Raw genomic sequence first — 71,766 nt, 5'->3', positions numbered from 1 at the left:
GTCCAATGATGAAAGTTGCTAAGTGTGCAGGAAACAGCAACAACATAATCCTAAAATACAGGCAGGAAATCCTCAGAAAAAGATGTTTTTGAGTCTTAATAGTTAAATCTGACATGTCATGGCTGGAAAAAATTGTTGTGAACTACATTATTCTAGATGTAAAACTTCTACATGGAGACAGGAATGAATCCAGAGGAACAGCAAAGGCTAAAATTGAAGAAAAAAGTTTTATAAATAACCTAATACAGCAATGGTGTAGGGGCCTAAGAATAAAATATTGAGACAGATAAGTGCAACACAGAAAAAGGGACCCAGTGCTATTAATGCAGAGGAGTTGGAACTGGAGGATCTTTAATGTCCCTTCCAACCCAAACCATTCTAGGATTCTAAGAACATCACCAGGAGGATAAAACAACATGAAAGAAAAAAAAATGCAATTTAAGCTTAATGCAATAAACAGCTTTATAATCGTGAGATCTGTCAGATCTTGGACCAGTTTTCCAAGGATAGTAAATAACTCTCCACAATGAAGAGATCTAAATTCAAGTTGGAGAGAGAAATATAAATACTCTTATAAAAAGAAGTATAAAGATAAGCACATGTACAACTGATAAATAAATGTTACAACTAAAAGACAATCGATACATAAACTCTTCAATTAAAAGACACTAATAATAGTTTGAACTTAATGTATTTCCGTTTTCAGTGTTTGTATCCACGTATTATTTTGGAGAAGTTTCTTGGAACAAGAAATAAACTGGCCTGTCCATACGACTCTTTCAGTTTTGTAAATAATTGGAATTGTCCACAGCATTTGGCTGTTGAACAAACCCTAATATATACTGATTGCACTTTCCTTGGAACGTCTCCAAACCTTCTGCTTAAAAAAACCCTGACCAAAAACTCTCAAAATATTTGGTATTTTTCTTCTACATGTGTTTTTTTCCCAGATGTTACTTGAAACTCTGACTTGTCAAGAAATATAATGGCTTGGAGACAGCAAAATTGTAAGCAGGTTGAAATATGTGGTGGGTTTCATCTTAAAGATTAAGACATTTATATATTTAGATGTTTACATGGAATTGTGTCCCATTTCCCACTGCAGTCTGTGGACATCCAGCCATGTAATCAATGGAGTCTAGAGAATAATTAAACTGATCAAATGTGTGCATTTTCCTCAAGGCAGTCTTCAAAACTCCCTAAGCTCCAGCAGTTTTATCCCTTGATTGAGTCGTCTGAAGATGAGGTCTAATGCCATTTGAGATAAATCTATATGGAAATATAGGTTACATTAAAAAAAAATATATAAAAAAACCTGGATGTGGCACTTGGTGCCATGGTTTAGTTGAGGTGTTAGGGTTGGGTTGGACTTCATGATCTTGGAGATCCCACCTAGTTATTCTGTGATTCTGTGAAAAGGTGGGCATTGTACAGGATCTACAAATTTATGGACTAGCAACTGATTGTCAGATGGGAAATGGAATCCCAAATAAAATAAATTCCCCTTGACAGAAAAATATGGTGCCTTGGTACTTATATTAAGGTAACTGAATTAAATCCCACATCTCAACATAAAAGGATCATAGGAACTTAGTTTACATGTAAATATGAACACTGAGACTTCTGCTTTTTTGAGCTGAATGCCACCAGAAATCCTTATTAATAAAAAAAGAAAGCTATAAATCATGGTGTTCCTAACAAGTTCAAACACTTTCACATAGGTAATGAGTTTTTCAGTATGTAGGTGTGTTTCTTTTGGCAGAATTAATGGATTGTTTAGTTTAAGATGTGAACATTTTATCATTTCCTAGCTGGTCTTGGAAGAGACATTCTAGAACTTCCAATAACAGGAAAATATAATACTTCAGAAAAAAAAAATACCATGGAGACATATTTCAATCACAATATTGCACTGTTAGGTTTTACCCCCAAGTATTATCTCGTGTGGAATCTAAGGGTACATCACATGAAGTGAGGCTGTGAGAAACCAAATTACCTGGGCTTCTGGAACTTACTGACCCTTTGAAACCTCTAGCCAAAGAAAACACTGAGATTTGTATTGTTCTTATTGTCACAGATTTGAACCATCATCCTTTGTGGAGCAGGGATGGAAAAGATCCCCTCCAGAGGTCCCTTCCAGCATCAACCACTCTGGCATTCTGTGAATGAGCAGAGTGTGTACAACAATAAAATTGTTCAGATTATATAAAACAATAATATTTTTTTTGTGGATAAAACATAACCTGAGAAAAAGTCTAAGATGGGATCATGAGAAAATGAAACAAATACATGCAGATGTTTGTCCTCACTGCCCGCTAAGAGTTTTCTATCAGCTTGTAAATACTGATTGAAAAGAAGATAATGAAAGTTCCTCAGATTGAAAACAAGCAGGGTTTTTTCATGTGATAGGAAAGGAATGAGATGAGGGATCAGAGGAGGAAGACAACAGATCAATAACTCCCAGTTAAGGAAACATGGAGAATTTGGGATTTGGATGTTCCCAAAGCAAGGTAGCCAAGATAACAAGGAAAGGTTGTTCAGCATAAGATCTGAGATAAAAGAGACAATAAGAGCCCAAATGAGATCTGCCCTTCTGTGGATGGACAGGAAAAGTAATATTAAATAATATGTTATATAGAATAAGGTGGGATGACTCATGACATGGAAGTCTTTCCCAGTAACACAGAAGCCTTGAGACTGTGGAATTTTGCAGCTCATCTCTAATTCCTCAAAGGCAGGAGAAGAGAAGAAGCCACACTGAGCAGGGTGACAACCCCGAGTGGACAGGTCTGTGTGCCACCTGCACAGGGACAGGAGCTGGAAAATGAGGCAGAGTTGAGAGGTAGGAGGGGAAACATGAGGTAAGGGATGCTGTGAGTCATTCTGACACACCATTAATTATGTTTCCAAGCTTGGAGTGCAATTGTGCCAGTTCTGCATGTTTGTCAAGGTGGAAAGTGCTGGCATGAGTCTGTGTGTGCCAAAGAGGCTTCCCAAGGGATTTAGGAGAGGCTGAAGTGATTCCTTATGGATGAGTTACATTCCATCCTCTCCCAGGAAGAGAAACAGTGCTGGAAAAATGTGCACTGAGCTTGATGTAAAGCTCAGGATGCATACCACCTTTAGCCATCTGAAAATGAAGGAGCAGCTCTTTTCGGAGAAGTTGGTACTTCCAGGGAATGGTTTGCATCCCCTGTCTTGGATGCTGTGCTGGGACAGGGTGCATTTCCATCTTTCAGTACCTTCAGGCCACAAAAATATCATCCTTCCACTTCTCCAGGCTAAACAACCCCAATTCTCTCAGCCTCCAGAGGGATTCTTTATTTTATTTTATTTTATTTTGTAACACTGTTACAATGATAATTGTGTTTAATATTCTGCTTCACCCCATCCTGCAGAATTATCATAGAGATCACCACTATTTGAAGTGGTGCTACAGCATCTAAAGTCTTGCCCAGGCTTCATGTCCTTTAACACATGCACAGATGTAAAGAAACATGGGGCAGATAGAAAGTTTTGAACCCAGACTCTAAGATCGTGTTAGAAACCTCCCAGTTTTGTCCCTTTCACCTCTGTAAATTGCATATACAAGTGCTCTTGGGTAAGATTTCCCTGTCTGCAACTAATAGGAAGCATATGTGCAGAGAATACACTGGAGAAACAGTTCAAGAACATGTTATTCTAGGAGAAATGTTATTTATGTGATCCTGCCAAAGATATCAAGACTTTTGGTTACTGGCAATGTATGTCCTCACTGGACAATTCAGTACCCACCACTATGCAAGAAAAAGTTCCTACAAAATATCTTTATCATTTAGGACTCTGCTTTAGGGCTCAGTGTCCCCTTCTTTCACAGATTTTACGGTTATAGTAATTCACTCAGAGTGTTTATTCTGGAAAAGTCAATGCAAATGAGCCTTTAGAATACCAAAATCTGAGCCTCAGCTACACTGTGAGACCCCGAGCCCCAGCCTCTCAAGAGCTCTGACTGCTGTCCTTAGCAGGAGTGAAAATGAAACTGGAGAGTTTTGGAGTTTTGCTGAGCACATGGAAGGACAGAAGTGTGAGCCTTGAGCCCCAGGCAATCCTCACCCACTCTCCAAACCACCCAGACACAGTGCAGGGGGGTCACAAAAGTAATTTCACCATTGCTTGTTGTTTACCTTTTGTTTGGAACTATAGCTTTTGGCACAAAGATTCAGAAAGAAAACTTTGGAAGGTTTTGTGTGAGTTAAAAGAGTTTCTCTTTGTGCTGATTAATCTTCAGGAACCAAAGAATCCAGTTGCCCATTAACTTCTGGCCACTTGCAAAGGGTATGAAGGGCTGAGGTTGAATTTTTTTTATTTTTCCAGTGTGGCTACAGATTTCACCTGAATGCAAAAGGGTCAAGAAATAAGGGCAGACAGGGAGCATACAAACATTGGGAACCCCAGAGGTGGAAAAACAAAGCACATATTCAAAACCCAAAGCAATAAATAAAATAGCAGTCTGCAGGAACCTTCCACAGAAGAAGTTAGTCAGGGACACAGGGAGCTGAGAAATTGTTTAGTTTAAACTCTGTAGATATTGGACAGAACTGAAAAGGCCTCCAGAACTGTATGAAGTGGATAAACCAAAAAGTCAGGTTAGTCTTGTACTGAAATAATAAAGATTATATTTTAAAAATTGGAAAGACTGGGCAGAATGTTTTTCAGTGAGCCAACAGCAGTGCAGTTGTCTGTTCTTCTGATGGGAAAATGAAGGACCCTTCATCAAGAATAGGTCACATTGTGTGGTCAGCAGAAGAGACCCTTTTGGAAGTGTTTTGTCCTGTCAGCCAATGATTTTATGCTATCAAATGTTCCAGAGATCTTTCAAGTTCTCTGGGCTTCAGGGAAGCACTGACGAGAGAAAAACTAAAGTTAATGTTGGTTCAGTGCTGTCTAATGATTAAGAACCATCCCATGAGAATAGAATACCTCTGTGAGTTCAGTTTTCTGGTATCACAGGAAAGGCAAGTTAGTAAATAATCAATAGGAAAGGAATTATTAATTATTCACAGTCCAATCAAAGTTGTTTTAGCAGAGTCAAACTGAGGCTAAAATGTCTGGGAGACAAGACTGCAAGTTCTGTGTGTGGGAGGGGATACATTTATCTGGCAAGTGGCAAATGAGGCACTGATAACTTTCTCAATGGGAACTATTGCAAAAATAAAAACCAGTGGAACTTTTGGATGTACATGGAGAACATTCAGTAGAAGATGGGAAGTGACCTTGCCTCTATAAACTGCTCCATTTAAAACTTGTTAAATGATGTGTCCAGCTCTGGAGCACATTTCAGAAAAGTCATCTAAACAATGGAGAGAGTTCAAAGGAGAACTGCAAACACAATCCAGGGCAGGAAAGCAAATCTTTCATTACAAAGCCTAAGAGGTTTAATTTTTTCATCAAGTAAGCCTAAGGAACAATGTCACCCCATGAAAAAAACCTGCTGGTTCACCACCTTAATGGCTCTACCTGGAATTGTCATCCCCATCTCTTTGAGGAGGCTGGAAAATGTTGTAGCATGCTTTATATGTGGCTTTCCAACAGGTTAAAATAGAAAGTAAAAACAAACACTGTCACATTAACACCTTTAAGAATTTGGATTCAGCTGTATTTTGAGGTAGGATGAGGCACCAGAAGTTTCCATTCAAATCTTGTGTGGTATTGGATATCCACATGGCAGGAGATATTCTAGAGATACTCTAACCCACCTTACTTCTTTCTGTGAACACAATATATCCCTGACATTTCTGCTTTTTAGGAGTAGGAAATATCAAATGTAAACAAAATATTTCAAACTGCTAATCCACTGGAAAATCTGAAATAAACCTGCATTTAATTGGTGTCATTTTATTGAATTTGCATATTTACTCCCCATCTCAGTCCCATTTCAGATTCCTCACGCTGCACAGAGAGTGTGTTAAAAGGACTGGAGGTTACATTTGGTAAAACTATTATTTGAAATAACTTAAATCATAGTCCCAGTTCTGTCAGCTGAGTGAGGGGAATGTTCTTTTTAGCCATTGCAATTCCTTGGCCATGAAAGTCAAAATTATTGTAACTATTTGGTGACCTCTACATGATTTCAGAGTGATGGAGACCCAAGTCATGGTTGGTCTTTCACCTCTGTGGCACTGCAAGGCCTGCAGTCTGGAAGGTGGTTTGGTATTTTGAAAGCAGCTATTTACCCCAGCTGAGCTCAGTTAATGTCCAAATCTCAATTTGTGCAACAGTGTCAGCCAAAACTCCTGCATTTGCAAAGAACAATGTCCAGCTGTTCCTTTTTTATTTCCCTTGAGCTTCCCTCTCTCAGATAAACTGACATTTTTCCTTCCACCATAATCCAAGCATAATTCTCAACTGAAACATACACAGTTGAGCCAAACCTTGCAATAATAATTTGTTTGATTATTAGCCTTCCACTCCTAACTGTTTGTTAGTCTGGATCAATGGTGGTGGATAATTAAAGGAAAGGGGATTACACCCTAATCCAGATCTGCAGCTACTTTGCTAATAGAAATGTCACTCCTCTGTGGCAGTGGCAACTGTCCCTGAATTTAAGGAGTCCAGCTGTGCCTCAAGAAGTTTGGGAGGCTCTGAATTCCAGGACAGCTGAAGCCCCCATAGGTGCTCTTCACATTCACGCTGTAAATGTTGTCCAAGATAAGTCCTTGCTCAAACCTGCCAAATCCTGGTATTTGTCTTGTCTTCCAGACCAGGGAAAATCATCCAGACTCACTCTTCTTTTTCTCCCACCTCCAGTGATCCAATCATTATGGAAAAGTGAATTAATTGCTGGGACAGACTTAATTTATGGAGCCCTTGTTGCTGTCCAGCTGAGCAGAGACACCTCCTTCCAGGACACACATCTTTCCCAGTGCAAATTCCAAAATCCCTGCTCACCATACATCTTTCCATCACAGATGTCTTGTTCATCCACAAGTTGGAGCAGTTTAGGGGGCAAAAGTCTAAAGGTTTGCCTTGGAAATCCTTTGGAAGCTGAAGTCCACCCTGAGGAGTTCTGCTGGATGCCATCAGACTAAGGGGCTTCTCCCCTCAATTTCAGACCAGCTGAAGGGTCTGGGGAGGAGATTCCCATCTCCTCTCCTGCCCTCCAATGGCAAAAAAGAGATGCAGGGCAACTGTAATTGGAGAAAGTCACCCACCATCTAATTCCATGGTTCTGTGATCCAGCTGTCATGTGAGTGAGCTGTTCCTCTCTTACATGGATGGGAAATGAATCCTGGCACCATTTTTGATGTTTTCTCCTTGCCCTGGAGCTGGTGGATACACTGTCCCACATTATGGGAGAAATATTTTTTGGAGTGAGAGCTGTGGGAGGGAAATGACTGCTGTGTGAGTCAAACCTGGTAACTGACTGCTTTTCCCTATTTCTTCCTTGTTTAGGAGGTCTTTGCCATTGAGTGCCATCCTGCCTTTCATTTTTCCACCCTTCCTGAAGACACACAAGTCCTCCTACCATGTAATCCTTGGGATAAAGTGGGAATGCAGAGCAGGGATGAGTTTCTAAAGCCCACAGACTCTTGTGAGTCTCTCAAAAGCAGCCAATCCAAGCCATTCTTCCTCTTCACTGGTATTCAGAGTTCAAATTCCTATGCCTAGGTTGACTTGATTGTCTTTAGGCTTTGCCTTGTGACCCTTGTTTCTCAGAACCTCTTCTTTCTATTAAACCAATCTTATGGCAAATGGCAACGTTTTATTTTTATTTTTAATTCTTTTTTTTTCTGGGAGTTGGGCAGATCAATGCAATCCTTAGGTGGCTCTGTGCTGTTAACAGCAATGAGCACAGTCAAAGCATTTGAACAACTCATGGATATCCTGACAGTCCCACTGGAAGAAAAAGCTTGGAAAACTGTTTCATAGAAAAACACACACACATTTCTACAGCAGAATATAAATACTGAGTCTGGAATTACTGAGAGCTCTGCAAACCCTGATGGGGGGTGTAATTATCCCAGCCTTCAGTGGCTGAAGGGAATGAATGCACAAAGTGAGGGTGTGACCCAGCTCTCTCCATGCCACATTAGCCATCGTGGGCTCCTCTCCGACTGTCTTTTCCCATTTGTTAAAGGAAAGTTTTTTCCCAGCTGGCTGAGACACACCACCACACCATGTGCACATCCAAAACCTATTTCTGTCCCAGCCAAAGGGTTTATTTTAAGTTGCTGCCATGTGGGCACTTTTGAGTTTCCCCTGGACACGGACTCTGACCCCAATTTACCCATGGGATGGGGACTGCAGTGCAGGGGTGGCACAAACAGGTCTGAAAACATTTAATGGCAGCATCACTGTTTTATATCCTGCTGCAGCATCAGTGTGGACACACTCAGGGAGGTGCTACCTCACCCTTACAGAGCACAAATCCATAAGCATTAATACTGGAGTCTTATTTCCTTATGACATCAGGAAAAGATGGAAAAATAGGAAGGAATTTAATAGGGACCCTTTGCTACTGCTCAGATGAGAACTGAGTCACACAACCACAAAACTGAGAGATGACTTTGAAAAGGCCAAAAGTTGACTGGATCTCAGCTTTGCTTCTCTTAGGGAAAGCTGGGACCCAATATAATTTAGAGATTTTTATGTATTTATTAATTTATTTTTCTTTTTTTTTTAGTTCTGCATCCCTGGCTTTTGGTGAACTTTCTATACTCCATGGTGCTGCACATTGATGCTTTTCTGCAAGGAAGGAAAATGGTGGTTCCTATAAATATACATATCATTTGTGTGAATTTATAATCTGTTTAGAATTACTTCTGCAAGGAATAATTAATCAATTCCCCGTTGTAACTGAAGGAATTAATTAATCCCTTCCCCACTTGTTCCTGAAGAAATGGGGTAGGTCTTGCTGATAATTTGTGTCACAAACAAACATTGTAGTTTTGTGCATCAGAGTTTACTTTGAGGGAAAGATCTGGTCAATGTGGTCGATGGTGTCTCTGATGTTGAGCATCCAAAGTGGATTTATAAACAGAGTCACCAAAAATGCCTGTTTCCTTCCACTGACTGCAAGGGAAACAAGTAAAATTACCAGAATAGGAAGTGTCTTAAGTTAGATGGTGTGAATGTTACTATTTCTAAGGATTTTAATTTTTTTTAAGTGATTTTCAATAGTTATCTCTTTGTCTTAGTCATGCTTTGAGTTTTCTGCTCCTGTAAGCAAAGGAGAACAAAACCAGCCAGGATTATGAATTTGCAGTAAGCTGGAAAAATACAGCTAAGAGATAATTATCAATGTTTCATGATCAAAACTGAGGATGTGATGGAGGTAGAGGCTTTGCTGGGATCTTGTTCTGGTGTGGTGTTTCCTGTGGGTTTATGCCTGGAATGATGGAGCAGGGAGCAGGAGTAAAAGTCACGAGCATTATTGAGTTAAAAGGGGCAGCCATACTCTGGAGGCACAAGGTTAGAATTAAGATGAACCTTGAGGATTGTAAAACTGGTCTGAAGTGCAAAGGAGATTCTCTATGGAGAAAATTCACTGTATTATAATCATAAAACATCAGATAAAGAACTACATTAACAGAAGTCAAGAGAACCAAAATAGGAAAGTTTGCAGGGAAATGAGTTGATCAGTCTATAAAAAATAAGACGGATAACCTTTAAAAATCTTCCAAATTTTTCAGAGGAAGGGAATAAATCTTTCCCAATATCCATGTTGTTTAGCTTTTACTACCAGGGAGATTTGGAAAATTTAGGTGTAAGCACTGGAATCCAACATCTGAAGGAGTACAGGAATCCCCATCCTGGAGGAAGATCTTTGAGACTGCCCAGAGGAGCTGCTCTCAGGGGGATGAAGTGTAACTGGAAATGCAGGGAACACTCAGGAACTTCCCAGGATGATCCATTTACTACGAGTTTCTGGCACAGCTTTCTGTAAGTGCTCTGCCTATGGTGGCTTTGTTTGATTGCCTCATTTCTGCAGCCTGTATCAATTGCTGAATTCCTTTGCTGCTGCAATGTGAAATCACAGATTTAATAATTCCAGCTGACACTTCCCAGGCTGTGGCTGTGTGGTAAACCTGACAAAGTTCACCTCAAAGCTTTTTTTCTGCTTGGGAAATAGGTCAGAGGTTTCACCTCGAGGTCTCCCTTTTATTTTCCCTATCATTTCAACATCCAGTGCCCTATAACACTTGGCAGTTAAAATAAATTCATTATTCTGAAGAAGTCTCTGATGTTGAATCAGCACCTTGGACTGTGCCAAAGACAAGCTGTGAGCCTGAGCAGCAGAGCCAGGGGGAAACAGAGCACAGAGCACACACAGTCATCAAATCTGGTGACAAAACTCATGGAAATCACATAAAAAACCTCCCTGGAAACAACCAAATCACCAGCACTGCTCTCATGGAGCTTTGCAGCTTAGGGCAGCAGCAGCTTGGACTGTGCTTTAAAAATCCAGGCAAATTCTGAAAATATTCCTATGGCCATAACAATGGTTTATTCACCTCCTGTGTTTGTGATGAGCTACCAAGGCTTTCATTAGCACAGTAATGCCCATGGTGTGTCATGCCCCTTATTCCTGGCAGACAAATTATTTTATGTAACACAATGTGCAGGACAAAAAAAAAAAAAAAGGAAAAAAAGTTGGTCGGACTCCCAGTGATGCACTGGGCACAGGAAATTCAAAAGGACAATTGTTGCTAAATATGCACACATAGAAAAATGAATAATATTTGGAGTTTCACACTCAGTGTGGTGGCGTTTTCTGAGATTGAGAAACAAAATATTTCACAAGAGGACTGGGTTTAAATGAAAAGTATTCGAGAAGAGTATTTGTTTGGAGAAAGACATAAGATTTTCTTCTATTTTATGGTAAGGGTTCATACACCCTTTCTCACAAAAATGACTTTCCCTCAGAATGCATTGATGTTTATTTGGTTAATATCTAGTACTGATATGAGAAGGGCAGTTATTAATATATTTATGCTGCTGGAAGTTTGCTGCTGCTATCAGCAGAGTGTGTGGCTTCTCTCTCCAGCAAAAGCTTGGGGAGAAAAAAAAATGCCCAGTTTGGAAGAATTTGTCTGAATTTTGCCTTCTGGCAGAAGATGCTCCTGATGAGAGACAACTTTTCTGTTCCTTTTCCCTGCTTTTCCCTGGCACTCCATGCTATGTGTCAGAGAGAAGGCAGTGGTGAAGACTTTGTGGTCCACAATGCTGCATCCTCTGGAGTGATGCTGCTGTCAAACTTTGTGGCACAAGGGAATAAAAAAGAAAAAAAAACCCAACTCTGCTTCCTGATGCAGGCTGGTTTAGCAGTTGTCTGGGAAATTTCCTTTTGTGTCTGGGTTGGAAGATAGTAATCTTTATTATTTCACGTCCCAGAAGTGTCAAAAAAAGGGTAATAACAGTTCTGTCACTGGCAGCTGTGCAGCTCTCATGGCCAGAGAATCAGGATTTCCAGAGAAAGGTAAGTGCTGACTCTGGAGCTAGGCAGCCCAGGCAGCCTAAAACGTTGGTTTAAATGGAGGCAGTGCAGTGTAAATGTCTAAAATCAAAAGCTGTGATCACACTCTGAAAATGCTCACAATGAACATTTATTGAGGGGCAGGCAAAGGACATCAGAGCAGCAGCAGCCCTTTTCATGGGAGATATTTACAGCTGGGGACAAATGCCACCCATGTGGCTTTGTTGTTTTTGTGATGAAAAACTCTGCTGTGCTGAAAATTTTCTCACTGCATTATAGATGTTTTTGGGAAGTCCAGTGGGGTCTTCTGCTCTCAGAGGAGAGAACAACTTGAAATTGGAAGCAAATTCTCTGAGGACATTCATGAGTGGTTTCCTCTTCAGATACCTTCAAAATCTTCTTCAAGAGAAAACAAATCTTAAATCATCTTTTATATCAATCTGGGCTAAATTGGTCTGTGATGTCAGTATCAGCCTCTGCTGATATTGAATTTCTTTTAATTTAATTGTACAAACACTGATCTTGTCCATTTTATATTCACTGATAAGCTTTTCTCTTCTACTGTTTTCCTATGGTCTGGAGGGCAAAAAAAAAAAAAAAGAACAAAAACCAAAAGGAGAATGAGGACCAGAAACAGGGAAATGTTGTAGCAAAGAGGCTGTTGGTTGTGATCAGGCAGCTCCTGCAGAGAAATTTCCAAGCATCTTTACCTTGGCTCAATTTCCACCCTGTACTTTTAACATCAGCAGCATGGAGGGGTCCTGCTGCTATCCAGAAAGTGACTTGAGCCCAGGAAGCAGCTCCTGAGTGTTGGTGCAAATCTGTTGACGTTTCTAAGTGTTATTCTTACAGGAGACTCCACTTGTGAGCTTCAGCTTTCTGTATGTTTGCATTCCACCCAGCAGTGCTCAGCTCCTTCCCATTTCTGAGATGTTTTGGGCAGGACACATGGATCCCCTGGCTTTGCTGTTCTCCATGGTGGTGATGGCTCAGAGGGGTGAAAGAAGTGGGCAGAACTGGGAATTTCTGTTGTCTGAAACTGGAGGGAAAAGAGTTTTCCAAGAACTGCTGCTTGCCTGCTGAAGGACTCGTCTGGCAGGGTCACAGTGTAGTTGTTGTAAAGAGAAGAGTAATTGTATTTTGCTGAACTTCCCCTGGTTCTTTCAATCATTTGATGGCTGGGCTTATGTTCATTCCTTCTGCCCTTAGACTGAAGGGCAGACTTTGACTGTTCCTTTACCTAAGAGGGAAATTCCCAGAGATTTCATGTTAGCCAAGACCAAATTTGAAGTCACTGACATTTGTTTCTTGTTCAAAAAGCAGAAATCCTGAGCAATCTGACATGTGGGATCACAGAACAAAGCCTGCCACTTCAACAAGTACATCTGTTTTCTGAATGAAATATTAAGGGACATTTGTGCTACAGCCCTCCAAAATCTGATTTGTTTCATGCAAAGGAGGAGTCAGTCCTGAGCTCTTGGCAATGAAAACCCCATTCCTGTGAGCTTGATTTTTCACTCAGCTCTAGTCTCTAGTGTAACTAAATCAAAGAGAGGTTGGGAATACTCTGGTCTAAATCATCTGTGAAGAAACACCCCTCAGCTAGAAAGCTCCTTTTTCCTTCTTCTTCTCAACAGATCTGTTCTTAATTGCTTGTTCTAAATACTGACATAAGTTTGGCAATTATCTCTATTTCTAGAAAAATCCAAACCCCACCTTCAAGTGTGGTGCATAAGCTAAAACCATGCCCAGAAAAGCTGTCTGCACAAACCCCAGCTTATCTGATATGAAGGAAATTACATATCAATCTTTTTTTTGGGGGGGCTTCTGGTCATTTTGAGGTCTGAGTGTACTTTGTTTACTTTACCAAGCACTGGGGTCTTTGCCATCAGCCTGAGTAACATGGTTTTTGGAAAATTGACATAATGAGTTGGGCACCACTTAGGTTTGTGTTGTGGTGGACATTTCTGAAGAAGTCCAACTGATGTGTGCTTTCTCTACTCACATTTTCTCTCTCCTTTTTCCTTATTACACTCACACTGTTGTACAATTTAACTTGTCCACAATTCCCTCTATTTTTATTCTTTTGTTGCCATTCCCTTCTGTTTCCTCACTTGGCAGTTTTCCTATGCACAGGAAAAGTCTGTCTCTTTTCTATTATTTGTGTGTATTCCCTGTTATTGTCTTTCATTTATTTCAGATTTTTCTTTTCTTTTCAGTCTGAACGACCGTTTTGTTGAGTTACTGTGGCACCAAGTTCCAAAATATAAAAAGAGAGGTTGGTAACATTTATGAAGAGAAAAATGGAGAGTCCCAGGATGAAAATACAAGTATGAGGTGACCAACGGCTTCAACACCAAAGTGGTGCCCAACCTGCTACTCTTGAGGTGCATTTAATGTTTGTGCTGTTCACATAAAGGTGTGGCTTTGCTGGTGTCCTGTCTCTGGCACAGGCCAGTCAGGGATGCTGAGAGGACACTGCAGAAATCAGGGGAGCATTTTGCAATATTTCCCCAGTCTGTTTTCCCACCTGCTGAAAGTTTTCCTTGGAGAGGTTCTTCCTCACCTTATCAGCACTGGTACAGGGGTGGCTTGGTCATCCAGCTCCTAATTGTAGGAAGAGGTGAGTAAAGAGGGAGTTTCCTGTGGATATGGGTGATTCTCTGGGCAGCTCCACCCCACAGAAGCCAATTTGGGACACATGGAAACTCTTGCAAACTACTGACAGAGCTCTGCTGTCTCAGTGCCCTGAGGTGTGTGATACATGCCCTGCCTGGGTCTTGGGCATCCTCTTGGAAGGACCAGGGAAGCTGAACACTGAAGATCTTTGTCTCAGATAACGTTTGCAGTAAATTAAAAGTTCCACTAGACAGGATACAAAAGGAATCAACTAGTATTAAAAAATATTAATATTAAAATATTAATATTAAAATTCCATAATGTTCCACTATTTGGCTAAATTTGACTTTTGATTTGTCTGTCATATGGCTCCTCATTGAAGTCACACTGTAATTAAAAGGTTAAACCCAGTAATTAATTTGTTCCCGTTTCTTTACTTTTTCCTTTTTCACTGGTACAGTCCTGTTGTGTAAGTGTATCGTAAAACAAAAAGGAAATAAAATTTGCTATGCGAAAAATCAAGAACATCTGATGTCTAGAAAGAATAAGAACTTGGAGATGTCAAGCTGCAGGCATCTGGGTTTTTATTTAAACTGTTTTCAGCTTTGGCACTGAATCATCTTTTGAAAACCAAATCTATTTAAAAAAACCCCTTATTGGCTGTCTAATACTATCCAGGTGTGTATTTGATTTTTTCCTTCTAACTGGCATATTGTCCAAACGAAAAAGCCTTGAATTAATTTAAGTACAATTCAGAGGATGTTACCATTAAAGAAAGAAGAGAAAAAAAGAGGAGGCAGAGAAGTAGGCTGCTTTTAAACACCCATCCTTCAAGAGTTGCGCCTGGGCAGTCACTCCCTGCCTCTGGAACAGATTTTCCTTGGTTTGAAGTCAGAGCAAAGCCCGGGATTCGCAGCTGGAGACTCCTGCAGCTGCTGGAGCAGGCAGGGAGGGATCTGAGAGCTCAGGGGTTAATCTGAGCCGTGTGTCCGAGCCCCGCGGAGGTAAAACCAGGCTCTGAGACCTTCTGAGAGAGGCTCTGGCACTGCCGGGAGGTTCATTTTGTCTGCAAAACCAAGCATGTAATTTCCCCTCTCCCTTGCTCTGTCTCTCTGTCTGGCCAGTCCTGTGGCTCGGAGTCTCCCTGGCGACAGCCAGGACAGCTGAGCTGACCTTCAGCAGTGGAGAGAGATGGGCTCTCACTGCAGGACCTGGGCTAGGAAGCCCCCAAAATTGGCTTTTTTTCCCCTACCAGTCAGAAAGAGAAGGCTGGGGAAACCCCCAGGCGCCTCCGTGCTTGGAAGAAAAAAAAAAAAAAAAAAGTGAAGAAATGACATAAATTAAAAATATAAATTAAAAAAAAAAATCATCCTCGGCATCCAAATTACATGCATTGAAAGCTTCCGGCTTAGCACAGTGTTGTGGCAGATTTTCACAGAGATTAGAACTGATCCCTCACCAGTGAACACCAGCTCGTGTGAGCTGTGCAAATCCAAGTGTGTCCGTACAGCAGCCGGACTTGGCATCCAGAACAGCTCCGAGTGCACAGAGCCAGCAGAAGGGACATTTCTGCCTTTTTTTTTTTTTTTTTTTTTTTCAAACAAAACAGAGCTACTGAAGCCTCTGGAGTGTGGATTTAGCTGTCAGTCTTATTTACTACTTTCAGCTGTTATCTGCTGCCGCTGAAGCTGAGCGTGAATAACTTACCAGCCTGCACTGATAACTTTGCTTTCTGTTTCAGCTCCAGACAGAAATCCCATCAAAGCTTTCGTTCCGACCCATGCGCTGAAAGATGACACAGGAGTTAAAGAAGTGAGGCTGAAATTCCTGAGGCTCTCCTAAAGATTTTTTTCCAAGAATTTAAAAAAGCCTCTTAAAAACGGCGTCAGAGATCGAACGCTGTGAAGGGAGGGGAAAAGGAAAAAAAAAAAAAAAAAAAAAAAAAAAGGAAGAAAAAACTTTGGCAGGCAAACAGTGTCTTACATCAATCTAGCAGTCAGCATCTATGTAGATGTTCTTTCCTCCTTTTGTGCAACACCCCTTCCCTCCTACAGACCACCCAAAGCCCTATAAATAATCCAAGGACTGTATTTTTCCTCCAGATTTCTCTTCAGACCTCAAAGGAAAATTATCAGGCAAAGGAAGGGAGAGAGGGAGAAGGGAAAGTGAGGAGGGGAGAGAGAGAGAGAGAGCAAGAGGAAAGATGGCTAGTGAATTCAGAAAGAAAATCTTCTGGAGGGCAGTGGTGGCCGAGTTCCTGGCCATGAGCCTTTTTATTTTTATCAGCATTGGCTCGGCTCTGGGCTTCAACTTCCCCGTGGTGGCCAACAAAACATCGACGAGGTCTCAGGACAACGTGAAGGTTTCTCTGGCTTTCGGGTTATCCATTGCTACCATGGCACAGAGCGTGGGCCACATCAGTGGGGCACACCTGAACCCTGCTGTCACCCTGGGGCTGCTGCTCAGCTGCCAGATCAGCATCTTCAAGGCTCTCATGTACATCCTCGCCCAGTGCCTGGGGGCAGTGGTGGCCACAGCCATTCTCTCGGGAGTCACCTCCTCTCTCCCAGGAAACTCCCTGGGGCTTAATGCTGTAAGTAGAAACTTTTAATTCCTCCTTCATTTTCTTTTCTTTTCTTTTTTTTTTTTTTTTTTTGTTAATTGAGTAGACATGTAGCACCTGTAATCTACTAAAGATGTGGGGGTTCTGTTGGTGCTGGTGACCTCGGGCAGCCTGACTGTTTATTGTAGCAGAGAATCCAGTCTGGACTGATAATCAGGATATCATAGGGATGGTCCTTCCTCCCCACCCTCATTTTGGAGCTTTAGGACATTCTGGTTGTGATCAGTTTTGATTGTGTTCAGTTTTGTACATCCAAGTTGCTGAAAGGTAGCTTTTGATGCCAATTTAAGACTGAAATCACTGGCAGTTTTATGACCTTTCATGGTCCTGAGGGTCTCTAAGGAGACATGCTGATTAATGTGCATATACCAGTGTTGTTTCGGCCTCTGTGCGTGTGGCTCATTTTCAGCACTTAATGGTTTGTGTATCCTGGTGATGGCTGCAATGAATACCCATGGGAGCAGAGAGAGTTGTGCAGCAAGAGAAATCCCATCCCCAAGGTGTGAGCAGTACCTGTTGCATTAGGCAGAGTGCTCAGATCCTGCCTGACGGAATCCCTTTCTGTGCATTTCTGGGCAAAAAATGGACAAATCTTGAATTCTCACGTGTAGACTGGAGGAAAATATGAGGCAGCTACAGGTAATTGGGGTGCAGGTTCCAGCTCTCTCCCAGCCTGATGCTCACATCATGCTGCCTAAAAACTGCCTGGCCACAGCTCCTCCTCCTCAAAATGTCATTTTGCTGTTGTTGTTGCAGCATAATAGGAGGGAAAAAGGGATAAATACACTTTTAAACTTGAAATCCTCCCACTGTCAGAGGCAGTTCTACAGCCACTGCAGGACACACAGTGCTATAAATGGAAATTCCTCCTGGTCACTTATTTGACCTGATCTCTTAAGAACAAGTATTTCACATATTTTCCTTGGTCCCTTTCTTGCAGAATATTTCTGACTGCAGTTTGCAAATTGAGCTAATTTGAAATCTTCTGCCCATTTGAAGTCACAGTGTGTTTGGGACATAAATCTGTAAATACAACACCTCTTCTGAAATAACTTAGGCAAAATAGCAATATGGTTTTGCATACCGTAATTTGACAATATAGTTAATTCAAAACATGAGTAAATTCTCAAACCAGAATCAAATCTGATATTAAGGTGATTCCTGGGCAGCTCAATATCATCCACCCTTGTTTTACTCTGAGTTGGCTGCTCACCTCCCTCTCTCCTGGTGCCTGCAGCAATTCCATCCTGCCAGCGCTTTGGAAATTTTGATGGCTTAACTCAAAACATTTTGGGGAAGAAGAGCAAATAACTTTATTGACTCCAGAAGGCTCTGGCTGCCAGTGTGATACGTGATCTTTTCCTCTGAAACCACTGACAGAGGGAACAGCTCAACCACATGGGACAGTGTGTCCGCCCAAGTGGTTTCCTCGAGAGGTCCAACTGCCATTAAACACGGGAGGTCTGGTTTTGGTAGCACTTAAGCTTGGTTTTTCCCTGTTGCTTCCATAAAATCCTGATGACTGGTTCCTTCCTCTAACCAAAGCTCTAAACCTGGCCATTTGTGAAAGTTGGGTTGAAGCTTTTATTGCTCCTCAGTTAGTAACTCCTCAAGCTACAAAGGCAAAACCAGGCAGGGTTAAGTCTCCATCATATAAATTTTACAAATTGATCAACAATTTCTGTGCAATGGAATAACAGAGAATATAGTTTCTAAAAGCTCTGGTCTCACTGTTTGTCATTATAAAATATTCAGAATTCTGCCTCTTTTTTCTTTCACATCCAGTTGTAAATGTTCTGTCTGGAGGAGCAGTGAGGAGACCCCCCTGGGGTTAGTGGAGGCAGCAGCTGTTCTTCTCCCTTGAGAGAAAGAACTAGAGAGGAAAGGAAAGGAAGTCCATTCATTTCCCAGTGACAAGCCTGGAGTGCCTGGGGAGGGAAGGGCTGAGGGGGAACAGGGTCTGAGCTCAAGGCATGGGGGAGCAGCAGCAGAGGGGCTGTGCTCATGCAGAACCGATCTCAAAAGGGGCACATCCTGAAACCACAGCACCAGGGTGCCTCGTTCAGCAAAGAGCTGACAAGGAGAAACCACAGAGTTGCTTTTATTGCTATGGATTTTAACCTGAGGAAAAGGAGGGGAGGCTCAGAGCTGGCATCCCTGCCAGCTGCTCTGTCTTCCAGCCCCTCTTGTGGATAAGGAGGTGTGGATTCCCTGCTCAGAAAAGGAATAGAAAGAAAGAGAGGGCTGCTTGTTTGACAAGGTTGGGAAAGGGGTCTGGATGTGTGTGGCTTTGTCCTCTGTTCTGACCCTGCTGTGCTTTTGGAGAGATGTTTTTTATAGGAGAAATGTGCTGGGGGCAGAGTAATGGAGTGAGTGGCCATCCAGTGTTCCCAGTGGATACTGGGTGGGGTTGCATGCCTGAACTCGGATTTCTCCTGCCTGGCTGCAGGTCCTGCACTGAGGGACCAAACCTTTCCACTGGGTCCTCTCTAATCCACAGAGAGTGAGAGACAAGGAGAGGCACTTCAACCTCTAGATGTGTTGAGTTGCTTCCAGAGACACCCAGCTCCTCTTTGTCATGCTGACACTCCAGGCTTGGAAGCTTCAGCTAAGTATCCAGAATGAAGCGGGATAAATCCATGTGTTTCTCATTGCACAAAGGGAAAGAAGGAAACACAACGAACTGAAGCACAAAACCCAGCCATGGACAGTACAAGGCTGAGGAGAAAGAAGGGAGGATGAAATGCAGGATGTTCCTTTAACATGTTCAGGATTAAGGTCTGGTTTACACTAAGACAAGCAAACCAGTCACACATTAGGATTTTGATCCAAACTTTGCTTAAGACAACAGATTTATTTTTAGTTACTTTGGCTGGTCCTGAGTATGACATTTTGGACAACACTCAGATATGTATTTAGATTACTGAATCCTTTTAAGACACTTAACCTTCCAATATGTTTTAGTAGTGCTGTGGGTTCCAAAGTAAAAACTTTAGGAATTGGAGAAGCTGGAAGAGGAGTATGCAGTGTGTTTGCTCTTCTAAAAATTTAAATATTTTTCCTTGCATCATCTTGTAGCTTTTTTTGGAAGCTGAATTACTACATGTTACAAATTTCCATTAGGTAAATCTGTAAGAATAGAGAATACCAGATCCAAAATGCACTCATCTGCCAGCAGAGCTGGCTATTGTCTGGTGAGGACAGATCTGGAGTTTGGATAATGGAACAAACTACTCAGCACAGGCAGTTAATGACCAACAAAGAGCTCAAGCAGGAAAGAGGGGTGAGAGGAGACTTCTGTGCTGTAAAGTAACACAATATTTGCTGTTAAACAATGTTTATCTAAAGAACTTTTATCAAACTTTTATAAACATGCTCAGAAAATTTCTTTAGCTCAGATTATTTTATATTTTTGTATCTATCTGTCTATCTATCTATCTATAGACATACATATACAATAACCTGAACTAAATATATAGGTGTATATAAATATAATTTTGTGACAAATGCAGACACCTCTTCACAAATTTCACAATTTTATAGTTTTCTGTATTTTGGCATAGTGATGAGAGTGCCAGGAAATGTGTCCCCTAACTCTTGGGGCTATAATTTGGAAACTATTTGAAAACTCAGCCTTTGAGTTTATGATGAAAGATATTATTTTAAAAGTTATAAGTGGATCAAAAATTGTAGGCAAGAAAAACAGCCCTGAAGGTAACGTTGCTCGGGTAGATAAAGGGAAAAGAAAAACAACCAAGAATAACAAATAGGAGGGTTTGGGTTTAGAAAACACCCAGTGGACTGATAAATGTTGTTTATGTAACTAAGGAGCTCTCTGGAAAAGCCAGAGGAGATCTGTGGTCACTGCATTCAGGGGTCATTTTAAGACAGGTGAATATTCATATGGATACTATTCCTGAGTATGGACAGTTACTTGTTGCTGGAACACCTTTTGAGTTTCTGCTGTGACTGGCTGTGTCTCTGCTGCTCCATGGAGCTCCCCAAATCAGGAGTGGCAGAATTGGTGCACCCAAGGGTGAAATGTCCTTTGGGGATAAATACCCCGTGTCCAGCTCTAGATTTCTCAAGGCCAGGGAAAAAGGAGGCCTTGGCTGTCTTTGACTCCTCATACCAGGCCAAAATCTGCTGCTTTGAGACCCCTTCCAACCTCACCAAAAGCACACCACAGCACCACAGAATCATGGAATAATTTGGGATGGAAGAGACCTTAGAGATTCAACCCCCTGCCATGGGCAGGGTCACCTTCCACTATGCCAGGTTGCTCCAAGCCCCCTCCAGCCTGGCCTTGGGCACTTCCAGTGATGGCAATGAGTCCTCTTTCCATAACTACTCCCATTTAGCTGGATTGTGATCCAGCAGCAACAGAGCAACTTGGAACCTCAGTGCTGGAGATTTTTAGGTTTATTTTTCCTTTACTGTCTACATGTCCCTAGCTCCAGCCTTATTCTGCTACTTGGGGAAGATGAACAATCTCTTGTGTCCAGGGGAATGGAGCATAGGGTGTGATAAGACATGTGGATCCCTATCATCTGCACATGATCTTATCTCTAGGGCATCCATGCTGGTGAATTTTCTCCCAACAAATTCCCAATTTGCATTTCCAATGCAAACATAATGTTGCACCAACACGTGGAATTCCCTTTTGTGTAGCTGAGACCTGCCACACCTTTTAATGGTGCTCATGGGTCAGCATTGAAGTGTTTATCATGATATTCCCCACTGGATGTTCCCCATCTTTTAGAAATTTGTCTCAGAGGGGATTCTCCATGGGAATCACCACACTCCCCACATTTGATCCACACCAGTGGCCTTCTCACCATGGGGAGCAGGACTTGCCTGGTTGCCCTGGATGACTCAGTGTTTGCCTTGTGATTTCCCTGTCTCCTCGTGCCCGCGCCCTACGAGCCCGTTCTCCAACCTCCAATTAAACAAAGCCGGCTCCAGTTGGAAGAACATCCAAAATAAACTGAGAGCTTGACAGTGTGAGGGGACAATTGAGTAAGTGATGCTGCTTTTCCTCTGAGTCACTGTGGAAAATTGCAGTTCCAGAGGTGCTGCTGGATGGACGAGACACGCAGCTGAGTTCTTGACCTTTAGAGAGTATTGAAAAATCCTTGGATGCCTTTTTTTCTTTTAATGCAGATTATATATCGTGCCTTTCTCAAGTCTAGGACAGTGAGGAGCTTCATTGTCCCTTTCTCTGCCTTGGCTCTGCCTATTTTTCATCCAGTTTAGGCTTCTCCTGCCAACCTTGCCTCTGCTGGGACATCTGCATGTTTGAGGACTCAAACATTCACAGGGGACCAGCAGCTGCTGCATTTTTTTAAATGAGTAAAATGGTTCCGGTACATGACATTGAGCTGGGATTTTTATTTCTTAACAAAGACTATCACAACAATAGCTCATTGTTCACAGTCAGTTTTTTGCAGCAGAGGGCTTTTAAGGCTTGCCAGCATTGTACTGAGAGGCCCTGGGCAGGTCAGGTGGGACACAGGAAAAGCACCTGCTCAAAACTGGCCACGGTCTCAGCCTCTTTTTAATGAGTTCACACACTGACAGCACAAACATAAGGCTGAGATATAAACCTGATGGTTATCACCCATCCCCTAGAGAATTTGGGGTTCTGGCTCTAATCCTTATCTCAGAGCTTTTTATCTGATTTTCATTTCTGCGAAGATTTGCTTAGCACCTGTCTAATAATAGAGCCTTATCCCAGGATTTTGGCAGCGAGCAGGAAGGGATGCAGCAGCATGGCCATTTCTGGGACAAGGAGAGGCCCTTGGTGCTCCTCCTCCTGCAGACCAGTCCTTTTGTGCCAGAACAGAGGAGATCAAAGTGGGTTTCGTGCCAGCGGATCCGAGGACGACCATTTGGAAATGCTCTGCAGGCTCAAACTGAAGGTTCTCTTCATTTATTTCTACTTAGAAATGGTTGAAATTCCTGAAAGGGGTGCATAGGGGTGTTTAAAACAATGAGTTGCCATAGATCTAAAAACACTATTAATTTGGTATATTACTGATGTTGTAATATAAGTGGAGTCATGCTGGGCTTTTCAGAGAATGATTTTTTCCTGTGTTAGATCAACTGTCAAACTAAGTAGGATTTAAGTAAAATTCATTTTGCCACCACCCTTCCTGAGTGGTCAATGAACAGTTAAAATTGGTTTCCTTTCTATAAAGTTCTCTGATTATACCAAATATGTTTGGGTGTTCTGTGTGTTATCTGTTTGCACACCCCCAAACAGACTCACACACCAGAGACAGATGGACTGAAAGATTCTTCAGATGAGATAAATCCAAATTTCAATTTTTAGTTTAAATTACTTGGAGAGTTTAAAAAAAAATATCTGTCAGTAGGTGTGGGTTCTGAACCAAGATCTGACATGGCAAGGACCACAGCCTGAGAACAAATGGAAATGTCCACGGCAAGAGAATGAATATTATGGATTAATTCTGGTTAAACTGATGCAATGGTAAGAAAAAAAATCTAGGTTTTTGTATCAGGACTTGTGAGTTTTAGCAGATAACGTAAACCTTCAAGGAGCTGAGAATAACATTTCTTTAATCAGAGAATCCTAAAAGATATCACTATCTGGGCTGTATAGATATTTTTAAGTGAAGCATTTTTAAAGCAAGGATACCAAACCACATCACAAGTACTAGAGGAAGAAAAGATAGCCCTTGGAAAATTTCCTGTTTGTCTCCAGAGGAAATTGCCTGTTTTTTTAGGTCAGTAGTACATTTTTGATTATTTGTCCATTCTCCAGCTTAATCGAGAGAATTCAATAAAAGAGGCGTCTTTACCTGGTACCACAATTGTCTCCTGGAGGTTTTTCTGGCCTGGCTGGGAACATTTTGAGCCCTGAGTGTTTATCAAAATGTGATTGATGGGGAAGTGCTGCTCTTCCTGGCATGCAGAGCCCGTGCTGGTGTTTGACTGCTGCAGCTTCATTGAAGCCGAGGAGATCTGAGGCTGAGGCACAACAGCAACCTGTTAAATCAAATATACAGCCCCTGACAGGCATCCTGCAGGAAACTATAAACAGCAGGAGGGCGAAAATGTGGCCTGAGAGCTCTGCAAGGCACAACTCATAGACTAGAAAAGAGTGAAGAAATCCTCTGGGTGCTTCCCTGGACGAGTCCTGTGCATCCCCTCTCTAGGAACCACTGGGAGGTGTCACAAAAACTGAACTTTTCCAGGCTCTCGATGCTAATTCTGTGCCAAGGGGAGTCAATGAATGCTTTCAGAGCAGAAATGTGGCACATTTCCTTACACACACACACAGCACAGCTCCTGAGGGCACTGATGACTGTGTTTGGAATGGGTAAGGTCAGGTTTGGCCCCTTTTCCTTCCTTTGTTAGGACATCTTTCTCGATGAACGAGGTGGAGAAATGAAGGAGGAGCTGGAATTATTCCTGCAATTCCTGAAATGCCTTGCACAGGCTCAGAGCTGGTTTATAACCCCATGGAAATGCCAAGTTTTCAATGCTGTGCACGAGATTGGCTTGTAAATTTTGAGAACTTCACAGATTTGCTGGAGTTTGTCTAGGAATATAAAATGAATATTACTTTGGTGAAATTGCCAGCAACCATAGTGTGAGGTTTGTGCAAATCCAGGTGTTATTCCAGTAACAACATAGAAAGGATGATCCTATTTGTCTCAAAATTCAGATATGCCCAAAATTCCCCACTAAAATACTATCTATCTCCTTCTGGGCTGGTAATAGAGGAGATAATGAACAGCTCTGTGGTATAAATGAGTGCTTCAACTATTACAGAAAATTAACTATTTGCTTAGGTTTGGCCGGGTAAAGAAAAAAAAATACAAAACCTCACAATTCCTCATCCTCTGAATAGAAGTTGTTTATTTCTCAGCAGCAACATTTAACCAAAAAAAAAAAAAAAGTTTCTCCCAAGAAACTTTCCCAGAGGCACATAAAAATGTAAAAGTGAAAAAAAAAAAAAGAAAAATTGTCTGTCTGACCAGCTGTGCTAAATGCAACTCCTGTAGAGGAACTGAGTTTTGCTGCCTGTCTTGGTCTGGCATACAAATTGTTGTGCTCTGGTTTAATATAATAATCATTCTCCCCTCTTTCTCTCCATGGCACTATGACATAAAGCCCTGGATAATTTCTCCTCAGCCTGCAGAGAGGGTGGGAGGAGGGAGCTTAGCCTTGTTCCTGGAGGGTGTCTGCTGCCTAAAGAACGGAAAATATGATTTCTGCTTTGGGAATTGAATGAGTCCCCTTTAGAGCTCTTAAGGCTGTATTTATAGGAAAGATAATCTAGCAGAGGACAATATGTTTTGTCCCCAGGTTCTGCTGAATGCTTCAATTGTTGATGTAGGATATGATCCAAAGCTAATTCATAAGCAGCTTCTGAGTGCTCCTGTCATATAATTTTAAGTGAAACTCTTTAGATCTTTGCCTATCTCTCCTTACTAAAGAAATGAGACTTTTGTACTCCCTGAATCCCTAATACTCAATTAATGGGCATAGAAACATCCATTTCAGAGTGATACTGTTAAATAGCAAGGGTAGAAGTGAATAACTGTAGTTAAATATCCACGGATGAAGTCTCTGAATCAATTTTTGACTATCACTCAAGGGATGGTTTACAGCTATGGAGATGTGGGATAGACTTCCAGTAGAATAAAGGTATGTTATTAATACAGAAATCATCAGGTTCTTTTCATGACAGAGTTGGAGCTGAAGGAGCAAGAAAAGTCAAATAAAATGACAGGCAAGACAGTGGGATGTGGTTTGGAGGGAAGCAGGGAGATGGATTTCTGAGATTACATTTGTAGAACATCCCATTAAAGAACTTTGCCAGACAAACACTTAAATGAAAGGAAGCTGGCATAAAAAAGAATGATTAATATTTCAAAAGAGGGGATGACGAAGAGAAAATGAACAATTTGAACTATTGTGAAGAGTTTTCTTTATTCAGTAAAAGAAGGAAAGCCAAAGAAGGGAAATTCTAAGCTATAAGAAGAAAATGCTGTAAGATGGCAAGAATTTACTTGAATAAAATGCTAATTTTAAGAAAAATGTCTGCCATGGCAGAGAAAAGGTAATAATTTAGGTGGGATGGTGAGGATATGCAAGGAAGAGAAGTTCCACCATTAAAAATGCTGTGGCTTAAATTGTCTCCCTCAAAACCACACCAGCAGGCAGGGCTTGCTCTGGTGTTTCATACGAATGGGGAAAGCTGACATTGCCCTGCTGAAAAATAGACTTCTACAATTCCAGAGGCTTTTTTTTTTTTTTTTTTTTTTTTTTTTTTCTGGAACAATGAGAAACTAATCCCTGTTATATGAAAGGAAGCTGGGCTCTGGAAGCTCCAATCCAGGGCTAAGGGTTTGTTGGATGAGATGGAGCTCAGCTCCATGTGATGGAACCACCTTGCATAACAAAGTGTCTTATCCATATAACGGGAAACAGGTTTGAACTTGGTCTGCTTTCACTCGTAATGAGAAAAATATGAAGCCACTAGAGAAGTACACAGTGGGGTTTACCTTGGGCCAGTTTAATTTCCTGTCCCCATTTCTCTTCCGAAGGCGGACAACTCATAAATATCCTGCCCTGAAAACAAACAAAAAAAAAATTAAAAAAAAAATCAAAAGGAAAGAAAACATACCATTAATTTGCCCAAATTATTGCTGTGGGAGTCAGACAGCTAAACATGGCACTTAAGGGCACTTCTGGGAAACAAATTCTGTAGTTCCCATCTCCTGTCTGATATGGAGAGCTGGAAGTGATGTGGCCACTGCCCATTTCCTAAGACATGAAGCAGGTGTTCCTCTCAACTAATTGCTCTCATGTTCCTGTCCAGATAACACTTTTTGGGGTTTAACACTCCTCCTCTGAATGTCTCCTGAGTCACTGTGCCTTCAGGGCTTCCTTAGTTTCCAGTTGCATCTCAGGAGTTTTCTGAATAAGATTTGATTTCTGTACATTTACTGAATTCTAGTAGATTATTATTCCACGACCTTGTTCAGATTCACAGTGAACTGGGGAAAAAAATATAAATCATAGGATCACTAAGGCTGGAAGTGGTGGAATTCAGCTCACAGGAGGATGCACCTCCCTTGGGGTGTCTACATGCTCTGCTTCTTGTCTGGGAGGGGGAATTACTCACTGCAAGCTAAAGCAGCCAAGGATGGTTCAGCTGATCAGATAAATGTGTTCACAGATAGCTCTCACATCTTGCCAGTGATTCAGCCCATTTCTGATATCTGTTTCTGGTGCTTCTTCTGTCAAAACACTGACTTAGAAATGAAGTTTAGTGGAATTATTCATGTGAACATAAAAGGGAAAGAAGTCTGTGTAGACTCTCTTGGAGATTAATATGGGCTTGTGTGTTTCATTTAACCCCTTAGAGCATGTTTGGCTCCTTAAAGCACTGAATCCACTCCTCAAGTCTCCCAAGTCTGAAGCCTGAAAAGCTCAGGGGGTTGCTGTGCTGTTCTCTGCCCTCTGACATTTTTTTCTGTTACCTTAATGAGGATTACTGGACTGCAAAGAAAAGATGTCAAAGATTTCCCAGCAGCTACATCAAGGATAAGATGCAGTGTCAGCCCACATACCCTGTGGGTACCAGTGCAGGGAAAAAGGCATTTCAGTCATACAGGTCACTGGAAAGTGTCCTCTTCACCCCAACACTGCACTACAAGTGGCTGTGTCTTGTTTCAAAACATTATTTTGTCTATTTAGGAACCAGATATATTGGTCACCTTGTATTCTGGATATTCTCAGTAGCAGAATGGCAGCTGTAAAGAACAGCTGTTGATTTTTAGTCAGGTCTCTAATGTGTGGTACTGCTTCCTACTAAATTCAGATTAAGCTTAGACAACCCTTAAGCTTTTGGAGTCTGGTATACTACAAAATATTCTACAAAAGTTCAAGCTTTTCTTAAAAACCTGAATAACATATAGGAAATACAAGCAAAGGATGACAAACTCTTTTTGGTTGTGCCTCCTTGGTTCTGTCAAGACCTTAAACCAGCAGGTCAAAAGGTGCAAAATGTTATCTGGGTAATATTTGCAAATCCTCTGTGAATAAGGATGATATAAATATAAATATGAACATGCACATGTACATTTTAACTTGACACAAGGGAATTTACCTTCCTATTCCCTTCCTAAAGCATTTCTGGGGTGTTCTTGGGATGGTGAGCACTGGTGCTGTGTACCATGGATGGCCCAGGCTGCTGCTGCAGTGATAATTTAGCTGTGATAAGGAGGCAAATAAATGCTCTGTTATCATACTTACACCTTCCACAGGCCCCAGCAAAGCAGGACATCCAAGGTTTGCCTGAGTTTGTCCCATTTTGGAACATGGCCCAGAGTCCCTGCTCTCACAGTGGAATCTTAACGATCCTGGCAGGCAGTGTAAAATTACCCGGCTGGAGGAAAGCAAAAGGTTTCCTATGATATTTCCAGGTTTTCTTTGATTCCACACAGCCCATCAATAAGTGTTGATTAGCAGGGAGAATGACCTCAAGCCACGTCAGCTGTAGGATGTGTTTTTCCTGGAGGGAAAGGAAGAATATGATTTCCGCCTCTCCAATATAAGGATTATCACAGGTTTTTAAAGAATAAAAAGAATAATTTTGCTCTTGTTTTCTTTTATAGAAGCCCTTTAAGTGAAGGGAAATCCCAATGGCTGGCCAGTGTTTAATCTTTTAAAATGTCAAGGCTTTGTCAAATGCTAACATCAATACATCAGAGCTGAGGTTCTCTGGGGTTGCTTTATGATAGAAAAGAATTTGGTTTCTTATCTGCTTTTGGGCACGTGCACATCAGTCACTTGTTTGCTAAGACAACTGGCTTTTAAGTTTGGCCATTTGGCCTTCCAAATGTGAGGTAAGATTTTCCAGAGGGTATGCAGTTCAGATTCTTATATTGGTTTTGATAAGAGGAAAAGCACTGGAAGTCTAATTTGTTGAAAGACAAAAGTCCCATTGTCTCTACAGTGAAAAAAAAAAAAAGTGTTTATTTTTAAAACTTACAAAAGCAATAGAATATTAATTCAGAAATATCAAACATGAATTTCCTGCAATTTTCAGTGCATCTCATATGGATGCATTTATATCAGGCTCACACTTTCCACATGTAAGTCCTAATAATGATGAAGGTTTTATTAGTGGATTTCAGTTTCTACTCTATGGATGCTGAAGGAACCAAAATACTCATCCTTTCAACCAGAATTCCCTTCTACTTGTGGATAAACTACCTCCAACTCAGAGGATATCACTCCTGCATGTTAAATAACAAGATATAAAAATACATTATTAGTGTTTCAGATTAGCAGGATTTAAAAATCAGATTTATGCTGAGGAATGACTTTCATTGCTTAGGAATTTGATATTAAACTTTGTTACAGAGAATAAACAAGAAATGTGAACAGCATCTGTGGAAAGTGAAATATTTCAGTTAACCATCTTTAAGTTTTAAGGTTTTTCAAATATTAGCATTGGGAAAATGAGGGCATAAATCACAAAAATCAGATTAATAGGAGGATTTCCCATGGTTTCATTGTTCTGGGCAGGTCACAATAACATGTAATTATGTTTTTTGCCATGTATGACCCAGCAGTTTTTAATGCAGGGGCTCTGACAGATGTGATAAGCTACTGATAGCACAAATTAATATAAGTTTTGCAGAGTTTGTTTCCTACTCTGAGTCACATTCTCAGTTCTCTGGCCTGTGGCCAAGCTCATGTTTCATCCCATCCATGCAAGTGAGCTATTTCTGCTTAACATCAAAATTTTCAGCTCAGTGACAGACTTGCCTTGACTTAATGAAGACACCACTGAATACAGAAATTAAGAGCAGAACTCAAAACTTGTTATAGCATCGAATGGTTTACCTCCATGGTTTCTTGTTAGGTGCAAGTTTTTAGCAGTACTCCTGAAATATGACAGCATTTCAGCTCTGTAATGTCCATTTATGTGAATCACCATGGTTTCAATGTGTTCTGCAGCATTTACAAGAAACTCTGCTGATTGCATGACTAATAATACCATTGGAATATTTATCTCTGACAGTTTGAGTTTTTCTAGATAATCTACTTCAGTAGGAAATCGAAGCACTCCCATCAGCCCCTTGGTATTCCTAAATTGGGAATTTTTTTTAATGTATCCCCAAGAAGTTAAATGAGACTCAGTTTGAGTCTAAGACACCAAAAAGTCATTCACCTCTGAGTTAGGTGTCTAAGTTATTTGTAGTCAAATGAGATCTAAAAAAAAAAAAAAAGACACAGCTTTCAAATGATCCCTTTCATTTCATCAGGTGAATTGATCTCATCTCCATTGACTACACCATTATCTGTGCATATTAGAGTTACAGTGACTAAATATTAATATCTAGAGATGTTTTATATACTTTTGGTCTTCTGTCACATCCACCAGTCCCACATGAACTCCATGGAAATCTCAGGGTATTTCCAGTGGCATTAAAGGCATATTTTCAGGCAATTCATTCATAGCATAGGTGCAATATTAATATCTTAATATTATTGTGGAAATCCCTGAAGCAATGAGTGACTGTCCTAAGGCACCACAGCTCACTTCTGAAAAAATAAACTCTGCTGAAGGTGACTCTCTGGCTGATTTGTTTGTCACATGTAGATCATTTACACCCTCACTGTGTCCAGTGGCTGAGTGTTCACTTTGGCTGGAAGCAGCAACCACTCAATCAGGTTGGATCAAAAAAAGCTGCTTATGCCTAGGCTTGAGTACAGCAGGGAGTGTTTCAAAACTAACTTCTCTTCATTTTTTTCTATTCCTTCCTATTTTTCCCCCCTGTTCAGCAAAAGGAATGCCAAGAAGGAAAATGGATGTGCATTTTTATATTGAGGGATTAGATACTGCAGAACTTTGTCACATGGGTTGAAGTCGTGCAGGAATATGAAGTAACACTTTCCTTCTTGCCTCCATGCAGCTTTCAGAGGGAATCAATGCAGGCCAAGGGCTGGGAATTGAGATCATTGCCACCTTCCAGCTGGTGCTGTGTGTCCTGGCCACCACAGACCGGAGAAGGAACGACGTCTCGGGATCGGCGCCTTTGGCCATTGGTCTCTCCGTTGCCTTGGGACATCTTCTGGCTGTGAGTTTGAGCTCTCAGAGGTTTTATCTGCCATGCCCCACCTCGGGGTGGGCCAGTGAAGGCAGGGGGATGATGGGGAACCTTTGTCTGTGCCTCACCTCTGGTTCTCTTTCCCCCTCCCAGATTGATTACACCGGCTGTGGGATTAACCCAGCCAGATCTTTTGGCTCAGCGCTCATCGCCAACAACTTTGAAAATCACTGGGTAAGCTGAATAAATTTGTTTAACTCACAAGAGGCTCTGAAAACACATAACCTACAAGATCAGAAACATTTCAACACGTATCATTAGGAGCAAGTCACAGAGTTGGCATTTCCTTTTCATGTAACAAAGAATATTCTCCTTTCAATCCTGACCAGCCTCGGGCAAACAAAAAGTCCTCAGGCTCACTCAGGCTCTGTGCTCAAAGTAATACAGTAGATTTTCATTAGTTGTTCCCCTTAATATTTATTTATTTCCAACATTTTAATAGTTTAAGCCTTATTACACAGAATCCTGTATTATGTATTTATTGTTTAAACTAATTTTGTAAAGTGCCACTGCTTAATCTGGTAAAATGCAATTTAGAAAGATTCTTAAGCAGGTTTATAAACTGAAATAGATCATCAAATATCTAGGAGCTAATAAAATGTTCAGCATCTTCAAGCTGAGTGTCTGCTTATGTGCTTTCAAGGAGAAGTGCTCTGGAAACACTATAAATTTTAGATTATTCCTTGTGTTTAAATGTGGTTAAAATGAGGTTCTTCACAAAGATTTACTTATTTCACCAAAGCTCAATAAAGAAGGCTGATATAAAGTTGTAAATGAGCATATGTTCTTGAATATATAAAAGAAGGCTTGTTCCAACTCTCCTACTGACAATTTTGGCAGCAAGTTGCATAGGCACAGGTGGATATTTAATGGTAATATAATGGGCTTGTGAAAATTCTGGATATGGATTCATTTTAATCTAAAGAGTAAAACATAAAAGGGGGACACTGTGGAAATTTTGGAAGTGTCTACCACTTGAACACTTTATTAGGACACTAAAGGGAAGTAACTAAGTGAGGAGCTGATATTTTCAGAATTTAACAGGAAAATGATTATCCTTTGTAGAGATTGAAGAAGATAGAGGTAATAATTTGTGTTAAAATAGTGGTATTGCTGAATAAAAGTTTTCAGCCTCGGTAGTGCTTTGGCCCTGCAAAGTCTTCAATATCTTCTGTTATTTCTAACAAAATCAACTTGTCTACTAAAATCCTTTTATTACCTCTCTTTCTAAATTTTAATTTTCTTAAGTGGTTAGGCCAGTTCAATCACAGCAATATCACCAGCTAAGCAGCATCTAGTGGTAAATTAATCCCCTAATAAGGTCCTTGTTAAGTGTGACTTTCAAATTCACCTATCACTAGAATTTAATAGGAGAATGGAAACTAATGCCCTGTTGTTTTACAAATTATGCTCCTCTGCCAACTCTATCCAGAGTACCAGAGATGTTTTAGCAGAAGGTAACTGATTTTAAATATCACAACTTGACAACACAGTCACAGTTATTCTCTTCTGGCTCTATCACCAATCCATGGTGACAAATTCCTGCTTTTATTCCATGTGGCTGAGTAAACATTCAGGTGGATAGACTGCAAATTTCACGGTGAGAATCCTCAGAGGAGCTTCAAATGCAGAAATAGCTGATGCAATGACTCGGATTTGTATTCCAGATTTTCTGGGTTGGCCCAATCATTGGAGGAGCAAGTGCTGCCCTGATTTACGACTTCATCCTGGCACCCAGAACCAGCGACCTCACCGACCGCATGAAGGTGTGGACCAGTGGCCAAGTAGAAGAGTATGACCTGGAAGGGGATGATATGAACTCCCGGGTTGAAATGAAGCCAAAATAAAGAAGAGCATGGAGAGAGGGGGGGGAAAAAAACAGAAGTTAAAAAAAAAAAAAAAAAAAAGCAGCACATTGGTTTCCGAAGATTTTATCAGTGTTATAGACTCTTTGTAAACCAGCAAGCAGTACTTTGGTTTTTTAATTCAATACAGTTTTCCCTTTTTTGTTTTGTTTTTTTTTCCCCCCAGTCCTAATAGCATTTTTTATATCTGGGGTTTTTTAATTACAGAGTCTTTATTTTGAGAAGTCATGACCTAAATAAATTGGTTTAACCCTTCCCTTGGTACCACCCAATTTTGAGGTGTATTTAGCGTGGGAGGTTCTCCTGCCACATCACTCACTAATGATAAGCAGTTCCAATGACCAGTTTATATCCTGAAAGAATAGATATTGAGGACAGAGAACCTCATGTATCAATAACAGAGGCCTTACACCTGAAAAAACAGTATTTATAAAAAAATGCAAGGCTGGCATCTAATGCCAGCAATGAATGGGAAAAAAAAACAGTCTCATATCAGTGTCCAAAAGCATCTTGAGGAAGGAAAGGTGACTAAAGATTAGTTGCTATGTGAAATTACCCATAATTTCCTAAATGATTGATCATCTTTGAGAAAGAGGGTCAGAAAAGTTAACCAGGGTAAGAATTTCCAGAGTCACAGGATCTTTCAGATTTTCTAGTGTTTCATTTTCCCTGATCCTGCATTCAGTTGCTTGTGAGGGGAGAATATATGCGACAAAAAAAAATATAGATATATTAACTCCTGGGAAGTAATAACTAGAAGTCAAATTGGAGAGTAGCAACCACAATGGCAGCAAGAGTGATGTGGTGCCAGTGTGTAAACAGGATCTGATGGTTCCTGTGACTACTCTGTGTAATTTATCCTGTGATTTAAAGCAAAACAAGGAGAAAAGAAGTGCCCTTTCTTTCTCTCTGACCCCATTCCAATAGCCAGCTCTGTGACATTCAGGGACCACAAACAGATTTACACATGGTATATTTTCTAATGAGGGACAAATACATACCTGTTAGTCCATTTTGGGGGTGGTTGCTTTGTTTTTATATATATATATATATATATATAAATGTTTATATATATGTTTTATACAGAAAGCCTAGTGTACTGTTTTGTAAGAAAATAAGAGCATAAAGACAAGTGGAAAGATTTGCAGCAGTTCTTAGCGAAATAAACAACACTGGAAACAAGAAAGAAAATTAACACTCTAAATGACATGGAAGATTATGTTCTGTTTAAATTTGTGTGTGTGTGTGTGCTACTTATGATTTCCTGAGTTACCCAAAGCATTAGCTGGTCTTACCTACTAACTGTAGAATATAGTTAAAGCAGACACGTGCTGATATACTTGTTCTGCACTAAGCAGTTTTCCATAAGAAACGAGGCCCAGAGGAACTGACAGAAAATCAGCACATTCCAGCATTCAGCAAAAACCCCCAGAGGTAATGGGATGGATTCTCCTCTCTGAGAGACAGTGTGGGATTAGGAGGTGAGGTAGGATTGGCATAGGAAACTGTATGGGTTGGATCATTTAATCAACTTGAGCAGATGGACAACGAAAAAAGAATAAAAATTAAAATCACCAACAAAATTAACCAGAATATATTTTATCTTTCTTGCCTACATTTGGTGTGCTATCCCATGTATTGCCTATGTACATAGAGCATGATTGGATTTTGGGGTGGTTTAAAAATAAACAAAATCAGTTGTGCTAACATATCAACTGTTCATGATTCTTCATTTTTAATTTATCATATAATGCAATTTAATCTTCTCCACCATTTCTCAGGTGCCCACCTGTAAGACTGAGCCATTTTCTACTTTTCCACTCTTCACTTGATGCTGCCTTTTAGGGAAAGGAATGTTCTTTGTTTTCATGGAAAGCAAAGCAGATCCTCATCTGGAAGTGAACTTTTCCAAATTATACTTGGAAATGAAGCAAAGTACCAGGATCTTGTACCCACTTTCTAGAATTTTATCCAATTTTATCTGCAGTTATCCCATTGCCTCCATTGACTCCCAGTTAACCCTTTTTTGCCTTACAGAATCTCTCAGCCAGAGACAGAGCCAGAACAGTTGCAGAACTCACCTGCAGTAAATAGTTTTGTTTTGACAAACTTCAGGTAGCTTAAGAGTTAATGGTACAGAAAATGTGAGATTCACAATTTGTTCCTTCGTCTACACCTTGCAAGGAAATTTGCTTCTTTTTTTATGCTTCAAAATCCAACACTGTGAAGACAAAAGCCACTCTTTCCATTTGAGCTGTGATAGGACTGCATCATTTTAGCTGCTCTAGCTTATGATCACTAAAATAATAAATTAAATAGATTAAAGACATACAATGATTGTTTCACTAGTGAAGAAACAAATAAGAAAAACCCAAATCAAAGTAAACAAAGTCTGATTTGTTGGTGTATTTTGTCGAATCATAGAATCATTGAAAGTTTAATGTTGGAAATGACTTCGAAAATCACCTAGTTCCAATCCCCTGCTTTGGGCAGGGACTATTTCCACTAGACCCTGTATTTACAGTGATAATGTTTAAACAATTTACAGTAAAGCTCTTAAGAAAATTAAATGGAAAAATGAAAAGTATTTAAGGTAAATTCCAGGCTTAAACGCCTCCATTCTTAAAGAAGGAGAAGCTTAATTTTGAAGTGTTTTTGTAGTACTTAGACCCTGAACTGAGAGCAGGGATTCAGGCCACAACTGCTAATGTTGCCTCCACTCCTGGCACAAATGGTTTTGCTTTGTGTTGGACAAGCACCCTTCAAAGTTATCAGCAGCTCATTAAAATAGTTGAAACATACCCAGAGAAGGAATTAAAGGCATGAAGCAGCAAGCATCGAAACCCACTAACAAATGTCAAGTGGACAAATGTGATCTCCCAGAAACTCAACAAAATGTGCCTGACAAAGGAAGCCTGGCACAGGGCTGTTCAAACAGCTCCTGTGATGTGTGCACTGAGAGCTCCTGATCCATGGAATAATGGGGCCTGTCTGTGCCCTGGTGACTCCCCAGGCACAAACCTCTGCATTTTTCACTCGTTCTAACAGGAAAAGGCCATAGAATCCTAGAATGGTTTGGATTGGAAGGGAGTTTAAATATCCTCTAGTTCCAAACCCTAGGAACGCCTAGGGACACCTTCCACTTCCCCAAGCTGCTCCAATCCCCATCCAGATTGGCCTTGGACACATCCAGGGATGGGGCAGCCACAGCTTCTCTGGGCAGCCTGTGCTGGGGCCTCAGCATCCTCTGAGTGAAGATGAAAAAGGGTGGATGCTTCCCTAGATTATCCAGGAACCACCCACCATGGTCTCAGTTCCCCAGAGCATCCCAAGCACCTACACTCTCTGTAAAGGAAAAAGCACAAGAAAGCATTTTTAAGTTCAGGAACATGGGTGTTAGTTCCTGTATGGGCCATCCCAAATATCCCAAATTTTTTCCTGGGCAAAGCTGAGCAAAGCAAAGATGATCCAATTTGCTTTTTCTGAGTGCAGGTTGCCACCCAACCTGCCACCCAGATTGCCACCCCAGGAGTGTGCAGGTGTTCCCACCCTGTGGTTTGCACAGGTGACAAAGCATCCTCTGCATATTCCAACACAATACAATTTACAAAAAGCCTGAGGAAGGTGCTTTGGATTCACCCCTGAGAAACCTCTGCTGCTCTTCTGACTCTACAGACAATCTAGGGAGATTTGGACCCTAACTTTACCCAGAAAATGCATATTCTGCCTCCCCATTGTAACTGCAGCAATTTAATTTTAGATTTCAACTAGCTCCACTCTATGTAGACTTTGAACACGTGCAAGGAAAGAAAGGCAATTGAAACCTAACATAATGACAGCCAGCACTCCAGGAAACTTCCATTGTCCTTCCATATCCACCAGCTGCACCAGTCACAATTCACAGCTTAATGTTTTTAAAAATTAGGGTAACACAATAAAACAAATATAGATTTTCTCATAATATTTCAATGTTTTTGCTGCTTTTACCCAGCTGAGGTTTGGACATGCCAAGTATCACACAATAAATTATATTAGGAATATGGATGTTATGATTCACCTAGATCCTGGGCTTGTGTAAACATCTGTGTGCAAATATTTGTGTAAAGAATGATTCTGGGTTTCATTCAAGGTCGATGCCTTGAAAGTACCAAATCTTTTGTATATAAGTTGTCTGATATCAGCTAAATGAACCCATAATTCTTTCTGGGAGCAAATGCATAATTTTATAGGCTTTCCAAAGCTGAATCATGAAATAGAAACTCTGCTTAAATAGATTAATCGCTAATTAGACATCAGCCATCTATGGGATCACTTGGCTTTAGGTTCTTGAAATTAATTTGTCAGGCAGGGCTATGAATGGTGTTCCTGAGAAGGTGCAGTCCTTGTTGACTTCAAGGTTCCCCTTTGCTTTTGGAAAGTAAAACTTTGCAGGGACCTGTAGTCCTGACCACTCCCATGTAGCCATGGATGCCTGCCCTTGGCCATTCCTGTTCCTCTCCAGGGCTGCTGCCTGCAGGTCTGTGATAAATCACTGTACAGTCCAGAATTTGGTAAGGGCAGAGCACAAAATAATCACAGGAACACAGAGTGGATGGAGGGAAGTGACACAGGGCACACGAGGTGAGTGGTTTGTGGATTTTAATAGCACCCAGAAGGATTCATTCTCCTTTCCCCTTGCTTGAACTCTATGCCCTACTGCCCCAGAGCCATACCTGTTTGAACAAGAGGTTTTCACCTTTATCAATAATTTTATTATCAGGTTTATAAGTTTGGATAAGAAAGAACTCCAGAAATTAAATACACTCCCCTGCTCCTGATTTCCTGACCTTCCTGATCTGTAATGCTCTAAAGTTTGCCATGAACTGCCCCCATTGTGCCTTTTCCTCTATTTTGTTTCTATTCTTGTCTTAGAGCAGGAATTGAGAAGCTGGTGGAAAATTATCAGTGTAGTGATATTATTGGCCCATTTTTGGCAGCATTTCTAGAAATTTTTTACATCTTTCTCAACTTTTCCTTTACACTTTATTTTCAAGGTGATGAGAAGGACCATTATCAGTTAGAGCTGACCCCTCCATTTAATCTCTTCTCCCTTTAGCTGGTGCTCAGTTCCCTGCTCTAAAGGGTGTATCCTTACTCCTAGACAAAAACCTGGAGGGACCATTTATTAATTAATTTTTTCTTTGCCATTGAAAGCAAACAGAACAATGTTTCCTGGAAGCATGGGAGCCAAATAGCAACTCTTGACTAAAAGTGGCTGTTAAGTGCAATTGCTGGAAACAGTCATAGGTTTTTTTTTTGTTTCTTTTTTTTTTTTTCCCCCTGAAAAGTAAATGAAGCACTTGCAGGTACCAATCTGTCCAAAAGACAGATGTGACTGTAAAAACAACGAGCTGCAGCACACACTTGATTTCCTTTGAGCATCTCCAACTTTTTCTTGTTTCACCATTTCACATTATTACTTAATCAAGAAGAACCTGGCATGAAATAAAAGGGAGAGAAATGATGTGCCTGCCTGATGCTATATCCTATCAGTGCTGTGTGGGTAGAGTGTTACTGTGTTTTCTGTCCTGGATCCAGATCTGATTTACTCAAAATTATTTATCATTTTTCAAGGAGTGAAAGAGGAACTAAATTATATTCCTATCTGGCTTTGCAGTGGTTTATGTTATCATGGCAATGTGAAAATTTTTTTTGGTGATTTTTTTTTGGGTTTTTTGGCCATTAATGCTTTCATGTGGGCTGTGAGAGACCTGAACTCTGCTCTTTGTGGTTAAGACTCAAGCCAGGCAAGGGAGTGAATCTCAAACACCTATTCCAATCTGTGAATATTAATTTGTGCCAGAAGACTGAGATGTGCCAATTTTACACATAGTCCTTGCTAATCCATGTCATTCAACTTCTGTTAATCTTCAAAGTGTGCTTCAATGTGCCTTGGATCTGATAGACTGTGATTTATTTGCCACAGGTAGGTATTTAGTTTTTCCACTTGTGTAACTGGTGAGGCTGCCAGATTTATATAATTCTAAATTAACTTTTGCCTAGAGAATACAAAGAAAATGCTTTATGACTGTAGGTTCATATTTCCATTTCCATGGCTCGTAGGGAAAAGATTGGAAGGAATGGGGGAGTGGTACTTCATTACAAAAAACCCTAAACAAACAAACAAAAACAAAACAAAACAAAAACACCAAAAAACAAACAAACAAAAAACCCCCAAAAACCAAAGAAAAAAACCCACCTGCTCAAGAATTTTTAAGATTTTCCATATGCAAACTTGGATGAAGGCACCTTGGAATAGGAGGGGTAGATTTTATTTGTTTCATTAGAAGTCATATCATACTACTTCTTCTTGGCTCTAGCAGACAAGAACTTGCTAATTTTATTTACTAATATAAACATACCCTGAAATAATATATCTTGGTGACATTTTAGGAGGGTGTCACTCTCAGCTGTCACCTCTCTCTGCCCAGTACATGCACAGAAATGAACTTTTCCAAAACTGAACTCCAACAAGGTGAGGGACACCTTTGGGATCCTGTTAGGGGCAGTCTGGCAGTGACTCTTTTTGGAGAAAGGACAGATTTCTGTCTCCTGCTCAAGCTTTGGCAGGAGTGAAGCTTTAAATCTGCTCAGAGCTTGAACTTTAGGCTTTGGGGGGGCCTTAAAGACAACGTGGTCCCTGTGTGAACACTTAGATTATTTGGGCACTTAGGATTCACGTGTGTGAGTTGTGCTCATGTCCTCACCCAAGTCCCTTGGCTTGTCACATGGGGACTTCTCACAGGGATTTTCAAGCACTTCATGCTTCTGTTGCATCTGAACTTTTGTCAAAACATCCAGAGTGGTTAATTATTATGCTGTGGTTTCCACTGCATGAACAATAACCTCTTTCTTTCCCTAAAGGATTGTTTGTCCAATTAACTGCTTTTGTCCAATATTGTTAAAAAAGCCTTGACTTTGGCTCCTTGATACATAATGGCCCTTTCCTGAACCCATTCAAACATTGAATTCATTGTTAAATTTTAATAATGGTCTCAGAAAAACTGTAGGGTTTCACCACCATGCATTTATTCCAAATATAAACCAGCATAAATGATCTAAATATTGCCCAGTCCTGTGAGCTTTGCTTAGTAAAGTCACTTGGACGTTTTACATGAATAAAGAAAATGGAATAGAAATGGAAGAGCTGCAAAGATTTAATTAATTGGCAATGTATGGGATTTAGTGGTAGCTGGTATGGAAACCAGTGGGATCCCACACTGTGCCAGGCTGGATTCTCAGACTGGCATCTGACTTCCATGTGACTCAGTAAAAAGTGGGCATGTAGGTGTATAAAACTGTGCATGGAGTCTAACATATGGAAAAGCACAGATGTGGGCCAGAGTTATGTAAAATTACTGATGAGTCTGTGTGGAACACACATCTCCAACTCCTTTTAATCCCTGTGAAGATATAAAACTATTCCAGGATGAGTTTTGATGGAGACACAGCTGGCAGCTGATATTAAATTCATAGACATGATTTGGACAGCTGGTTTTATTGTTGCATTTAGGGTTTGGGATTTTTTTTTTTTTTTTTGTAATTATAGTTTTTTATCTGGGAGGGTAATATTACCTTTTCATACAGAACTCTGTGAATGTTTTGAAGCAGATTATTATTTGTAATAACATCAGGACAGCGTATAATTCTGTTATTCCAGGGAAGAAATGTTTCAACTTGCAAGCCAAGACTTATAAATTTAGATGCTGGCAAGCCAGGAGTTCATGTGCAAGCTGATTTTCTAAAGGCCCAATAAAGTCACTGCCAGTCTACTGAATTCACTTAGTGAAACATGAAAACTCTTCAGATGATAAAATTAACTGGAAACTTCCCTGGCAATATTGATGGGATCCTGATAGACACTAATAGAAATCTGTCTCCCTTGTATATGCCTACACAGATTTATACAATCAGGACACCAAGACAGGATCTATAGTTTTGAAGAGAATATTTTTTAAAAATTATAAAAATTCCAACAAAAATAAAAGTATTTGCAATATTTGACATGGATCTTTACATTCCAGTTTTTATCTTATAGCTGAGTTTGACATCCAAAAGGCAAATATATAAGTTATCAAAAATAAAATGTATTTCCTTGACAGAATGACAAGCACTAGAGAAGTCTTTAAATGTAGTCTTGTCTGGTGAGAAAGGAGGATTTTATATTCAGCTGTGTCAACTGCCTCTCAATCACATCTAGATATAGACAGAAATCATTTGCCTGTACTGAAATAGAAATCCAGCAGAGCACTAAAGTTTTAGTACACAGTTGTCTGATTAATCCGTGCCTCAGGCTGGTGGAGGCAGTTCTGCAGAAATTTTCAGCATCTCAGTCTTCCATGAGACATGGGACAGAACTGGGGGCATTCCCTGGGGATACTTGGAGCCAAAATTTGCCCTAATGGAGATGGAAGTAGGAAGGACAGGCTATGGGGTCCCAGGCTGTAGGAAAAACCCTGAATTTGGATATATAAAGCAATGTTTCTAACAGGAGGGCAAATGAAATTTCTGTGTATAAAACTTTCTCTGTCCATGATGGCCACATCTAAAGCCAATCAATCTGTGACAGTGACACAAAAGTTCCATTTTTCCTTATCCAAATCCAGCTGGTACTTCACTCAGCTGGCCCAGCTTCTGCTGATGGAAGCCTCCCAACCCCTCTGGAGCTGAGATTTCCTAGGAATAGAGAACACCCTCATTTGCACAAGATCAGCCCTGCTGCCTTTCCTGCTGCACCTCCATCCCTCAGGATCCCTGGGATGTGAACAGGGGCCTTGCTGATTCTGTTTAAGGCAATCCCAGAGGAGTGGTAACTAAAGAAAACCGTCTGCAACCTGCAGTTTTAAAAATAGAAGCAGATGGCTGGAGCTCTGCAACCAGCTGGGCTGCAGTTTGCAAAAGCTCGTGAACGATTTTAAGGTCAGCCCTGCACTGTGGGAACAAACAGCCCCTGTTGTGTTCGAGCTGGAGACTGAAAAATGAGCCCCAGCAGGAGCTGCTCTCTGATTCTTTTCAGAGCCTTTCAGGAAGGTTGTCCTGCTTTGTTCCTGCAGCCAAGCAGACTGGAGATGGGATGGGGCTGGCTGGGCTACAGAGAACATCCCTTGTCAGAACGCTGCACTGTTTTTGCATCTCTCCCCTTCTTCACCTCACAATATTTCCATCTTTTATTTCAGATATTCTTCATTAACTTTTAACCTGGCATAATTTGTTTATCCTCTGCTTCACACTGGAATATATCATTGGGCCAGCCCCAGTTTTAGATTCATAGAATGGTTTGGGTTGAGATGGAACTTAAAGATCATCTCATTCCAGCCCACTGCCATGGGACACATTTTGCTGAACCACATTGCTCAGATGCCAATTCCACCTGGCCTTGAGCAGTTTCAGGGATGAGGCATCCATGAACTCTCTGATCTTGGCATCTTTCATTGCTTAGAACCTGTTCCTGATAATGTTGATGTATTTCACACCTTTGTCACTGCCTTAAAAGGAATTTATTCTCTCAGTTCTGCAGCATCTCCCCTCAGTGGCTTTCAGAGCAGGTGTTCTTCACCCATCTGCACACCAGGCAAACAGCTCAGCTCCCACCCTTCTCACAGGGCTTCTGGCACATCCATGTATGTATTCAGGACACCCATATTTTGGAATAGGTAAAATGAGGAGTCTCATTAGGAGTCTCTCATTTGCCCTGCTGAAATATCCAGTAACATTCCCAGTTGAACAGCTTTGACTTGAACTGTGAATGATGGACTTTTTTTATTAATTACTATGCTCTTTGTCTTGAATTTCTTTATATTTTTTTTCCACAGAAGAAAGACACTTTTCTTAAATACATCAGGTTTTAAAAAGATAACCTAAATCTTTTTACAGACCTGTATTTCCTTCTTAATTTGTGTTTAGAGCATTTCCATAAAATGTTGTAGAACTTACTGTCTCACAGCTGACTGAAAATATCTGGATGTCCTGATTGATTTCTTGCTTTTACCCAGCCACCTCATTAGAATTTGAGATCACAATAAATATTGGGCTGATAAACAAATAGGGACATGGCACAAACTTGACTACCTGAAGGCAAAGCTCACATTTCTTCCAGTGAGCAGAAAACCTTCAATAACATCCCAGTGGTGAAGGAAATGTGTCACCCTGTGGTGATAGAGTTCTGAAGAATATTTGTGTTGAATGAGGAAACCACATCAAGGATCTTTCAGGAAAGGACTTGAGACCTCTGAGCCTTTTGCAGAGAGATATCAGAGCAATGTGAGCAGCAGAAAGGCAGAAATGATATGGTGGGTGCAGTATCCAGCCTGTGTTTGCTGGGGAACACACCTCCTCCCCTGAGCTAAGGGAGAGACAGGAAATCTAAAAGCAGCATTCATTCCAGCAAATGTAATCTTCGGGAGTTTTCTCCATGGATTAAGTCATTTCAAGGCTTTGTCAGACAGCTTAAAACAGCGTGAAGGGAGGCCAAAAGCAATGACGGCTGCTGGACTGGGACACAGCTGGGACTGAAAGGTTGACAATGGCTGAGGTGGGAGAGGGAAGTGCTGCTGCCCACGCAGATAAGTCACTTGATGGGAAAGCTTTGCCCAGCCAAGGCCTGCTGTGGTGGAAAGCACATTGTCTTGGGGGTTCTCAGCTGTGTCAGAGCCCCCCTGCACCAGGAGGAGTTAATTCACTGAGTTCCTTGGGGTGCTGCTTGCACAGGCTGGCATGGAGGGATGAGCAGAGCACACTGTGATTTAGAGAAAGGCCCTTTGAGGACAATAAAAAAAACACAGCCTGGAGATACTGGGAGGGGATAAGAGCAGTGCAGCTTGCCAAGGGAAACCACCACGATTTTGGCTGAAGTTGGGCACAGAGGTTTCTCCCAGGAGCCGCCTCTCCCCTGCCTGGCTCTGACCAAGGACAAAAGCCAATTCTAAACCCCCCAGTGTGACAGAGACACTGTAGGGATGGAGATTTCCCTGCTCTCTCTCCCAAGGCTGGCTCCAAGGACGAGGTGCAGAGACCCTTTGACAGCTTGACAAGTGTTTTTCAGCACCATCCAAGTTCCCTTCTTGGTTAGACCCCTCTCTCTTCCTCACAAAGTGGCTCTGTGTTGTCCCTCTGGCATCCAGAGACAGAGCTTGTTACCAACCAGTCTGAAGGACTCTGCTTTTTAAAGAAAAATAAAAATAGGTCCTTCAAACCAGCAGAATAAGGAGACAGTGAGACCCAAGTAACTTGCCAGGAAGTCCACATGGGTGGGATGCCCAATGTGTTCTTTTCTCCATCCCTACTCACAAAGACTTGGGTGTCTGCCTTTAATAAATATAGCCAGCAATGAAAGGAACTGGGAGAGGAAGGGCTACCACCAGGGATGTGCTCCAGTTAAAGGAAAAATAGTGATTTCTTAAACTTGATTTCAAATTTTGGAGCAACTCTACTCTATGGACTGACAAAATGCTTCAATGACCTCACAGTCACCAAGGGTGGGAACTGGTGTTTTCACACTGGGTCAAGGTGAGGTGGTTTTTACATCTGAATAAATTTGCAGCTTTTTTGGAGTTTTTCTCGTGTCCTCTGTCACTGTCACGTCCTGGAGGCTGGAGCAGGGCAGGGGTGTGAGTGTGTGAGGGTGAGTGTGTGCACAGGAGTGCTTTGTATTTACAGATCTCCTTCCCCAGCCAGGGCCAGCGTGCAGAGTGCCAGCTTGGGGCTGGGCCAATATTGTTGTGTTCTGGGAAAACACAACGAGAGCTCCTCCTTGGGCTGTGATAAGAGGTCAAGTTAAGCACAGCAGGAGCCAAGTCATCCCAGTTTACAGCAAAATGCAGACTGGGATGGCAGTGCAGTTGCAGCATGCAGGTTTCAAAGAACATGAGCTAATGTCTAGAAAGTGAGAGTGGAGGAAGGGTTTTGCTCCTGGCCCAGCCACCAATTCCATTCATGTCAGACAAATCATGTAAGGCAATATTTGCTGTCCTGAAGAAAAAAGAAGCAGTATCTGAATAAAAGCTGGTAAAAAAACCCAAAAAACCCAAACAAACCCAAACCTGGAGTATTTGCAGAACTTCAGAGTATTCTGGTGTCACACTGTAACATGCACCTAAATATGGATGTACAAGACAAACACACAAGCTGTAATTTACTTTCTCTCAGGTGAGATTTTTGAAGATACTGGACTGAATTAGGAACTCAGATCTCAGCATTTTTTCCTGGGGGCTTCTGCTCCTGATTCACTCCCATTTCTGAATGCTGTGACAAGTCATTGCCTGTGTTTTCCTGTCTCTGACTGGGAGGGAACTTTTCTTCTGAAACAGGAGTTGTGTGTGAAAATCAATTGTATTTTTACATCAGCTCTATCACTAGCAGCAAGCTCTGTCTCAATATTTTAGTATTAAAACTGCAAAACCAACATTTTATTACCATATAAAGTTCCTGTGAACTTTAAGTACTTAAGACCTGCAAATACTCTGAGTTACAGTTTTCATGTAGTATTTATTGCCATTTTTATGGATATAATTACACAGGATGAAGTTATAGCAAATATTTCTAGCTTAATATCTATTTTTTGGGGTTTGAGGGTTTAAACCTCCTTGCTGCATTGTAGTCCTGTGTGTGTTTTTAATATTTTAAAAAGGCAGGGCAATGCCTTAGGAAGGTCTACATCAAACAATATATTGTGTAATTAATTAAAAGGATACTCTGGTGTCCCACTTGATGTGGTATTTTTTTTTTTTCTTCTCCACATTGTGCAGATTTTTTTTTTCTTTTTACTTTAGCTATCCTTTACTTTTTCATTAGTCAAAAGATGTTCTATATAGTGATGATAAACAAAGCACCACAACATGGCACTCTCTGAATGTTGCACCAGCTCTTCTCTGGAGAACTATTAAACAAGAAAAAAGAAGAAACAATTAAAATCTTGCTTTGAGCTGAGTTATTCCAATTTCTTTGTCCAAGCTGGAAGCACAGAAAATAAACAAACACCAAGAAACTCTACATGTTTGAGTATTTCAATGCCTGACTGTCTCTGATAATACTGTCATCTGCTACTTCTGCCTTCTTGGAGTCTTTTGAGGATTTTTTAAATAACTCTCTCTCTTTCATAATTTTAGAAGTGTTTCAGAGGAGATGAGATGCTATTGATGCAGTTTTGTTGGTTTTTAATGTAGTTTTCAACTCACTTGTTCACTTTATTGCTGATACTTCTTTGATGTCACTGCTGGTTTACAATTAAAATAGATTTACAAATCTCTCTTCCTTCATGACTGTTCCTCTTCACCCTCTGCAGAATTATTGCTAAACTCTCATTTTTAGCCACAGATCTGCCTTTTTGCTGGGGTTAAGTGGGATAAACTCATGACTTTTTCAAATTCCCAGAAGATGAATTCAGTAGTAAGGGTCTTAGTCACAACCAGACACAGTTTTTGGGAAACTTCCAGGCTGCAAAATTGTCACCCAACCAGTGGTGATGGCCTTTACGTGCTCTGTCAGTGAATGAAATTCTCACAGAGGGTGAGTTACCTCTCACTCGTAGCTGGGGCTTTCTGGTCAAATGAGATTAAAGAAGAGAGAAGAAAAACCTCCAAAAAACAAAAACGAATAAAAAACCCTAAATAGCAAACAAACAAAAACCCAGAAACCAAAAACTGATAAACAAAAAAAAACCCCCAAACCCCCCAAAACAAACAAAAATCCAAACAAAAACTGAACCAAACCAACCAACCAATCAACCAAAAAAAAAAAAAAAAAGAACCCCCAAACCAAATCAAAACAAAAACACCCAAAAAACCAAAAACCAAAAAACCAAAAAAACCCAATCACACAAAAAACCCCCAACCAAACAAAAAAAAAAAAACCAAACCAAAAAAGCAAACACAAAAACCAACCAAACAGCAAAAGAACAACCCCCCAAAAAACAAAAACCAAAAAACCAAAACAAACAAAAAAAAACCACCAAAAAGAAAAAGGAAAAAGCTGTTTATTGTATAGCAAGAAGATAACTAATTTGAAGGAAAAAAAAACAACCAATACTAGGCACACAGTATTTGGAAAAGGGTTTTTATATGAATATGAACAAGGCACACAATAGTAACACCCAGGGAAAGTAAAATATTTCCTTAAAAAAATACAAAATAATCAAAAGTCAGCCCTCATTGCCTAAGTAAAGCTAATTATATGTCTACTAAAAAGAGAGAAACAATCCAACACCAAAATCAGAAACTAAACACTTCATCTAAAAGATTTTCAAGAATGCTTGGCTCCACGAGAGTTAATTTTCTTTCTGGTGTCTGGTTCAGTGCTGGTTTTGGATTTAGCAGGAGGATAATGTTGACACCACTCTGATGTTTTGGTTGTTGCTAGGTTGTGCTCACTCTAAATCAAGAACTTTTCAGTGCCTCGTGCTCTGCCAGTGAGGAGCTGCACAAGAAGTTGGAGGAGAGCACGGCCAGGACACTGCTCTGACCTGGCCAAAGGATGCTCCATCCCATGGGACTCCATGCCCAGTGTACAAACTGGGGGAATTTTGGGGCTAATCACAGCCAGGGGATGGGTCTGGAACCAATCTGCAAACTGCATTGGGCATCACTTGTCTTTTTGGGTTTTATGGAATTCTCTTCCTCTCCTATTTATAATAATTATCATCAATAAGTAAAATAATTATCGTTATCATTACTATTATCTTTTATTTGTTTCAATTATTAAACTTATCCCAAATCATGACTTCTGTGTTCTTTTCCAATCGTCCTCCCCCACCCATTGGAGAAGGGAAAGAGAGCAAGGGCCTGTGTTGTGCTTTGTTGCTAACTGGGGTTAAACCTGGACAAAATTTTCTATTACATGTTTTATCCACAGGACACCACTTCTTTCTGGGCTGATATTCAGAGTTTCAGCACCCCCACAGTAATGGGTGTGATCAGAGGCAGGCTGTGATCTAATAACCGTGGTGAGATGCCTGCTGTCAGCATCAAAGGCTGCAGCTCTGGAGACACAAATTCCAGCTGGGACTTTCTTGTGTCCTGTGTCACACAAATCAAGATGTTCCCGACACTTTGCTCTCTTATCCTCATCCAAACTTCACATGTGGAGTCACTTTGGTGTGAAAATCACACATAGTTCTTGGGCAGGGCCAAGGTGTCAGGAATGATTTCACTGCTTGGAACTTCCCAGGAAGTGAGATCCACACAGGGGCATTGGCTGAAATGGTGACTCAATTTGGGAGGCAGATTTCTGCTTTTTTCTGACTGTTCATGGGGAAAGGGGGGAAATGGGCGTTTCTTGGCACTCATCAGGGCAAGGTTATACATTTCACTGCTCGTTTGTATTGCTCTTACACAAGGAATGCACACTCACACTGATCACTGCACCTCATTGCTCCCAGTCATTGGATAAATAAGGAAAATTTTGAGCTTCCTTGCTCATCCTCTGGCAACATGCCAGATGAGAATTGCTGTTGCACAAGTTCTGCCCTCCCTACATCCTATATCACCAACTTCCCAGAAGTGAAGCAGATTTATAAATGCTTTCCTGCTTCTGACAAGGCCTCTTGGATAAGTTTACAACTCGGCTTTGTTTGCAGTTGATTTCTTCCTGTGACAAGCCTGTCCCCACCCTGGCATGGACGTGGTGATTTGATGGTTGTGTGGCTGTCCTGACACAGCAAGAGAGCAGTGAGAGAGGGAAATTACTGCACTTCCCCTGCCCTGAGCAGAGCACAAAGGGGAAGCTCGATGACTTCTGCTGTTTCAGGAGTCAGAAGGTCACACTGTCCATTTCCAGAGAGGTGGCTCAGTCACTCTCAACCCTCTCCTTTTGTCCTTACCAGGAACAAAGCTCAGAAAACCACAAACCCAGATGCTCCCTGCAGTTTGATTTCCCGCAGGCTTGTGATCAGCTGGGAGAAAATGAGGGTAGAGCCACTTTCTTTACAATGAAAATGTCCAATCCTTCAGCCAACTCATCGATGTGGAAATCCAATAGTTCTACAAGAACTGTCCAGTTCTCTGAGCAGGAGGGACTGGAGAGCTGCAGAAAAAGTGGAAAATTCTCCAAGTTGTTTCTTACTCCCTTTAGCAGAATTGTCATGGTCCTTTTGGTCACATTTATATTGGGAGCAAAGCCTTTGACACATTGGCTTTTACGTGGAAACATTCAAAACAATCTTTAAAATTTGGTGATATTTTCTACTCTTTTTTTTTGGTCACAATATACTTCTAAATACTACAACTCTGCTATTAAATAAAGCAGAGGGATCAGAGTGAGCTCAGACAAAGCTGCAAGAATGGAGAAGCTGGGTAAGCAAGATCCAGAAGAAACCTTAAAGAACTGGGCATGAGATTCCAGAGGGAAAGGAAGATTTGTGATTAACTGAGGGTGGCTAAAATAGATGTTACATAAGAGACAAGCATCACTTATTCCTTCTCATTATGGGCAGGAGAAATGGGTTTACAAGGCAGCAGGGAGGAATTAGATCAAATATTAGGAAAAACATCACAGCTACAGAAAAAATCTTCATAACTACAAGGAAAACCAGGCAGTGGATTTGGTTGCCAAGGGGAGGATGTGAATCACTGTCAGTGAAGATCTTTGTAGTTGAACTGCCATCTGTTGCAGAATTACATCTCCATTGTAGTGTTAAATTCAGGTTAAAGCAGTTATTGCTGTTATTGCTGTTAGAGCGAGTTTGCATTACTGGTATTCATAATTATACATAAACCAAGTGAAACCTGCTTTTGTTTAAGGTTTTCTTTTTTTTTCCCCCCTTTTGTTATTCCCAGTGTCTGTGAAGGATTGTGTAATAAAACAGCTGCGACATTTTGCTTTTCCTCCTACTTATCCATTACAGGAAACCACCAAAATATGGCAAATATAATAGAGATAGGTGGGGAATATATCTCACGGTTCTTCCAGTAAACTTCCAAAATCTGTCTGAATCCCAGGAAGCTGAATAAGGAATGCCTTGTAAGGAAAAGATATGCCTTAGTCTAAATAGTGGTGGAAAAAAAAGTCATGGTGAGCTGTCCCTTCTCTGTTTATCATAAAATCATTAAATTATATTAAAATTTGAAAATTTTCTCTTCCTTTTCTCTCTGCTGCAAATATGGATGATTTTTATACTTACACAGGGCTTTAGTTCAGGAAGATGTAAACTTCTGGAGGGTACCAGGAGCTTTAAACAGCAAGCAAAAAGAGCAGTGATCAATTCTGATTTTTAAAGATGGAACAAATGAGTGGGACAATAGAGAATTTGTGGAAAAAAACCCAGATTAATCATAGAGAAAGCCTTTGAGTCTTTGTAAACTCCTGCTAAATTATGGAGCTACTCCAGGGTGAGATAAAATATGGCAGTCAGATCCTAGATATCCTGATCTGTCTGTAAGAAAGGCTGAAACAGAGGTTTGGCTTATTGGGTTTATTTCAACTTTTGTCTTTCTACTGAGCCCTGGAGTTGGTTTCAGGATTTCAAATAGGCAGTCTCCAAAATTAAAATATTGCCTGATCTTTCTAGAAAACAGTTCAAACCTCTGTGTGAAAAGACATTGAATCTGGTGGCTGGCTGGAAAAGAGTCAGAATTTATTCTTCCCCCAAACATCAAAATGTATCATAATCATCACAGTTGAACCATTTCCACACCCATCTATATTTTTATTTGTATATAATTCTTATTATTTTCCTTCAAAAGCTTTTATTCCAGGTTTTCTTAAAGGTGAACAATTTGTCTGAGAACTATTTCTATGGCCCTTAGGTTTGTAAAGTGAGAGCACTTGCATATTATTATGTCATTTCCTCAAATAAGGGTCTGTGTTGCAAGATAGAGGAGTTAATTATGGTTCTCTTTTCTCTTTACTCATTCCTGAATCACCACATTGTGTAATTACTCAGCTACTGCTGTGCAATCAAAATAATAATATGTTTCTTACTTTTCTCATCACTGCTGTAACCAGTTCAACCAGAACCCTTATTTTTTGGCCCAGAATGTGAGAGTGTGAAACCATCTGCACAATAACCACAGGCACAGGCTCATCTGTGCCCCACTGGCCACCAGGAGAGAAGAGTTCACTTAACTCATCTCCTGCCACTCATAATTAACACCATGGTCACCACTTGGGTGTCACTGACTTCATTATTGGGGTTTTTAGTCCTTCCAGTTTGAGCTGCCACTCTGATGGGTGCTGTGTGAAGATGTCTGATAATTACTGAGTCTCTAGAAATTAAGATCTCTGAGCAGGAGGCTGGTCACTGACCTCACTCAAATTTTGACCCTTCTTCTGTCCATTTATTCTAGAAGCAGCATATCATAAGACTTTTTAAATTAGTGTGATGGGTCAACCCTATCTGGATGTGAGGTTTCCACCAAGCCACACTATCACTCCCCTCCTCAGCAGGATAGGGAAGGAGGGAAGGAAATAAAATGGACTAATCTCATGGGTCAAGATAAAGCCTGCTCAATAGAGCAAAGGCCTCATGCAGAAGCAAAGAAAACCAAAAGATTTATTATCTACTTGGTATCAGAAGGGGCTGTCCAGCCATTTCCTGGGAAGTAGGGCTTTAGTACACTTGGGGGATGCTCTGGAAAACAAACACAGTGATAACAAATTTCCCTCCCAGCCCCTTCTCTTAACTTTTATGGCTGAGCACATGTGATATGTTGTGGAGCATCCCTCGGATCAGGTGCAGGTTGTGAGTTCAATTCCTATATGGGCCATTCATTTCAAAGTTGGACTTGATGATTCCTGCAGGTCCTTTCCAACTCAGAATACCCTGTAAGTAAGGTTTGGATCAGTCCTGACTGTGTCTTGTCCCAAGATCTTGCCCAAACTCTGCCTAGTGGTGAGAGAGAAATGTTGGAGAAAATCACAGAATCACAGAATGGTTTGGGTTAAAGAGAGCTTAAAGTTCATCTCATTCCAACTCTCCTGCCATGGCCAGGGACACCTTCCACTATCCCAGGCTGATCCAAGCCCTGTCCAACCTGGCCTTGGACACTTCCAGGGATCCAAGAGCAGCCACAGTTTCTCTGGGCACCCTGTGCCAGGGCCTCCCCACCCTCACAGGGAAGAATTTCTTCCTAAAATCTAAACCAAGTTTCCTTCTTTAGTTTGAAGCCATTTCCCCTTGTCCTGTCACTCCAAGCTCTTGTAAACAATCTCTCTTCATCTTTCTTGCAGGCTCCCTTCAGGTACTGAAAGGCCACAATGAGCTCACCCCAAATCCTTCTTTTTCCAGGCTGAACAATCCCAATTCTCCCAACCTTTCCTCCCATCAGAGCTGCTCCATCCCTCTGATCCTCCTGGTGCCTCCCCTGGACTCACTCCAACAAGTTGATGCTGAGCAGTAGCCAAAATGCTCTTATGTCCCCAAAACCTTTCTAGACAACAACACACAGCCCAGCTGCTCTGTGGAAAATTAATTCCACTTCAGCCAGGCCCAGCAGAGTTAGGGTCAAAGTCCAGACTGAAATCTGGACACCTTTTTTTCAGCACCTAATCACAGGTGTGCAGAGGGAGAAATTTCTGACCGAGGCACTCAATGTCCTTGTCCTAACATGATGTCTGTGGTCATTTGAGAAATGCCAGGCTATTGAAGACACCCATGCTGATGGATTCAGGGAACACCTGTGCTATTCCTGACCAGCTGGAAGCTCAGCAGGATGAACCAGAACAGTTCAAATATCAATAAGCACATATGTTCAGGTAACTGAATCCTGTCCCAGATGTCTGGGTGCACACTGAAGTCCACAAGGACCTTTTCAATGTGTCAGGTGATAATTTTCCTTTTCAATGTGTCAAGTGATAATTTTCCTTTAGGAAGGTATAATAAGTCACCTCCAAAAGAAAGATATTCAGCCATCCTTTATAGGTCTCATCACATTACTGCTCACCCCAGGTCATGAGACGTCTGCACTCTGTGTTCTTGCATTAAAAGGAATTGGATTTGTTAATGGGCAGCACAGACAGTGAAGCAGAACCACAGAGCCCTGACTTTTCCAGCATCCATGGTTAATCAATTCCATTTTTGAATGCATAGTACTCAGGTTTTGCCTTTAGTCAAGGGGAAAAAAATAATAAAGACCAAAAAGCCTCAGTGATATCTGTCATCAGTCCATTTTTTCTCAACCTCTCCCATGATTATGATGTTCAGGGATTTACTGATTATCTTAACCTTTGGCCAATGATACAATCAAAAGAACAACCAGTGCCCTTCCCAAAGGAAAATTTGGCAGTGCAATGGCTCGAAAGAAATACATGTAATTTTGTAAAAGAACAGGGTTATAATTTAAGTAATGAAATTGCTATCCACCTGCTTAATTAAATACAAATGTTCCTTCCTGAGTGAATTTTGCTTAGTCCCTGGCCAGGATAGCAACAGTTTATTAAAGAACAGTTAGAAAAAAAATATCCCACTCCTATTCTATTCAATGAAAAAATAAAGGTACCTAATGACTGCTTCAGTGAGTCTCTTTAGTTTATTATTAATATTCCAGCATTAGCTGTGATTTTCTGTGTGGTGTATCAAGAACACGTGGGTTTGCTCCTTACTGAGAGCATGGCAAACATTCCTATTTCCACTGACTAAGATCTTTTATTTTGCCAGGAATTGTTCCATTAATTTAGAAAAATAATACCCCTCTTGTGTCTTATTCCTACTCATTCCCTCAGTAAAAATATTTTGTGATTTTACAAGGTTTGGAACGTTTGTACAACGGAGCTCACACTGAAGTTCATCTCAGAGACATGAGAGATAGTGACAGTTTCAATCTGTTTTCTAGAACAAAAGGGGCAGAAAATTGTCTGTTCTCTCATTAGTTTCTGAATAAAAAAAAAAAAAAAAAAAAAAAAAGAAGAATTACATCTATTTTTCCTGCAAGTTTGACTAGGAAATGAATTCCTCATGTGGAAGAGAAAATATGACACTTTTATAAACCGTTTTCTGCTCTCAAATTCTACTCACTTTGCCCATCCCTAAAGACAGCTCTGTTGGCAGAGCACTTCAAGGACTGATCTTCTGTGACTGATAGAATTCCAACAAAATACAGGAAAACAGCTTGAGAAGACTTCAAGACATCAAGCAAGCCATTGTCCAGCCCCAAGGCAGGTCTAAGACATCACTCCCATGGTGTTTGTCTGATCTTTTTCAAAACCCATCCAATGACTGAGATTCTACATTTTCTTCTCTTCATTTATTAAAGGCTTTAACAATTTTTACTGACACAAAGATTTTCCAGACATCCCATCCCCAATTCTCCTCTCGCACCTTTAGCCAGTGTCTTTTTGCCTGATCTGACACAGCAAAAAATTATTCCTGTTTCCTTTCCAAAGGTCTTTTAAAATACAAGATGTGTCATGTCACTGTGGTGTGGTGGAAGGTGTCCCTGCCCACAGCAGGGGGTTGGAACTGGGTCATCTTTAATGTCCCTTCCAACCCAAAGCATTCCATGATCCTGTGGTTCTGTGATGTGTCCACTTCATCTTCTCTTTTGGCAAAACCATTGCTTTCTTTCTGACCTTTCCCCTTACTCTGCATTTTCCTGGCCTCTCCTCAAACTCTCTGCTTGCCTCTGAGTTATTTCCTGCAGATTCAAAGCTTTCTTGAAAAATACTTCCTAAAAAGGCTTTATCTGCAACTGCTCAAGTTGCTCTGGCAGTTTGACTGCTTACCACTACAAGTATTGTTTTATGCAGGAAAGAAGTGATTCCCTCATTTATACACCCAATAATTTTGCCTTTCTCCAGTATTGTGACATCACTGGCATCATTTACTTATCTTGTGTAGCCACCTCAACCCTTGGGTGCTTTCTTGGAGGCCTGTTGATTTTTGCAGCTGTTTCTGTCATATTTTATCCTGAAATTATTTATGTAAAAAGCTAATTACTTTCCTTCTCTGATGTAAGCCACTGGTTGAGTATGACCAGCAGATAATGAGGAATTATGAATTTAAGGACCATTTTTACAACTTGCAAGGTCCTAATGAGCAACTAATTAAAAGAAGACCAAGAGAGAGAGATATTTTAGACCACACAGTAATCATTTTCTCATATTTCTGCATCCAAAAACTTCTGGGGTTTTTTTTACCCCCTTAAGAGAAATGTTAAATGCAGCACTCAAATGGCAAAGTTGTGTGTCTGGAAACATCACCTGATGGGCAACTGCTCTCTCCTAAATCTGGCCCCAGTCCCCTACCAGGGGCTGCCTTCTCTCTTCCACTTCCAGAATTTATGGGTGCCCTAGGGAACTGATTCTGCTGGAGGAAAAAAACGTTTATTTCCAGTCTGGATCAGCTCCCTGCTCCAGTTCCCTACAATGCCCACAAATAGCTGTGGCAGGGAGAAATCAGCCCAAAAGAAGTTGAAATGGGAGAGGAAAGAAGAGCTCAAGCACTGTGTGGTCAAGTAGCTGTGCCATAGTCTTGCTGCCAAGCAAAAAAAAAATTATCCCAATGGAAATAAAATCAATGAAGCAGGCTGGTACAGGCCCCAGTATTCTAGTGCTTAAACAGATTTAATTTTACATGACAAAGAGTTAATGCTCTACATTTTGTGCTGTTTAAGCAGCTCTAGTTAAATCCATCAGGCCGTTTCATACATGATATGAGCAAAAATGATCAACCTCTTACACTGCAAGGAAAAATTAATTTGACTGCGTAATTATTGACTCTGCATATTTTTCAATCTTAAAAATGACAGTTCAGGGCCTCATTTATAAAGCTTCTTTAAGCTCTGGGTTGTGTAAAGTTTTGAACATTCCCTCTTTTCCTCGGAAATGAAACGTTCATCCGTCACGTCTGCACAGCAAAAGCACCTGTTCTTGGAGCTGTGGTTAAACGACTTAGGCCCAGCCTTCCTCCTCCTCTCCCTCCCCTCCCACACTTTCCCTCTGAATTTCAATAGCATTAAAGAATCATCAAGGCAATAAGAAACTCTCTGAGACAACAGTAGAGACTGAAATTCCCTTTTGTTTCTCTGTAGATTTGTTCCCAGTATTGCAAATTTCACCACAGCACTCTGTGCCCGTCAGGGTGACCTTGGTAGCCCACAGAAGCATTCCTGGCTCCATTTTCACTTTGGACACTGATAGTTGCATTAATGACTTCAAGAAAAATGTCACCTGTAGCTTTTCTTTCCCAATGTTGAATTCTAATACCTTTTTTGGGGCATGCTCCTTGGGAAATATGAAGCTGCAGCAATGTCATCTCAGAAGTTGTAGCTATTTAAATCAAATTGTTTGCTTTTAGCTTTGGAAGATCCATGGGGTTTGTGTGTCAATGAAGTAAGGTGTTACTGCCTTTTCTAGCTAAATTGTGAAATTAGAGTGTTAAGGTTTCCTCCATCTTTCCATCATCATAAGAAAAATAAAATCATGAACCATTGATTGGTTTAGATTGAAAGGAACCTTAAAGACCATCCAGTTCCTATTCCCTGCCATGGACAGGGACACCTTCCACTATCCCAGCCCTCCAAACCCTGTCCAACCTGGCCTTGAACATTTCAACTGTGGATTAATCTGTGTGTAAATGTCTTTGTAAGTACAAGAGTTGTGGAGACCCCATTCCTGGAAGTTTTGAAGTCCAGCCTGGATAGGGCTTGGAGCAGCCTGGTGTTGTGGAAGGTTGGGACTGGATGATTTTAAGGTCCCTTCCATGCCAAAGCATTCTGTGATTCTGTGATGATGGAGGGGTCTTGTAGAGGGAGAAAAAAGAGGCAGAAAAAACCCCAAGAGGTTTCTGTAAGTTCTAGGATGTCATTCTATGTGTAGGGACAAGAGTGCAGAAACAGGGATGGCAGGGCTGGGAGGAAGCAAACAAGTTGTGAAATCAGCCAATTTTATAAACTACACAAACTTTTAACAAAAAATAAAACCATTACACAAAAAGCTGCAAGAGAGTCCTTGAAAATACCAGGTTTTCACCTTTGGAAAGCTCATGGGGAGAAAAGCAGCTCCTTTTACTGCATATCCAGTGTCTCCTGTGCAGCTCTGCCATCCTGAAGGCAAACTGCCACCACTGGAAAAGTTGGCAGAGGAGCTGCTGGAACAGGGAGTGTGCTGCTGGTGGAGGTGACGAGTGGAGAGAAGATGTAGTAATTACTGATCTACTACGTGCCTGCCTCTGCTCAGGAGGAGTGTGGGAGCAGGCTTGCTGAGGTGCTGGTATTCAAGGGCTGGTAGGAAGTGAGAAGTTTGTGCCTGTGGAAAACTGGTCCTTCAGATGTGCTTTTATATGGTGAAACTAAGCAGCTCCAAGTTCTTTTGGTTGTTGTGGAAACTTTTTTGTTTAAGTGTAAAAAAAAAAAAAAAGTAATTTTATGAAATAATAATAATAATAAAAAAAGACCCATAAGCTCGTTATTTTCTTTTAGACGTGTCTTTCTCCTTAACCACAAACAGCTGGAAATTTGCACACAACAGCGACAATAGGAAGGAACTCATTTTAATGGAATGTCTGTGCTGCAGAGTGGCAGAATAAGGCTAAAAATGCAGAAAAGCCAGGTTTTCCAAAAAGATCCATGGTGATCTGAGTTCCCATATGGTAGATTTCAGCATAAAATCCCTCAATACCAATATTCATTCTGCCTGAAAAATAAAAACATTTAGAGAGATCTTACACTGGGCTTCCTCTGTGCTCCCTCCTAGGATGAAAAGTGGCAGGCAATGCCTTCTGTGGTTTTTATAGGCATGACTTCAACAGCACTGAATAAACACATGGAGTGGTTCAGATGTGGTGGCTGAAATGGAAAATTCTAACATGGACACCAGAAGCTTGCTCAGAGGCAACTTATTTTCCTAATACTTGGACCAAAAAATTGCATCCCAGTGGAATGGGAGATGTTGCTCCTCTGAAATGGGTCTGGTTATGATCCTTTTTCAAACACTGAAGAATCCTCCGTGACTTTTGCCTTCAGCTCAATGCCCAAACATGTACACAGCAAAATTTGTGCTCATGTGCCTGTCAGTAGGCTTTGATTTTGCATTTTGAAGTGTAGCACTGTGGTCATTACACTCCATAAAAACACTCAGATACACTGTGCCCACACTAAGAAAAAGGTTTCAGTATAAAAAATGACAATACCTGTGAGGAGAGTGTTTCTCTTATGCCAATCATGTTGGTTTAATATGGGATTAGGAACATTTAGAGCTGTCCATCACCCCTAAAACCATTTTCTGTTAAAAGAAAGAAAGGAGTTTTGTCAGGAGGGTAGAGAATTCCCATAATCTTGGCATCAATCACTCAATTTATCCAGTCCAGTCTTTGAGCAAAGTCAAAAAGTTGCAAAGCTTAAACACAGCACAGAGAATTGTTAATATTTATCTCCCACTTCACATCCCTGTTACGTCACTTCTGTGCAAAAAGATAAATGCTTCAAATCAGCAACTGAGGGGAGAAAGAGAAGTCAAAAAGCAGGTGGAAGATGCTGAGAGAGGCTGAAGAAGTGAGGTCTGGCTCTTGCTTTGGAACATGAACTCTTGTTCTTTGTACCACTGTGCTCTGCACACCCTTAGTCTGGCAGTGCTTGTAAGTAATTGCATGGAAAAAAAAAAAAAAAAAAAGCTTTTACTTCATTGTGTTTCAATAATTGTTCATTTCCTTGTGGGAGCAGATGGTCAGATAGAGTTTTATTTTTTATTTTTTTCTTATCAGTCTCTTTTCTCTCTGTTTGCTTTGGATTCCAGTTAAACAAGGCAAGATGCAATGAAAAGTGTGAACAGCAGCAGAAGGGACCCACGTTGTAGGATCTTTATATCAGTTTCTTTCTCTGCTTTCTCATGACACACTCAGCAAAGAGAAACACATAATTGGCAGAAACTCTCATTTTGTGTGTGTGGGCTTTGAAAGACAGTGGCAAAGAAGAAAAAACTGGAGGAGGCTGTTACACCAGAGCAGCTGAGTTTGGATAGAGTTTTCTTTAATTTCAGATTATGCAGGTTTTTTGTTACAAATTTTTCTGCCTTGGTGGTAGCATTGATATTATTTGGGAAGTGAGCAGCTGAGATGCTGCAGGTAACAAAAGAGTAGAACCAGCAGGAATGTTTAGGGCAGATTTAGAAAGATCCAAAGCCATTAAAAAGCTTGGAGGTCTTGGTGATATCTCACTTTGGGCAGAGATTGGCAAACCAAGGTCCAGGATCACAGCAATGTCAGGAAAGGTTTTTGCAAACTGTGGGCAGGATATTATCTTTGCTTTTGAGAATAATCACATTTTCAGCATCTTCTTTTTGTGATGTCTCCTCTATATCCTTTCTTCTTTCCTGGGAATCTCTTCCCTGAAGGGACGTTTCATGAGGGGTCACACAGGAGCTTGGTTTTTTTTTTTTTTCTTCATTGAGGAAAATAAACCACTGTGAAATGACTGAACAGACTTTTTATTGATGTGAAACAAGAGACTCCTTTGTATCACCTGTGTGACAAACCCACTTCCCTGTAGTAGGAGTAGATAAGTGTGACTGCTCTTAAGTAGAATATCAGGATTCAGTGCCAATGGTTAAAAATATGACTGAAGGTCTCTGTAAGAACCTGCCTCATTTACTCCAGAGAAACAGAATTTTCTTCCACAAATTTGTGTTGCTTGCTATACTATTATTTACTGATCAAAACCAAGTCCATGTGTTAGTGTATATTGAAAATCTCCTAGCATGTTTTGCATATCAAAGGATAGGTAAAAGACTTCATTTGAGTATTAAATGGTGGAAAAGCAGCCCTCTGTTTTTGTTGTTGGTGCAATTTGGTCTTGTATTTCTCTGGAAAACATGAACTCAGCTCCTGGAGAGGTTTGAAATGCTTAAGAGACTGACTCTCATCTCCTTAAACTGGGGGTCTGCTAGAGCTAGTTAAATGCTCTGGGATGATAAATATACCTAAAACACAGCCTGAGAGTGGAATAAATCTTTTTAGTTTATTTAACCTGACTTTCTGTCATATCAGATCTGGCACTCAGTGTCTGCTCAGGCAGTGGTTAGTGCTGACTTGAAAATAAACTGTGATAGCACCTCCTAAGGCAGGTTCTTCTAGAAGGAAGAGGCAACAATTTAAATACCTGGTACTTGATCAGCCTCATCTTTTTATTTGAGATCCATGTGCTAAATAAAGTGTTCTCACAATCTGGAGACTTAGAAAGTAAAAGGAAAAAAAAAGCCTTTCCTGGACTTCCCTGGACTGGTAAATGAGCCAAAAAAGCTTTGCTCTTGCCATGAACATTTCAGAGAGCAAAGAGAGTTTTGACAGGCAAAATCTAGCAATGCTTTTTGCCAGGAGAAATAATTTAGAATAGTGCAAATGGGTGCATTTCCACTTACAGAGGATTTCTGGGCACAGTTCACTGAACCAAGAGAATGTTGTAAAAGAGATTTTCAGTAAATGGTTTGACTGTTTTTTCTACTGACTAATAAAGCTACTTCTTGCAAGAGCTGTCAATACACCGAGGATAGGGATTTTCCTGCTGTCATTGTCCAGGGTGAGTACAAGGGGGGAAAGAATATATGTTGGCATGAAAAGAGGCATCAAGAGAGCAAAACTTTTCAACACAGATGCCAGATTTTACAAATTACAATTTACAAATCACAGAATTCTCTGAAATTCTGCCTGACATTGCATTTCTTAGTGAAGAGAAACTGAGGCTCTCCCTAGACCCCCTGGTTTTACTGATCTGGATGACATCTCTAGGGCATCCCACATGTCAGATCTCCCCCTCCTGGGGCAGGGCAATGTGTGTGCTCTACTCCATCCATCATCCATCATCCATCCATCCATCATCCATCCATCCATCCATCCATCCATCATCCATCCATCCATCATCCATCCATCCATCATCCATCCATCCATCCATCCATCATCCATCCATCCATCCATCATCCATCCATCCATCCATCATCCATCATCCATCCATCCATCCATCCATCCATCCATCCATCATCCATCCATCCATCCATCCATCCATCCATCCATCATCCATCATCCATCCATCCATCATCCATCATCCATCCATCATCCATCCATCCATCATCCATCCATCCATCCATCATCCATCATCCATCCATCATCCATCCATCCATCATCCATCATCCATCATCCATCTATCCACCCACAGTTACCCTCCTCTCACACACACACACACACCAAATTTCATCAAGCCTGAAGAAGGAGCCCTGCTTTTCACTGCTGCCTTAAACTGATCCATGGCACTGCTGTCTGCAAATTTGGCAGGAAAGCCACATCCTCCTAAAAGTGCAGTAAATGGGAAGCAGATGATCTTGCCAGGGCATACATGTGGAGATAATGGTATTTTTAACTACCAGGGCCCAAACCCCAGAAAAACAAATGCTGTGTAAGTAATCCAGTGCTCTCCAGCAGCCTGAGAGCCTCAAATATTTGGTCAATATGCAGTTCAAATGCTCTGCTGGCAAACATGAGACATGGACATTAACATGGAGGGGAAACACCAGCTTATTGGAAAGGATACAATCTGTCCTCTGAATGAACTGAAAGCCAGAGAGTTATTTTCCAAATTCCCTGAATATTAATCTTCTCTGGGTGGAAGAAAACTGAGCCATATGCCAGCCACCTGTTCACCATGCAAGTCTCATCCTGGGTTTATTTTCTGTTTTGTCTCTGTTTTTATGTCTATATACACACATGCAGAGCACAGCAGCACCAGTGGCCAGAGTGTAGAGACAAAATTCAGAATGTCTCTGATCACAACTGATATTCTGGGGCTGGGACAGTGGTTAAGGCTGGACTAGGCACATATTTGTAATCTGTGTGAAATAGTCCTGTGCACTCCTGCCCAGTGGGTGCATCCTCAGCAGTCTGGGTGTAACAGCCTGGGCAGACTTTGTCTTTTTTCTGCCCAAAGTTCTCTGATTCTTCAGATCCTCCTGTGGTTCCCCTATAAGCATAAAAAAGGACGAAACAACTGAATGTTTCCTGCTATTAAAACCCTGGGTGTCACTTTTTTTCTTTATACCATCACACCAAACCATCAAATGCTTTGGTGCAGTGTTTTTGTTCCCCAATAAAGGAGTTTTGCCTCCCACCCTGGGCAAAGAAAGGCAGATGGCAGAAGGGAGAGAACAGATTCACTCCTTTTGGAGTGAAGAGCTCTTTCAGGAGACAGTTTTGCAGTAATTGTGACTTTGTGATGATGCTTCTTTGGAGGTTGGCAGGGGTTTGTCTGTGCACAGGTTCTGCAGCATTTCCTGCAGCTCTGAGCCCTTCACTGATAAGAAAATGAGCCTGGCCAGGTGCAATGTCTCTTTCTGGGGCCAGATTTAACAAGGTCCAGCTACAGTTAGGGTGTCAATGAATCCTGCAGTCAAATTCAGACCCTAGCAAAGAGATCTTTTATTGTGATTGTAGCCAGAGGAATTTATAAACTTTCCAGTACAGAGCTGTAGCTACCAGCTTGTGCAGAGACAGTGGCAGCCTTTGGATGGAAACCCTAAGCACTGTTCTATGTCCTTAAACCAGCCCTGTTAGATGCAAAAGTAGGTCTGGACTTCATGTCTGATGAGATCCCATCCAACTCCTTCTAACTAATCCCCCAAAACTCCTCTCCCTATAGGTTGCTGGAAATGTCCACCCAGAATGTGATTTTATGGTAGAGCTGAAGAAAAAGGAGGCTGAATGTCTGGAGGCACCACAAGAGCATGGAAATGCAACATCACCAGGTATCCAGCCATGTGTGAGGGATGAAGGGAGGGAGAGGGAAGGGACCAGAGTCAGGACATGGCCAGGCTGCCAAAGCTCATGAGGGTTTTATTTATGGTCCCATGTGCCATTGTCTTGCCAGGTCTTCTTCTACCTCCTCCCATTCCTTCCCATTATTTTCTTTTTTCCACAGTTCTTACAGTCAAATATGGACAGTCCATTTATCAGAGTGAATCATTGTGCACTTGTCCAATTCCTTGGCATCATGCTTGCTTGTTTGTGGGGGTGTGTTGATCTTTAAAAATAGGGCAACCCCTGAATAATTACAGTGATCTGATCTTTCTTCCTGCATCACTCTTCATTTATTTTATTCTTTCTGAAAACTCACCTCAGTCCAAGACAGGGGTCTATCTAAAGCAGATTAAATAGCACTCTGGGGGTGTTTATTTCTCATAATAAAAACTGTGGCTGAACTATTTTTATAAGATATGGAAGGGGTGGAGTGGCAAAGTTTAAAAAGGCTTGGGGTTTTATTTTGCTCAAATTTAACCTTATGCTTAAAAATAAATTTTGCTTTCTGTCTGAGGTTGCAAGAGAACTTGGGACAAATTGCTGTGCTGGCCAGAGGCAGATGCTGGAGAGATTCTTGCCTTACCATGTCCAAACATCCTCTTTCACTTCATGAAGGAGCCAGGTGATGTCCTGCCATGGTTACTCCTGTTGTGTGTCTGGCAAGAGCATTTCTATAAAAGGAGGGTGAAGACAGAGCATTTCATGTTCCCATGAGTTGAATCAGAGAACTACTGCAAAGATTTTAGGAAGATCTGAGGGACCTTAGCAGTTCTCATATTTTTAGGATTATCCATAACCGGATTTGATTTCCATAGTCTCTGATGAGGCTGTGGATCAAAAATATACGGAAATACAAGGAGTGATTCCATTGGTTTTCACGTGCTTTGGGATCAGTTTGATGCAGGAATTTCCTACAAAGCTCATCTGGAGGCTGTCTAGGTCAGAACTTAAGCTTGGGGTTTCTTGAGATTTATGCTGTGATTCGTGTGGATAGAAATGAAAGGCAGAGGAATGAACAATGTAATTGTTCTTTGAGACCAAGGTTGGAGCAACAAAGCAGAATTTGGGCCTTGGAGCAGCACATGTGTTGCAAAACTGCAAACAAATGTCTTTGTGTCTGCTTCCTCTCTGGGTGAGCATGGCCAGTAACAAACTGTGAGCCCACAAGGAGCAAACCTTCCAGGAATGACCTGGATTTGGCATTTCCACAAGAAAAAGAAGCTGCAAAGCCCAGCCTCTGCCACATCCAACACATGCTAGCTATAAAGAGGGATAAGGAAAATCCCTTTCATCTGTGCAGATTCATTTCCTGCCCTGGGATTCTCAACTTCTCCTTCATCTGACTCATAAATCTTTTTTTATGGAAGCGTGCTGTCCTCTTGGAAGGGGCTGCTCATCCCAGCTTCTGATCTGCTAGGGATGGGCAAGCCCCAGGGGAGGTGGGAAGGAGAGGGGATATGGTAGAAGGGTGAGTGCTGTGCAGAGCAGAAATTTATGGAGCAGTGCTTCCCAATCTTCTCCAACATGCCTGATGTGATTCCTTCCTTAGTCCTTCCCACTTTTACCCCTTCACCTTCGTTCTCTCCCTTCTTCCCACTGTTTGTTTATAAATAGCATTCAAAGTTTTGTGTCTGATGACCTGAATGTGCACAGGAAAAATGTCCTACCAACTCTGTAAGATGTTAATGATCCTCTTCTCCTGGTACAACTTTGTACCAGCCAGAGGTCTTTCCTGGTTTTTGTTTTACATATTATCTGGCCCTTCATTGAGAAAATTAAATACTTCTTTTTCAGCTGGGATAATAAAACGAAACTGCACAAAGAAGGGCTGGTCTGACCCATTCCCTCCCTACCATGTAGCCTGTCCAGTAGAAGATGAGATTCCTCTTGAAGAAGTAAGTTTAAGTACATAAATAAATGTGAGTGGTGTGCTGCTGTTACAGCATTCTGTTCAATTCTGGAAGGTCACTGCTGAGGGAAACTCAGAAGAAGCTGAAATTTCTTTCTAAGTATGGGATATAATTTGAATTTTTACTCTGGCCACCTATTTAGTAAGATAACAAAGAGTGTTTTCTTATTCAGGTGTAACAATAATAAAGCCAGCTGCAAACTCACAAATGTAACAGGAAAAGATGTATCACAAAATGTTCATAAAATGTGAATTAACACATTTCAGTAATATCAGTCAGCAAGATGAACTTGTAGTATCACAGCATCTGAAAATGTGCTATTAAAAGACCACTGTTCCAAATTTAGCAATATCTAAGGACAAGAGGGTTTTTGGATGTCTTATCCTGCATGAAATATCCAATTCAACAATGAAGACAGAAAAGTCCCAAAATCTCTGTAATCTCTGTAAAGCAGATCAGAATTTAACACATTTCTTCAGCCAGATTTTCTCTGTTGGTGATATCCTGAGGTTACATGCACAGGGACAATACAGTGCTTGACCCATAATTGATAAAAACATGGTTCATATCACCGTGGGGAGATTTTGCACAGGGTGCCCAGAGAAGCTGTGGCTGCCCCTGGATCCCTGGAAGTGTCCAAGGCCAGGTTGGACAGGGCTTGGAGCAGCCTGGGACAGTGGAAGGTGTCTCTGCCCATGGCAGGGGGTGAACAGAATATTCTTTAAATCCCTTCCAACCCATTCTGTGATGATTCAATTATTTTACCTAGAGGAAACTCATCGGCTGTAGGTTTATCCACTTCAGAAGTTGATTATTTTCTGGTTTACACATTTGATTTTTTGCCAGCTATGCTCAGCCTAGCACAGTTTTGATGTTTCTCATGGAGTGCTGCATCCAGACTTCCTGGCAAGCTTTGTAGCTCTGAGGTATTTCCGTGAGCTCGGGCTGGAATTGGGCATAGACAGGGATTTGGGTAATTGTAGAAAACTCACAGTTCATCCACTAGACAGAAAAAAAAAACATTATGCCTGGTTTTCAACACATTTAACTTCATCAATCTCAAAAAACTACTGTGAAATTTGGAGCTATTTGCACCATGGTATTAGTGCTTTGGTCAGGATCAGGTGGGAATTTTCCAGGGATATCTCTTGGCTGTCCCCACTTACTGCATTCACACTGAGGGATGCTCTCACAAAACATAATCTGGCTTCTTATGGTCAAAACTGAACTGGAAGGCAAATTCAGGGTGCACCAACTGTGCTCTGATCAGTAATAAGAGTTCAGCCCATTGGATTAGACTGTGGATAATCATAAATCTGCACACATGGATGCAAAGTCCTTGGCACAAAAGGTTTCACACTTCTAATCCAGGAGTGGTATTTAAGGTCCTTCCCAACCCAAACCAAGGGATGCCCAGGTCAAGTATTTGTGATTCTATGACTTGCTCTTTCTAAGGCAGGTGTAGTGATAGATCCTTTTTGTTGGTCGCAGAAACCAATAAATTCTCATTTTCCAAACACATGAATTGTCTTCTGAGAGTGTTTTCCTTCATTAACTATAAAAGAAAAAGGATGAGAAAAACCAGGATTGTATTAATAATTAACCAGATCAGTTCTGTGGCCGGGTTCTTCTCGTTCCACTACAGACTCGTATTTAGGCAGCTAATTTTTAAGCACCTAAATAAATGAAATAAATCCTTCTCAATGTCAGTTTTATAATGCCTAAAGTTCCACTTAAGGCTCAAAATGAGCATCTCCCCTTCCCCAAGTGAACTGTAGGAATTCACTGCACAGCTGTGCAGATTTTAGGTTATAAAAGCATTGAAATGGGACCCAAGAGACAGACCATGTTAGACTGGAGTTAGATTTGCAGCCTGGAGTTTATTCATTCTGTTTTCTGCTCTCATCTGTGATAGCTGAAGTCAACTTATCCTCACTCAGGGATCGTGTCTGATAGAGGAGACACTTAAATTGAAATTGATTTTGACTGGCATTCCAACTGAGCAGCAGCTGAGTTTGGCAGCAAGAAAAACAGAGGAAACAACTCCAGAAAGAAACCAAACTAAAATGAAAACCAGCCCACCGCAACACAATAAAAATTGAAAGGAGGAATAGACTGCAAAAATGGAAGCAAGGAAGCAGAGAGTAGGAAAGTGGAGTAAAATAGAGAAAGGCTGATAGAATTCTGTATTCATCATGCAGCCAGCAGCATTGTCCTGCTGCTGCTGGGGAGAAAAGATGGTATAAAATACAGCATTTCTAAAAATTGCATAAGATTTCTAACAATGCCTTTTTGAAAGACTGGTGTGGGTTTTTATGTTTTTATAAATGAGCTTCAAACTACCCTGGTCAATTCATGTTTCAGCATCAGACTGGGCTGTATCCACACAGCCATGGAATGGGACCACACAAAAGAAACATCATGAGTGATTTCAGTTGAATTTTGCTGTGGGATTCAAAGAGGGGGGAAAAAAGGCAGTCAGACACGCCAGCAGAATGGAAGCACCAAACAAAGCAAAATCGACAGAAGCAGTAAAAATTTGCCATTTAACAGCAACTTGTGTGACAAATCATTTTATTCTTTTCTAGCAATCCTACTTTTCTACTATAAAGGTCATCTACACTGTGGGATACAGCGTGTCCATCACCTCTCTCATCATTGCTGTGACAGTTCTCATTGCATTCAGGTAAAGGTGTCCTCTAACCTTGATTCTTTTCACACTTCTTAATTTCTTAGACTGTAGAGAACAAAATTAGACATAACAAAATAATATAAATAAGAATTCACATGAATAAAAATTAAAAATTCCAGCCGTGTTGGTTAAATAATATGAAACTGAAGCTGGAAATTAAAAGGCATCAGAGAGAGGCAGGAATAAGAAGATTTAGATCTGAGAAATAAACCCTGGCTGTCTCTTGGCAAAACTCAGCAACTCACTTTAATCCTGAAGACTCAACAGAAAAATTTACTTGCTTTAGGCTGGAATGAAGATTTTTTTCATAAATTATGTGTGCCTGCCTGTTATGACTGCAGGGAATTTTTAATACTTGATTCTGAATGAATGTTCCTATGGCATTGTATAGATTACTATTGAAAAATTCACCACTAAAGATCACTAAAGTTAGTTTCAGAATTTGGTCACATTTTGTAAGAATTCTTTCTTACTGAGTTATCCATCAATTAGGTTTTTTCAGGTCTAATTTAGTGTATTTGAAGTATTTTATCATTTAATGTAGATTTAGTGTAGATTTAATGTTTGCACCCATGTGGGATTTATTTTCTTAATCTTTATTTCTTGTATGTCTGTGAGACAAAACAAAACAAAACAATAAAATAAAAAAAAAAACGGGGAAAAAAAGGAGTAGTTTTATTATTATGCTGTGAGAATCAGGGTTCTCTAGGGAAAGTTTCTTGACCTCTGCTGGTTCCTAGTTCATGTCTGGAAGGCACCAGATATGTTTATTGACATCCACTCTGACCTCAGGAAAACAAACCAGCCCGAATGAGGGGAAAGAAAGAAACAATGGACATAAGGAGACGCAGTAATATGGAGGAAAAAGTCATAATTAACAATGGGCTTGACACTGGAGGTCAGCAATAAAATTCTGCACACTCTAGGTGAACTTTCAGATTAAGTGACCCTCCGAATACTGGGTCTGGATGGAATTCAGGTTCTAGTGGAACTTTCTGATTATTAACTAAAGTCCTCATCTCCAAATGAAAACATGAAGCTGAATCTGTATAATGCCTTCAAAAATCTGCATTTAACGACAGTAAAAATGTAATCTTAGTTAACAGGGAATTTAAGGTAGATGCGTAAATTGAATTTAAAGTACATGTGCCAAATTGTTTTAAAGCTCTTCTGTGCTTTTACTTAATTCATCTAAATAACTTTGGCAAAGTAAGGAAAAAAAATATAGTTCTGGTTAACAAAGAAAGAGATTAGGATGTAGATGTGGCTGATTTGCTTCACATGAGGAAGGTTTCTGCCTCTCTCTGAAAGAACTCAGTGCATCAAAATATTCTTCCTAAAAGTGTCTGGAAGTACCTGAGATAAAACAAGGGCTTATTGTTTATTTTAATTACTGCCTGCACAAGTAAGTTAATTATCACAGAGGGACCTCTCTTTTCTTCCAGGAGGCTTCGCTGTCCCAGGAATTATATCCATGTACAGCTCTTTTTTACATTCATCTTAAAGGCCATTGCCATTTTCATTAAGGATGCTGTCCTTTTCCAGGAGGAAGGCATTGATCACTGCAGCTTCTCTACAGTAAGCACATGAAAAGCAGGATATTGTGGTATTTGATGTTTTTACATACCATTTATTTATGGTTTCACTTTTCATGCCTCTTTTTACTACTTATTGGGTTTTTTTTTTTCCCTTTCTAACCTGGTAATGAAAATGATATTTTTTTCCAGTACATTTTACTTCCATATATATGTACATTATTCCTTCCTATATTTTCAAAGCCTCAATTTGTGATGATGCAGCACTCTAAATGAAATTTGGACTCTCACATGGCAACAAAGTAATATCATTACACTGTTATGTTTCAATAATCTGAAGCCTAAAACTGAAGATCTCTGAGTACATCAAAGAGCAACTTTTAAAGCTTATTCTACTGGAAATGTTGGATTTCCTGTTCTGGTTGAAAGCTCTGATATGTGAACCACAAAGCACTCAAGGTACCAGGCAATGAATTTAGTGTTCATCCAGCCCCAGATCTTGGCAATGTGGCAATGGTTTCCAAGCAGAGCATTGCTCACAGCCACACAGAATTTTAGGGCTGATCACAAGGAGAAAATGGGTCCTTGGACCTTAATTCAAAGGAGCATTTGACACTGAAAGTTCACTCAAGGCAGTGCATTTGTGAGAGAACTCACATGTTATATTTAAGTTATATTTCTAACGTGTTAAGTTACATTTCTAACATGGAGATAGAAAGCAAAATGCAGTGGAGATTCCAAGGTGTTATGATGCCTAAGCCATCAGTTTTATGTTTGAATCCCTCAGTTTAAACAGCAGTTAATAGTGAGATCTTGTTCTTGGTAGAACTCAGCCAATATTACAGATGTGCACTCCATGTTCAGATCAAAGAGATTTGTATCCATGTTCAAATCAAAGAGATTTGTATCCATGTTCAAATCAAAGAGATGTGTCTCCAAGCCATGCCTGAACTGTGACTCTCCTGTTCCCCAGACCCAATGCAAGATCTCTGTGGTTTTCTGTCACTACTTCATGATGACCAATTTCATGTGGCTGCTGGTGGAGGCTCTCTATTTAAACTGCCTGCTGCTCTCATCCCTTTCTCATGGGAGAAGATATTTTTGGTGGCTGGTTCTCTTTGGCTGGGGTAGGTATGGATTTTACAGGAAATTAGTAAAAGGCAAGGTGTTAAATGAGGCTGTGCAGCCTGGAGAAGAAAAGGCTTCACAGAGACCACAGAGCAACTTCCAGGGGGTACAAGAAACCTGGAGAGGGACCTTTCCCAGGAAATGGAGTGATGGGGCATGGAAATTCTGTACTGTGAGGCTGGTGAGACCCTGGCACAGATTCCCCAGGGAGATTGTGGACTCCCCATGCCTGGAAGTGTTCAAGGCCAGGTTGGATGGGGATCTGACAAACCTGGGTCAGTGGAAGGTGTCCCCGTGGGTTGGAACCAGGTGATTTTTAGGGTGCCTTGTCCCCCAGGCCATTCTATGACTCCATGATTCCATGGTTCTGTGATTCCATGATTCCACAATCCATTCCCATTAAAAATACTGGAAGTGGAACCCAACTGATCTAACTAAAGTGCCTAACCTGGGTTTTGCTTCCATTTTATTTTTATATGCATACTTACAAGAAGCAATCAAGTTTTTTTATGGCAATAAAGCCCCTGTGAAGGGGGAGGGGAAATCAATATATTTGAGAATGCATAAGGAGACGTCCAGTTTTAACTTTCTTCACCCCACTGAAAGCACTGATAACTCTAAGGAATTATCATAAACACCAAAGTTCAATGTGCCTTGCTCCTGTTTGTACAGAATAGTTACACAGGCTGGGAAAGGGAATTGTTTTCTCCTAAGCAGGAACTTTTTTATTCCTAAAATATTTCCTTTTGCACTGAGCTATCATACGAATGAAGCTGCTCTGTTACTACTGAGTAACAGGACAGGCAGTGAAACAGCAACGTCTCCCTGATTGTGTTGTTGTCTGGAATAAATGGAATTGTTCAGACTTAGAAATCTGAAACCAAGTGGGTGCCCACGGAGAGTTGCTGTGTGAAGGAAAAAGCAGAGAACTCCTCTATGGAAGGTGAATGCACTTGGCCAGAGGAAATTTTTGGTCGGTTCAGGGAGGGAAATCCAAGCCTGCTGCCACCAAAGGTTAAGGTAAGCCTGACAACTCAGCAAACAGAATCACTTTTTGTGTTTTAGGGACTGTTTAAAGCAACTCCTGTTACAGGAACTGACCCCAAAAGATAATTGCTGCTCTCAAAAATGAGTGATCTGTATCATTACAGCAGAGTTTCAGTGGACAAGGTTTGGATTAATTATACCTTATTTTAAAATGTCTGACAGGTTTTCCAACTCTTTTTACCCTTATATGGATATTGACAAAATTCTACTTTGAAGACACGGCGTAAGTCATTGTTTCCCACATTATTCTGTAATCCTGGGTTATATTTTCAACTCATTGCAGTGATTTCATACATATCTTTTTTCTAAACCTCCTGTCATGTTCACAGATGCTGGGATATTAATCAAGGCTCTCCTTATTGGTGGCTAATCAAAGGACCAATTATAATTTCTGTGGGGGTAGGTACTTCTGAGTTTGCTTATATTATTTAGAAGTAAAAAAGGCTTTTGTATGAAAATTGGCTTGCTGTTTGCTGAGTTGTAGGAAGAGGAATGGTAAATTTCTAATGTTAACTGCCTGTGCCCAATGCAAACTAAAAAGTTGTCTTTCAAACAAATTAAAACTTTCCCAGAATTGTCAGCTTAGTTGAAATTAAGAGCGAGTGGACTAAACCCTCCTTATAATATTTGAAATCAAAATTTTAGCAAAAGAGCCCAGACTCAGCCATAAATTTTTAATACAAAACTTTCAAGGGCAATAGGTTTCTGTTCAGAGCAGATAACAGCTCCTGAGCCTGGCTTTTACTGAATAAACTGATGGGCTTTAAATGATTATCATAGATGATTACTCCCACAAGTCGTTAAACCTAAGCACTGTTTGAGAAAGCAGTTAATGGATGACCTAAAGGCCAGCTATAAAATCCTTAATTTAATTGGAGGACAGATGCATGCAAATGAGAGGTGTGGAATCAGAAAGCTTTGGGTTGGAAGGGATTTTGAAGATACACACAAACAATGGGAGTGAAGAATCTCAAGTTGAATTCTGGCCAGAGC

The 71,766-nt window shown here is 40.8% G+C and overlaps 2 protein-coding genes and 1 long non-coding RNA gene across 3 annotated transcripts in view; 2 read left to right on the top strand and 1 right to left on the bottom strand.

Moving 5' to 3' along the window:
* Positions 1–11,566: 11,566 nt before the first annotated feature.
* On the bottom strand, positions 11,567–16,001 carry LOC106851604 (uncharacterized). Its single transcript, XR_015798687.1, has 2 exons — positions 15,782–16,001; positions 11,567–12,695 (listed from the first exon to the last, which is right to left on the bottom strand). It is a non-coding gene; the product is annotated as an uncharacterized LOC106851604 (long non-coding RNA).
* A 224-nt stretch (positions 16,002–16,225) lies between these two features.
* AQP1 (aquaporin 1 (Colton blood group)) lies at positions 16,226–34,435 on the top strand. Its single transcript, XM_014873706.2, has 4 exons — positions 16,226–16,667; positions 30,665–30,829; positions 30,953–31,033; positions 32,527–34,435. Exons 1-4 carry the CDS (start codon positions 16,278–16,280, stop codon positions 32,704–32,706), a joined length of 816 nt encoding a protein of 271 aa, XP_014729192.1. The 5' UTR covers positions 16,226–16,277; the 3' UTR covers positions 32,707–34,435.
* Positions 34,436–58,132: 23,697 nt separating this feature from the next.
* GHRHR (growth hormone releasing hormone receptor) overlaps positions 58,133–71,766 on the top strand; it is a 19,389-nt gene continuing 5,755 nt past the window's right edge. The window contains exons 1-9 of the mRNA XM_014873766.2: positions 58,133–58,261; positions 62,304–62,409; positions 62,976–63,083; positions 64,256–64,356; positions 66,960–67,057; positions 68,509–68,641; positions 69,572–69,725; positions 70,936–70,996; positions 71,103–71,172. Coding sequence (XP_014729252.2) covers positions 58,205–58,261; positions 62,304–62,409; positions 62,976–63,083; positions 64,256–64,356; positions 66,960–67,057; positions 68,509–68,641; positions 69,572–69,725; positions 70,936–70,996; positions 71,103–71,172 — 888 coding nt within the window. The 5' untranslated portion in view covers positions 58,133–58,204. The remainder of the gene's footprint in view (positions 58,262–62,303; positions 62,410–62,975; positions 63,084–64,255; positions 64,357–66,959; positions 67,058–68,508; positions 68,642–69,571; positions 69,726–70,935; positions 70,997–71,102; positions 71,173–71,766) is intronic.

Source organism: Sturnus vulgaris, chromosome 1, assembly GCF_052056855.1.
Source record: "Sturnus vulgaris isolate bStuVul1 chromosome 1, bStuVul1.hap1, whole genome shotgun sequence".
Classification (NCBI taxonomy): Eukaryota; Metazoa; Chordata; class Aves; order Passeriformes; family Sturnidae; genus Sturnus; species Sturnus vulgaris.
The sequence above is the reverse complement of the archived record's forward strand: the minus strand, read 5'-3'. Positions and strand labels throughout refer to the sequence as shown.

Bases quoted from the DNA above. Each gene is read 5' to 3' on its own strand.
- AQP1 (XM_014873706.2), top strand. From the start codon at position 16,278: ATGGCTAGTGAATTCAGAAAGAAAATCTTCTGGAGGGCAGTGGTGGCC. The intron at 16,668-30,664 runs GTAAGTAGAAAC...GCCTCCATGCAG, and splicing joins ACTCCCTGGGGCTTAATGCT to CTTTCAGAGGGAATCAATGC. The intron at 31,034-32,526 runs GTAAGCTGAATA...TTTGTATTCCAG, and splicing joins ACAACTTTGAAAATCACTGG to ATTTTCTGGGTTGGCCCAAT.